Raw genomic sequence first — 72,089 nt, forward strand, 5'->3', positions numbered from 1 at the left:
CTCACCATCTTCCAAAGCTCTATGCCATATATGTCAAACTCAAGGCCCGCGGGCCAAATCCGGCCCGCGGTGGAATTATCTTTGGCCCGCGAGATAATATCTAATTACTATTAAAGCTGGCCCCAGTAATCGAAGTGCCTATGGCATATAATATGGCTAATGCTGAGTTTATTCAGGTACCAGGTTTTCAGGGTTTTTAGTGTTTATTCGGCAGTCTTCTTCATAAGAAACGGAATTTGTAAAGTGAAACACTTTGTAGTTATAGCAGAGACTGAGACACATGAGAGCAGGCTGAAAAAACGGAGGCAACGAAAGCTGCGTTCGCACACGTCCGACTGATCCGGCCCGCATGAAGCTGCATTTTGCTCAATCCTGCCCATGACCTAAAATGAGTTTGACACCCCTGCTCTATGCAGATCTACTGAACATATCTCTTATTTTTCTAGACTCATGCATATTCATTATTTCCACTGCCCTATCTTTCTCACTCTTACCCTTAGTGCTACAATATAACCTCTACACTCAGTGCCCACTTCATTAAATACCTCCTGCACCCAATAAAGCAGCCACTCGGTGTATATTCATGGTCTTCTGCTGCTGTAGCCCATCCACTTCAAGGCTGGATGAGTTGTGTACTTCGAGATGCTTTTCTGCTCACCGTGTTGTAACATGTGTTATTTGTGTTACTGTCGCCTTCCTGTCACCTTGAACTAGTCTGGCCACTCACCTCTAACCTCTCTTATTAACAAGGCGTTTTCACCCTCAAAATTGTCACTCACTGGAATTTTTTTTTTGTTTTTTTGCACCATTCTCTGTAAACTCGAGGGACTGTTGTGCATAAAAATCCCAGGAGATGAGCAATTTCTGAGATAGTCAAACCGCTTCATCATTTTACAATTAAATTCACTTGGATCACATATCTTCCCCATTTTGTCATTTGGTCTGACTCACAACTGAGTTGCCGCCACATGATTGACTGATTATTTGAATTAGAGTATTAATATATTAGCGGTATCTAATAAAGTGGCCACTAAGTGCATAATTACCTCCCTTTCCTTATCTGCTTGGCTCAGTCTCTGCTGCTTTCAGAAGTTAGTTAGAAGTTACAGTTTTCACCAAGGTTTTTGTGTCAAATTTATTGTCATTTGTACAAGGATAGTGAGGTGCAGGTACAATTGAAAGTTTTCTTGCAGCAGCATCATAGACGCATAGATTCAGACAACAACCTGCAGACAACAAGACTGGCATATATTACATATGACAACAAAAGCAGAGAGAGGAAAAAAGCAACACAAGGGATTGGCTTTTGTTATTTGTTCTGAAATGTGGTCTGGTTCAAAAGTTTTGTTTTTTAACACTCTTATGAGGATCCTTGCAAAGTGTTGCCTCACTAGAGGTGTAAGACACCTCCTCCATTACGACCGCCCAGTCCTTCCAGGTGAGGCGGTCCTTCATATGTGAATCTATTTATTGTATTCTGCTCATGATGTAGCCTCCTCTGTATCAGTGAGACCAGCTGTACATTGGGAATCCACCTTGTCAAGCACCTCCATTCCACTGTATCAGTCAGGGTCTTCCGGTAGCCAGCCATTTCAATTCCACTTCCCATTCCCACACTGTCGTTTCTGCCCAAAAACTCCTCCACTGTCAGGCCACAGTCAAATGAAAGCAATATTCTCCCTGGACAGACACCAACCCCGTGGCATGAGCGTTGAATTCTCAAACTTCTAATAAGATATTAATGGGAATCTGTGGTGGATCTTCTTCACTCAGAGAGTGCTGTGAATATGGAATGAGCTGCTTGCAGAAGTCGTAGACTCAGGTTCAATTGTAATGCTTGAGAGCAGTTTAGATCAGTATGTGGATGAGAGAGGTGTGAGTGGCCATGATCAGGATGGAGCTAGATGAGACTCAGCAGAACAGGCTGGTGTGGACTAGGTGGGCTGTAGGGCCTATTCCTTTGCTGTAGTGTCCTGTGACTCTATGACTTTATGCTTCCCCTCTGCTGCTTTTTCTTATTTTTTCTTTCTTCTTTCTCCTCCTGATTCAATTGGTCCCCATCTTTCTCCTCACCCACCCTCTCCCTATTCCCCTTCATCTGCCTGCAAATCACATGACCCTGCCACCAATTACCCACCACAACCTCCCTTTATTCCTAGCTCGACTGTCCATCTACAGCCCTTAGTTGTTTCCACCTGTCACCTCCCAGCTTCTGAAATCAGTCCAACCCTCATTTGCCTGTTATTCTCCTCACCTCATCCACTTTCATCTGCTCTACCCTTTTTATACCGGCTATCTCCCGCTGTTTTCCAATCCTGCTGAAGGTTCTTGACACCAAATGCCATTTTCCATCTATAGATGCTGTTCAAGGTCCTCCAACACCTTGTGTGCTGTTGCAAACTGCAAATTATTGCATTGTACCTCTGTAAGAAACACTTTCCCTTTCACCAACATTTTTGTATACAAAGTTATGAGGAGTATAGATAGGGCAAAAGCAAGCAAGCCATTTCCACTGAGGCTAGAATTTGGGCTATGGGTTAAAGGTGATGCTTAAGGAGAACACGAGGGGGAACTTTTTCATTGAGAGGTGGTGAGAGTGTGAACAAGCAGCCAGCAGAAGTGATGGATGCATGTTTAACTTCAACATTTTAAAAAGAAATTTGGATAGATACATGGATGGGAAGGGTATGGAGGGCTATGGAGCAGGTTGACGGCACTAGGTAGATTATTATTTTGCCATGGTCGAGATGGACTGAAAGGCCTGTCCCTGTGTTGTGGTGTTCTTTGACTGTAATAACAGTCTGCAATCTATGAAAGTTCCAGTAGATGGCAGTGTCAGTCAAGGATTGCAGCAAATTCTGCGCAATTACTCAGAATTGCAGATTTTCACTAAATGCAGAATGGTCATAGCAATCGAAATCCATCCTGACTCTCTGTAACGGCTATACAGCTCATTCCAGTATCCTGCTCTCTCTCCTTAACCCTGAAAATTCAATCCTTTCAAAGATGGTAATTATTTAAGTGGATCTGAAGTATAAAATACATCCATAGGAAGTAAATTGGTTTTATTATCACTGACATATGTCATGAATTTGTTGTTTCAACAGTTAGGCAGTAGATAATACACTCAGTGTCACCTACCTTTCTATTTCAGTCACAATCTTTTGCATGGCTTTTTTAGGTATCTGCCAATTTTAATAGGATTTGCCTTGTATCATTCCTAAAACAAGGATTTATGTTAGCTATTCACATAGTCTTAAAGAAAAGGAGCACTTTACCAACAAGGAAAGCTCTTGAAACTTCCTAGTGCTGTGCTTTCCTTTGGACCTGTAAACAAACAATGTTTTTAATGTGATATATTCATATTAACTGAAAATTGAACAAATTTCATAGCACAACACACTGTGAAGAACCATGAGCTTTCAAATGAACACTTTGGAAAGATTTGTGAACTGGAGGAACTAAACTGCCTGCTTTCTTCTCTTAACCATTGTGTTCTGGGTCTCCACAAGAATTTCAAATCGACAGGGCAACTGTGATTCCAACCAATTTCAAATGCTCAAAGTGTTTGGACACCTTAATGTTCAGATCATTGCTGAAGATTATTTTCAGAGATAGGCCCGTCCAGCCCTACAAGACCCTGCTTTGAATTGCACCCATGTGACCAATTAACCTATTAACTTACAGATCTTTGGAATGTGGGGACACACAGAGAAAGCCCACATAGTCACGTGGAGCACGTACATACTCCTTACAGACATCAGCGGAATTGAACCTGGGTTGTTGACACTGTTTTGGCGTTATGGGAACCGCTATACTACCGTGCCGCACCTAAGGTTAAATCTAGTCATCAGGTTTCTTTTCAAAATAGTGACCACCACAGAAATTTCATTTAAAAAAATATTTTATTGAGAATACTTTATGTTGAGCCAAGCTACCCAGCAATCCTCCAATGTAATCTGACAATTTACAATGACCAGTTAAACTTCCAACCGCTATGTCTTTGGACTGAGAGAGGAAACCGGAGCACCTGGAGGAAACCCACACAGTCACAGGGAGAACCATCCCATAAAGAAAACCATAGGTTAATTTACTAACATGAGAGAGAGTGAAAACAATTTTGCAAATTTATGGCATGAGGTGAAGATTAAAATAAAGATGCTGTAATAAAGGGTGAAGATTTCTGTCATTCAAATTGCATTATATGATAAGAATCCTGAGTTCAGGGAAACCTTTGGCAAGTTTCAAGATTGATCCCCTGTACACATGGGAAAGGGGTCCTCTGACTGATGATTGGAATAAATTATGTTTGAAATAGTCTGGAGATAAAGAAGATTATATATTAAAGTAATATATAAAAGAAAGATCAGCATGCATGAGAACTGCACACAGGTTGGTCTCTTCTACTGATGATCTACTTTGATTAATTACTGGAATGAGCTATGTTCAGATTCAGAGTCACAGAGGAGCTGAGGTTACAGTTATATGTTAACAAAAGTATACAGAGATCATGTAATTGTGTGCTATTTTGTAATAATGCATAATCATATAATCTTCAGTAATTGTATCTAATCTTTGTACTATTTGCTTTTCTTAAGCCCATCTCTCCTGCTGGTGCATAAGCTTCTGACTGCAGCTTACCAGAGTCCTCTGTCCTGGGCAAGTTGTTCAAGTTGTCCCCAAGTGTAGCTCAGCTTTGAAAATCCTTCCTCTCCTAGGGATGAGAGCTTTGGAGGTTCTGTTGGTGTTTCTGTAGCTCTGGGCTTTTACAGGATAAGATTACTAGCCCTATGTCAAACACTCCTACTTTCACAACTGTGCTTGGGACTGTCCATGGTGGAATTTATACTATTTGTGGCTTTCATTTAATTTTATTTCTACGTAACATTCACTCAGATTGGAAGAGCACTGGGCTGTGCTGTTCAACTTCTTAACCTAAGTTGGGTTAAGATTGAAGTCACAGACTAGGTGTAGGAGATATACAAACGTTTGAACATGCCCCACTGAATCTGCACCATAGTAGTTTCTAAAGATCATGGATCAGGACAACACATATCATCAATGGAGTGGGTAACTTATGAATTGTCTTCATTGAGTTTCCAAAACATTGCCAGCAGCAGCCTATACTTCACTGGTCAGCAATGCAGTCAGCAAGACTCGAAGTGAATCATTCTTGTCCGCTACCAATGCATTCATGCATTCCTTATTTCTCCTGCCAAACTTTCCAGCAAATTTAGTACGGACATCTATACTTCAATGTACAGGTGTGTAACACTTTCATAGCAAAATATATTAAAAATAATGTCTAAACTATCTGGATAGATCAGTGGCTTGTGAAGTTTTTTGACACAAGGAAATACAGAAACATGCTTCAATGAAAAGGAGGAAAGGAGGTAGAGTTATATATATATATAGAAAGAGAGAGAGAGAGAGAGGAAGAGAGAGAGGCTTAGCAAAGAAAAGAGTAAGGCTAGTAGAGCATTGGTTGTAAATGAATCAGTCCTTCATTTAATTTCAGGCAATAATGAATGATTGCTCCATTAAATGACTCCAATATTCAAGTAACTACATAGATTAGCTCAAGAGTTAAATTTCTTTCAATAGATCCCAAACCTGAAGTCTGAATATCCCAAGCGAACTGTGTGAAGTTTTGTTTTTACGGCATCTTGTTCCACTTACTCCACCATCAGGATCAGTGGTGGCCCGTGGGATGGATTCACCATCTGGAAAGGTTTTTGGCCAATTTTGTGTTCTATGTCCAGTACACTCCAGGAACTTGTCAGTAGCTGTCCAAGCCTCATTTTGCCTTGTAACCAGAAAAAAAATAGTTTTTCTCCTTGTCAGTATTGGATTTGTTTCAAATCCCAATCCCAGAATTGAAAAGGCAACCTTCCCTCCGAATGGTATTACCAGTCATCTCTGGAGCAAAAAGCTAATTAAAAATATATGTGTAACTTGATTACCAAGGGCTTGTAATTGGAACTGTTGGTAATGGAAAATATAAGGATTAAGCAGCACTTTTATAAATGGAATGGCAAATGCAATAGTAGTACTTGGTACCAAATGCACATCTATGGAGAATATGGCTTCAATGGATGTTTTGTTGGCTAGGGTGCATTCAGTAAAAAGTAATAATTTAGTCTATTTACAATGGTTTTAAAGATAATTTGAAAAAAGAAACTGTCAGAAGGATAATCAGGTTTATTATCACTGATGAATATTGTGAAATTAGCTGTTTTGTGGCAGAGGTGCTGTACAATACCTAAAAAATTACTAAGTTGCAGAATAAATGAATAGTACAAAAGAGGAATAGCGGGCTTGTGTTTGTGCACACATGAACTGCTCAGAAATCTGATGGTGGAGCAAAGAAGTAATTCCTAAAACATGGCGTGGGAGTCTAAGACTAGAGGACACAGCATCAGAATAGGAGCACTTCTATTTAGAATGGAGATAAGGAGGAGTTTCTTTAGCTAGAGAGAGGTAGATCTGTGGAATTTATTGCCACAGGTGGCTGTGAAGGCTAAGTCATTGGATATTTTCAAGGCGAGGGTTGATAGATTCTTGATTAGACAGCGCAAGAAGGGATATGGGAAGAAAGCAGGAGATTGAGGTTGAGGCGGAAATGGATCAGTCATGATGAAATAGCAAAGCAAACTCAATGGGCCAAATGGCCCAATTCTGCTCCTATATCTTATGGTCTTATAGTCTTACCTTGGTTCAAAATAACTTCAATAACCCTACATTCTCATTTTTCTTAATCGTCAATGTAGGAAGCCATGCGGTTTGTCAGTTTATGCCGACTCTGAAGCACACCCTGAGGCTCATTCATTTACTTAACTCACTGCAAGTTGTTCTCTCTCAGATGGCCATCAACCGTCCAGCTGTGGCTTGTTTCAAAGGTGGTACGTTCATGACAGTTTCCGCTTTCCAAACAGTTGATGCAAGGGAGACTGCAGGTGTGGGATGTCTTGAGAAACGCACACATATTGCTGGAGGAACTTAGCAGGTCACACAGCATCCATGGAGGAAAATAAACATTTCAAGTTTCAAGCTGAGACCCTTTACTTCCTGTCATATTGATAGAGACTGAACAAGCATCTTGTGTGCAGCTTGAAAATAGTTGCAAGGTAATGAAAAAGAGAAAGCTCTTTTTTCCCCTTTGCTAAACTGAAGCTTGGGCTGAGAGTTGGAACCAAATTCTCTGAAGTGCTCTCATCTTCAAAGGCTTTTGGCTTTTCCAGATGTCTTTATGTAGAAATAAGGAAACTTATCAATGTTGCTACAAAGAAAGCACAACAGCGGCTACATTTCATCAGGAGTTTGAGGAGATCTGGTACGTCACCAAAGAAATTCGCAAATTTCGACAGATGTACCGTGGAGAGCATTCTATCTGGCTCTTTCGCCATCTGTTATCGGGTGGGGTGGGGGGAAGGTCATGGCTCACTGCACAGGATTGAAACAAGCTGCAGAGAGTGGTAAATTAGCTCCATCATGGGCACTAGCCGCCGTAGTATCGAGGACATCTTCAAGGAGCGATGCCTCTAAAAGATGACATTCATCATTAAGGACCCCAATCACCCAATTCATGCCTAGTTCTCATTGCTGCCATCAAGGACAAGGTACAGAGACCTTAAGGCCACACTCAATGATTCAGGAACAGCTTCCTACCCTCTTCCATCTGATTTCCAAGTGGCCATTGAACCCGTGGACAATACCTCACTACTTTTTCATTTCTATTCTTGTACGACTTGTTTAACTATTGTTATGTGTGCTGAACAAACCAGATGGAAATGGGGTGCAGCTACCCCCCCCCCCCCAGGAACTATGCTGCTAATGAGAGAGAGAGATGAAGAACAGAGGTAGAGGCATCTGCTACAGATAAGAGAGAGAGAGATGGGTAATTTCTGTATTATGGCTTCTTCACTGATGAAAAGGTAAACAATCTTTTGCTGCAAAGACACTTCTTTGCTCGTTCACATTCTTGCTGAGACAGCAGGGAGTGGCCTAGTTTGATGGACATGGACATGTTGAGTTGATGGATGGCTGATACCCCATCAAGGGGAGATAAAAGATGGGTCTGCAGAGACACAGACAGACACCCCAGTGGGCACTGAAAGAGTGTTGTGCACCCACAGGAAGGTGGGAGCCTGGAGGATCGGTTCAGGAGAATCGGTCTGGAGCACAGTGGTTGAAGGCAGACTGGTGGGGACTTGTGTGTGTGTCTGCCCTTGCCTGCGTGACGAGTCCATCACTGAAGAACGGTCTAGCCTGGAACGGAAGGGTCATAACTGATGACCCCAACGGTACAACGGAACAAGAAGACGACGGAAGTTTTGCCTGCTGCAGCTGCTCATCTCCTGCTCGCTCTCTCTCTCTCTCTCTCTCTCTCTCTCTCTCTCTCTCTCTCTCTCTCTCTCTCTCTCTCTCCAACATTGCAACACAACAATAACTACCTCAACACAAACTGAACTGAACTCTATATTCTCCTATGACAATTCATTTACCCCTAGACTTTGATAGAGCTTGGTTTTGATTCTTATTCCTACACTTCTGTTTTTATTATTGCTAACCTGATTTATATGTATATTGGCATTTTTGATACTGTATTGTTTAGTTTACTAATAAACACCTTTAGTTACAGTACCACCAGACTCCAATGTATCATTCCATTTCTGCTGGTCTGTTAACCCAGTTACGGGGTACGTAACACTATTTAATATATTTATATTTGCTGTAATTCACATTTTTTTCTATTATTATGTATTGTGTTGTACTGCTGTCTCAAAGACATCAAATTTCACGACACATGCTGGTGATATTAAACCTGATGCTGATTCTAATGAAGATGCTGTGTTCCATTCAAATTGTTTATCACCCTGACTCTACAGGTCTTCCACACAAAAATGGGGCAAGTTCTTATCAGCCAGGCCTATAGTGACAGAAGTATATATATTTTTATCTTAATTCCAACTCATCATATTTGTCACTGTCTAAAGTTTTATATTTACTGCCATTCAGTAGATTATTTGACTTATTTACTGTGAACTAGAAAATGTCATCATTAACAGCAGTAAAAGTCAAACTGTAAATTGAAATGCAAGAAATTCTGCAGAAGCTGGACAGCCTGAAAACCACAACGAAAATGCTGGAGTGACTCAGCAAGTCAGGCAGCATCTATGGAGATGTTTCTTGTTGGGACCATTCAATCCTAATGATAAGTAAGGGTGTTAAAGGTTAGAGGAAAAGGCAGGAGAGTGGTGTTGATGAATCAGCCACGATGGAATGACAGAGCAAACTCAATGGGCCAAATGGCATAAATCTGTTCCTCTGTCTTATGGTCTTATGATTATTAATGCTCATATTCTTCTAATTTTCAAACAGGAAAAGAACACAAAAACAATAATCCTTCTGGCAAAAGTTACCACCTACAGTCTGGATTACAATATATCCAGAGTGCTTTAGAGGCACAGAAGTATATTTAAAGAGTACACATGACTGCAGTGTAGTCAATTTACACCACACATAATTCCACTGTGTCATAATGTTGATAGTTAAGTGATAATTATTAGCATGGGCACCAGGGAGCATTCTCCTGCTTCACTGTGGAGCCACAATAGTTTTTACATTTATCTAATAGAAAGGCATAGCTTGTAGTTTAATCCTTCAGCTGAAAATGTACTAAAGCATTGCATTGTGAGGTTAAGTCTCTGGTAGGGGACCTGAACACCCCACCCAAATGACCCCTATACTTTCACTCAAAGCTACTAGTTTGGATTCAAGTGTGAAGCCAAGTTGCTCAATATCTTTCACTTTGATTATATGAAAGAGTTTTGTGACTATTATTCTGCAAGCATCCGACTGCCATTTGGGACATGATAAATTTACAATTGAGAGCCCTTTTACTTAGAAGACCAATGTGTATTAAAATGCTGACCACGGTTACATAACTGAAAAATACAATTTCATGCATCAACAAATCTCAGTCCTTGTCTCTGGACTTTGAATATGCCATATAATTTTAGCAATGTGCTGTTGACTCACTGAAATTGAACCTTCATTGTGATAATGAAATGTTTACTGAAAACATTTGAAAAGAATGAAAATGTACTCACTGAAAAGAGAATTTTTGATTGAAATATTGATTGGGGAAACGATGGAGGGAGGTACTTTTACACCATTTAAAATGCATTTGGACAAGTACATGGATAGCACTTTAGAGAGAGAGAGTCACAGAATCTTACAGTATGCCTACAGGCCCTTCAGCTGAATTCCATGCCAATTGTGCTGCCCAGCGAGCTAGTGCTCTGTTCATAGCCCTCAAAAGCACTCCTATCCATGTTCTATCTAAACAGGAAATGGATCAAATGCAGGCAAAAGCAACCAGCTCACTAAGGCACCTTTGCTGGCATGGATGAGTTGGGCTGAATGGTCTGCTTCCATGCTGTATGATAGCACTTTTCAGCCTGTACTCAATGGAGGTTAGAAGAATGAGGGAGGATCACGGTGAAACCTATTGAATATGGAAAGGCCCAGATAGAGTCGATATGGCGTGAATGTTTCTTACAGTGGAGAGTCTAGGACCAGAGAGCAGAGCTTCAGAATAGAGGGACGTTCCATTAGAACGGAGACTAAGAGGAATTTCTTTAGCCAGAGGGTGATGAATCTGTGAAATTCATTGCCTCGGATAGCTGTGGAGTCCAAGTCATTGGGTATATTTAAAGTGGAGATTGATAGGTTCATGGGCAGCAAAGGTTACGGGGTGAAGGTATGAGAATCGGTTTGAGAGTGATAATACATCAGCCATGATGGAATAGCAGAGAAGACTCACTGTGCTGAATGGCCTAATTCTGTTCCTATGTCTTATGGTCTTACAATTCTATGACTTCATGACTCTAAATGTTTGGACAGTCCTACTAGACTGAGAACTGTGACTTTTTTACTTAATCTTGGCTATATCAGTTTTCATTGGCTCTTGAAAACCTAGTGGAAAAACACAATATTAGAGTCTCGCCAACATTTATTATCAGAGTTGACGCAGGGTTTCAATCCAGAACGTCAACATTTCCTTTCCTCCTACAGATGCTGCCCAACCTGCTGAGTTCCTCCAGCAGTTGATTTGTTGGCCCAGATTCTAGCACCGGCAGTTTCTTAGATAAAGATAAAAGATCAAGATTAGCTTTATTTGTCGTATGTCAGGTTAGGTCTTCTTTATAGCCTTTCGTATATTGCCCAGAACTGAGGAGATGCTTAACACCGAACCATATTGGTGGGCCTGAATTAGTCTACTGGCCAAATTGGGTAAGGCTTCCCCAAATTTGGGAAGATGTTAATTGCTCAAACCAGCAAAAGCCAAATTTTGGATTCAAAATGTATTAAGTTAACTGAGATTTAATTCCCCTGCTCCCATCATGGATTCAAACTTACAGAGACTTAGAGAAATACAGAATGGAAGCAGGTTCTTTGTTCTTCCCTTCATTTAGCCCACCTCTTCACCTAGATACACTTATCATTTGGCAGTTCTTGCCTCATCTCACCCCTTCACCTCTCCATACTTGCTATCTCCCCTCTACTCTTTCAGTCTGGATGATGGGTCTCAATCTGAAACGTTGACTGTCTATTTCCCTCTTGTTGATAAAGTGATCACAGTTTTGCCCACATAACAAGTAAGAGAACACTTGGACAGTGATTTCATGGTTATTTAAAAATACCGAGCGTGTAAGAAGCATTTCATCAATACACTTTCTTTCCTCGATAATAATGTGGTCTGTCATGGGTAAGGTAACCTAGTCTCACCTGAGTCAAGTCTTCAGCGATCCGGAGCAGATTCAGAACCCGGATTCTAAGTTTAAATCTTCACTGTGAATTCTTTTCTGCCTTTATCTGCTGCTACATTTTCTCTTCACCTGTGACCCTCACATCCAAATCTCACCATGATTTTATACCTCACTGCAGCCCATACTTACAAGCTCTCAACTTGGGGGTGTTGTGGATAGCGTGGAGGGCTGTCAGAGGTTACAGCAGGACATCGATAGGATGCAAAACTGGGCTGAGAAGTGGCAGATGGAGTTCAACCCAGATAAGTGTGAGGTGGTTCTTTTTAGTAGGTCAAATATGATGGCACAATATAGCATTAATGGTAAGACTCTTGGCAGTGTGGAGGATCAGAGGGATCTTGGGGTCCAAGTCCATAGGACGCTCAAAGCTGATGAGCAGGTTGACTGTGTGGTTAAGAAGGCATATGGTGCATTGGCCTTCATCAACTGTGGGATTGAGTTCAAGAGCCAAGAGGAAATGTTACAGGTGTGTAGAACCCTGGTCAGACCCCACTTTGAGTACTGTACTCAGTTCTGGTCACCTCACTACAGGTGGGATGTGGAAACAATAGAAAGGGTTCAGAGGATATTTATTAGGATGTTGCCTGGATTGGGGAGCATACCTTAATGAGAAAAGGTTGTGTGAACTTGGCCTTTTGTCCTTGGAGTGACGCAGGATGAGAGGTAACCTGACAGAGGTGTATAAGATGATGAGATGCATTGATCACGTGGATAATCAGAGATTTTTTTCCCAGGGCTGAAATGGCTAACACGAGATGACACAGTTTTAAGGTGTTTGCAAGTAAGTACAGAGGGGACGTCAGGGGTAAGTTTTTTATGCAGAGTGTGGGGAATGCATGGAATGGGCTGCCGGAGATGGTGGTGGAGGCAGATACGATAGGGTCTTTTTAGACGCTCCTGGATAGGCATATGGAGCTTAGAAAAATAGAGGGCTATGGGTAACCCGAGGTAATTTCTAAAGTAAGTACATGTTCGGCACAGCATTGTGGGCCAAAGAGCCTGTATTGTGCTGTAGGTTTTCAATGTTTCACCACCTTCTTTTCTCCTTAAATTTCCTTACTGATCACAATTCATTGCCTTACTCTACAGCCCGGTGTCAAATATTTCTTGAAAGTGATGTTCACCTTAATGCTGAACTGAGTCCGCTGCCCATAGACTCACTTCCAAGGACTCTACAACTCAGTATTATTTATTTACTTTTCAAGAATTATTTGTACAATTTGTCTTCTTTCACACATTGGTTGTTTGTCATTCTTTGTTATTTACAGTTTTTTTAATAAATTCTAGTATATTTCTTTATGTTTTTGTTATTGCACTTCGCTCCTTGTGGTGCATCAGATGTCAGCCTTGATATTCCTTTAGCAATCTGTCTGTTTTTATGAGATTGAATTGCTAGCTTGATGCTCAATCCAGAACGGATGGAAAGTGTGCAAGGAACCAGTCGGATTCGAACCTGAGAGTACTCGCCTCGAAGTCCGGTGCTGATGCCACTACACCACTGGCCAACTATGGTATTTCTTTATTTGCCTATAAATGCCGGCAAGAAAATGAATCTCTGCTGACATATACAACCATTGATAATAAATTTACTTTGAACTTTGAACTATAGAGTTGTATTGGGTGTTTTTCCACAATAAATATCAATATTAATACACTGCTGTGACTCATTGGCCCCTCTGTTGGTTGTGGTCAATCATGGACGTCGGGTCCTAGCTATCAAAGTTGATACACAAGCTAGGGCAGTACAATATGGAGAACAAGGTGGTGCTCTGCCTCTCCTCATTGCTGATGAATCCACAGGGGGCAGTGTTCAATACAAATTTGGCACCAGGGGTGTTGCAGGAGTTGCCAGTAGGCATTGAACTGCCTTAGGATCAGTTGATATAAGACATGACTCTGCTCCATCAACGTACAGACAACCATGAAGGGACAGTAATGCCACTCCATCCCATTGCAAATACACAATGTGTCATCTAAGCCTGTCTTCATCCTCACCACCATTTCAGATGAATTCAGTTATTTTATCACAGACACCAGCTCTGGATACTTAACTGGTCTTCAGCTACAGATGTAGATACAGCTATCAATAGAAATGCAGGTCAGTAGGTTGCTTCCTGAGAGTTTTAAGTAAGAAATCGCAGCACTGATACCAGAAGAATCAATAAGAGTACTGCTTAACAGTTTGCATTATGCATGAGTAAACTGGAGCAATTTAAGACCCATGGAATAAAGAATATTCAGTGCTTACAAGTTATAAAACAAATGTGGCCTATTCTTTACTTGCTTACTTCAATCAATTTTCAGTTTTAATTATTGAAGATCTTCAATCATTACTGCAATTGGTGTACCTAATAAAGTGGTCACTGAATTGGTTAGTTAGTTATGAAGGTTCAATCGTTAGGTATTAATATTGAAGTAGTAAAATGGATTCAACAGTGGCTGGAAGGGAGATGCCAGAGAGTAGTGGTGGATAACTGTTTGTCAGGTTGGAGGCTGGTGACTAGTAGTGTGCCTCAGGGATCTGTACTGGGTCCAATGTTGTTTGTTATATACATTAATGATCTGGATGATGGGTTGGTAAATTGCATTAGTAAGTATGCAGATGAAACTAAGGTAGGTGGTGTTGTGGATAATGAAGTAGGTTTTCAAAGCTTGTAGAGAGATTTAGGCCTGTTAGAAGAATGGGCTGAAAGATGGCAGATGGAGTTTAATGCTGATAAGTGTGAGGTGCTACATTTTGGTAGGAATAATCCAAATAGGACATACATGGTAAATGGTAGGGCATTGAAGAATGCAGTAGAACAGAGTGATCTAGGAATAATCGTGCATAGTTCCCTGAAGGTGGAATCTCATATGGATAGGGTGGTGAAGAAAGCTTTTGGTATGTTGGCCTTTATAAATCAGAGCATTGAGTATAGGAGTTGGGATGTAATGTTAAAATTGTACAAGGCATTGGTAAGGCCGAATTTGGAGTATTGTGTACAGTTCTGGTCATCGAATTATAGGAAAGATGTCAACAAAATAGAGAGAGTACAGAGAAGATTTACTAGAATGTTACCTGGGTTTCAGCACCTAAGTTACAGGGAAAGATTGAACAAGTTAGGTCTTTATTCTTTGGAGTGTAGAAGGTTGAGGGGGGACTTGATAAAGGTATTTAAAATTATGAGGGGGATAGATAGAGTTGATGTGAATAGGCTTTTTCCATTGAGAGTAGGAGAGATTCAAACAAGAGGACATGAGTTGAGAGTTAGATAGATAGATAGATAGATAGATAGATAGATACTTTATTCATCCCCATGGGGAAATTCAACTTTTTTCCAATGTCCCATACACTTGTTGTATCAAAACTAATTACATACAATACTTAACTCAGTAAAAAATATGATATGCATCTAAATCACTATCTCAAAAAGCATTAATAATAGCTTTTAAAAGTTCTTAAGTCCTGGCGGTTGAATTGTAAAGCCTAATGGCATTGGGGAGTATTGACCTCTTCATCCTGTCTGAGGAGCATTGCATCGATAGTAACCTATCGCTGAAACTGCTTCTCTGTCTCTGGATGGTGCTATGTAGAGGATGTTCAGAGTTTTCCATAATTGACCGTAGCCTACTCAGCGCCCTTCGCTCAGCTACCGATGTTAAACTCTCCAGTACTTTGCCCACGACAGAGCCCGCCTTCCTTACCAGCTTATTAAGATGTGAGGCGTCCCTCTTCTTAATGCTTCCTCCCCAACACGCCACCACAAAGAAGAGGGCGCTCTCCACAACTGACCTATAGAACATCTTCAGCATCTCACTACAGACATTGAATGACGCCAACCTTCTAAGGAAGTACAGTCGACTCTGTGCCTTCCTGCACAAGGCATCTGTGTTGGCAATCCAGTCTAGCTTCTCGTCTAACTGTACTCCCAGATACTTGTAGGTCTTAACCTGCTCCACACATTCTCCATTAATGATCACTGGCTCCATATGAGGCCTAGATCTCCTAAAGTAAAGGGGGCAAAAGTTTAAGGGTAACATGAGGGGGAATTTCTTTACTCAGAGAGTAGTAGCTGTATGGAATGAGTCAGTAGAAGTGGTAGAGGCAGGTTCGGTACTGTCATTTAAAGCAAAATTGGATAGGTATATGGACAGGAAGGAATGGAGGGTTATGGGCTGAGTGCGGGTCAGTGGGACTAGGTGAGAGTAAGCGTTCAGCACGGACTAGAAGGGCCGAGATGGCCTGTTTCCATGCTGTAATTGTTATATGGTTATATGATTATATGAATGCATTTCCAAGTTAGAACATTGTACAACTTGGAAGGGGAATTGCTTGAGGGTTGTGTTCATGTTCATTGCAGTGATTATAGATTTGGGAGATACTGTCAGAGTAGCCATAACACATGCAATAGATGGCTTCAACGTCAGCCGGTGTATGCCAGTGGTGGAGAGCGTGAACTTTAAGGGTGATGGTTAGGAAACCAATCTGGCCGTGCTTTGTCCTAGATGCTGTCAAGCCTCTTGAGAGTTCCTGCAGCTCCGTAGAGTATTCCTCACCGTCTGATCGATGCCCTGTAGACTGTATAAAATCTTCCATGCTTCCAAACATAAATCATGTAATGCAGTATACCTAACCCCTGACCTGCTCTTGTAGCCAGAGAATTCAGTGTCTGGTCAATGATGTCTCTCTTGGGATATTAAAGGTGAGGGGTGGGGTGGGTGTGACGGTAATGGCCAATAAAATGCCAGTGTCAATAATGGCGACCATAAAATGTCAAGACTGTCATGAAAACTCAGCACGATCAATAACAGTTGAAAGAAGTTTACTGAGGCAATCTGCTGCTTTAACCTGGTTTGGCCTGTATGTGGCAGCAGATCTATAGAGATGTGTTGCACATTATAATACCAGCTGAAACTCAAGTCTGGTTGGGCAGCCAGACTTGAATTCCAAATCCTATGGACAAATTTTTAAAAAGCACATGAAATTTCTTGGTTTTGGAGGCAGATCACATTGGATCCTCAATTCTGCTCCTTGTTCCTCAACGTTACCTGTTTATAGAACCATAGAACACTGCAGCACAGTACAGGCCCTTCAGCCCTCCGTGTTGTGCTGACCCATATAATCCTTAAAAAAAAGTACTAAACCCACACCACCTCATAACCCTCCATTTTTCTTTCATCCATGTGCCTGTCCAAGAGGCTCTTAAATACCCCTAATATTTTAGCCTCCACCACCATCCCTGGCAAGTCATTCCAGGGCAATCACAACCCTCTGTGTAAAAAAATTACCCCTGATGTCTCCCCTAAACTTCCCTCCCTTAATTTTGTACCTATGCCCTCTGGTGTTTGCTATTGGTGCCCTGGGAACCAGGTACTGACTATCCACCCTATCTATGCCTCTCATAATCTTGTAGACCTCTATCAAGTCCCCTCTCATTCTTCTACGCTCCAAAAAGAAAAGTCCCAGCTCTGCTAACCTTGCTTCATATGACTTGTTCTCCCATCCAGGCAACAGCCTGGTAAATCTCCTTTGCACCCTCTCCATAGCTTCCACATCCTTCCTATAATGAGTTGACCAGAATTGAACACAATACTCTAGGGGCGGTCTCACCAGAGATTTGTAGAGTTGCAACATGACCTCTCTACTCTTGAACTCAATCCCCCTGTTAACAAAGCCTAGCAACCCATAGGCCTTCTTAACTACCCTATCAACCTGTGCAGCGACCTTGAGGGACATATGGATTTGAAACTCAATGTCCCTTTGTTCATCCACACTCTTAAGTAACTGACCATTAATCCTGTACTCAGTCTTCTGGTTTGTCCTTCCAAAATGCATCACCTCACACTTGTCCGGATTGAACTCCATCTGCCATTTTTCTGCCCAACGCTGCAGCCTGTCTATATCCTCTTGTAACCTTCGACCACCTACAGCTCCATCCAAGGGTGCTCTTCTTCATAAGTGGAAGCCACTATACCCATTGAGTGTAAATGAACAAGAACCAGATTCTGCTCCAAATCAGACACATCTCTAGCTGTCATTTCCAATGAGGACTGCTGAGCACATCCCCAAGAACTGTGTTTCACTTATAGACCAGCACAGGGATATCTGGGCTTCAGATATTCTGCTTGACAATTGGACTCATCACTAAATTGAATGACAGAGCTGAGAATCCTGCTGCATTTCATTTCTAGCTCTTATTTTCAATTGTATGATCCCAGTGATCTGAATGGTGATGTCAACCTGAATTAATATTGGAGGAGCAGTTAAGTAGATTTAAAATCAAAACTGATAGATGCTGGAAATGGGAAATTAAAAAAAAAGCAGCAAATGCTGAAAATCCTCGGCAGATCAGGTAATATCTGTGGGGTTAAGATTTCACATCAAAGCCCCATCATCAGAGAGAAAGCTGGTTAGTTTTCAGATTCAGGAAAGACTGGGAAATGACAGAAAGGACAAAGGGAATCTTTGGTACAAGTGAGACCAGGATTGGCAGGGGGATAAGATGTGGAGGATAAATGGTCAATAGCATAATGGGGGAAGATGGAGAGAGAAAAAATGGAGCAATGACTTGGAGAGGAGGACTGATGGAGAGAGTGTAAAGGAGAAACAGAACCATGACAAGGAGTTACATAGAACATAACCTTTGCCTCAAAATGTTGTGCCAGTTTTTTAATATTAGTGATTAAACATCTAACTAAACTAATTCCTTTTGCCTACTCAAATGTATACCTCAGTGTTAGTGCTGTGCCATGGGATTTGCTCAGAGCAAAGCTGAGCTAATATCACAGAAGGAAGACCTACAGCAGAAGTAGCTAGTTCTGTACAGACGGAGAAAGTGAATTACCTGAGGTTGAAGATAAGCATTTCAGAATAAAGTCAGTCATAGAGTAACACAGCAATGAAACAAGCTCTTCAGCCTGATTTGTCCATGCTAACCATGTTGGCTACTTGAGCTAGTTCCATTTTCCTGTTTGGCCAAATCCTTCTGAACATTTCCTGTCCATGTACCAGTCATAAATGATTTTAAACATTACTAGTATACCCACTTCCACAATTTCCTTTGACAGCTCGCTACATATATCTCAAATCTGCTGTGTGAAGAACTTGCCCCTCATTTCCCTCTTGATTTTTTCCCTTCTGACCTCAAAACTGTGCCCTCTGCCTAGACTGTGCTACTCTGAAGAGATGACAGTTCCATTTTCACCTTACACTTAGTGGCCGCTTTATTAGATACACCTGTACATCGGCTTGTTACTGCAAATATCTTATCAGCTAGTCATGTGGCAGCAACTCAATGCATAAAAGCATGTAGACATGGTCAAGAGGTTTAGTCGTTGTTCAGACCAAACATCAGAATGGGGAAGAATGTGGCTTAAGTGACTTTGAGTTTGGAGCAATTGTTGGTGCCAGATGGGTTGGTTTGAGAATCGCAGAAGCTGCTGATATCCTGGCATCTTCTCTCTCTTTCAATCTTTTTATTAGTATTAAAAATATTATGAACAAAATACAATTAAAATATTAATAAGGGATTACAAACATACAAACTCCCATTACACATGAAGGAATACATAAGCAATGAATACAGTATAAATAAGTTTTCCCAAAACATAAACCATATAGTATATATATGAACAAGGTAAATCTAGATATTTCATAATATATAATATAAAAAAGAGAAAAAAAAATCTATATATGAAAAGTTAACTAATCTACTAATCTAATATCTAAAGAAAAAAAGCAAAGAAAAACAAACTAAAAAAAGAACTAAAAAAAAGAGAAAAAAAGGCTGTTTATAGTATCTCACAAGCATACATAAACATCAATGTCGTCAACTCCGATCCTCTCAACATACATACGATTAAAGCTGAAAAAACCAATAAGCCTGGCATTTTCATGCATAATGGTCTCTAGAGTTTACAAAGAATAGTGTGAGAAGCAAAAAGCACCCAGTGGGCGGCAGTTATGTGGGAAAGAACACATTGTTGATGAGACAGGTCAGAGGATAATAGTCAGACTGGTTCAGGCTGACAGGAAAGTGACAGTAACTCAAATAACCATGTGTTGCAACAGTAGTGTGCAGAAGTGCATCTCTGAATGCACACACTTTGAACCACGTAGTGGATAGGCTACAACAGTAGAAAGCCGTGGATATACAGAAATATGCTCAGTTATCACTTTATTATGGAAAACACTGAGCAAATGCGAAGAAATCTGCTGATGCTGGAAATTCAAACAACACACACACACAAAATGCTGGTGGAACACAGCAGGCCAGGCAGCACCTATAAGGAGAAGCACTGTCGACGTTTCGGGCCGAGACCCTTCATCAGGACTTATCTAACTTCCGTTAATGCCCCTCCTCCCCTTCTTACTCCATCCCTGACATATTTAGTTGTTTTCTTCTATCTCTCTGCCCATCGCTCTGCCTGTTCTTCATCTCCCTCTGGTGCTCCCCCCACCTCCCTTTCTTTCTCCCGAGGCCTCCCGTCCCATGATCCTTTCCCTTCTCCAGCTCTGTATCACTTTCGCCAATCACCTTTCCAGCTCTTAGCTTCATCCCACCCCCTCTGGTCTTCTCGTATCATTTCGCATTTCCCCCTCTCCCCACTACTTTCAAATCTCTTAGTATCTTTCAGTTAGTCCTGATGAAGCGTCTCGGCCCGAAACGTCGACAGTGCTTCTCCTTATAGATGCTGCCTGGCCTGCTGCATTCCAACAGCATTTTGTGTGTGTTATCCGAAAATATTGAGTTCATTTCTTCAGGCACCTGTACATAATCTCTGATGGTAGTAATAAGGAAAGAGCATATCCTGAGTGGTGGGGGCGCTAATTCATGGATGTTGTCTTTTTAATGCTTCAGCTATTGAAGATGTCTTCAATGATCAGTGCCCCTGACAGAGCTGGCTGAGTTTGCAACCCTCTGCAGCTTCTTCCACACCTGTGCAATGGCCCCTGCATACCAGGTGTGATACAACCTGTTAGAATGTTCTCTGTGATACATCTGCAGAAATAAAAAAACAATCTTTGAATTCCTGTAACAACCAAAAATGACTCACAGGAGGTGGAGTCTCAGTATCTACCTCCTATGGTCCAAATGCTAAGCCTGGTCCATCCTCTTCGTGGGATCACCATGGAAACCAGGCTCAACAGTTGATTCCTAAATGGACTTTGAACCCACAAACACTACCTCACATTTTTTATATTATTTCTGTTTTTACACTATTTTTTTATTTACTTAATATGCATACATATTCTTACTGTAATAGATTTACTTTTCTATTTTTTTCTATATTATCATATATTGCATTGTGCTGCTGCGGCTGAGTTAACAAATTTCACCACATATGCCAGTGATATTAAACCTGATTCTGATTCTGATTGTCACCATGGAAGCAGCAACACACTAAGTCAAACTATGGGCAAAGTGCTGGGAAGGAGTGGTTTGGCAGGTGGGCAGGCCAAATTGAGCACAAGCTAAACTGTTGTCTCAGCCATTCGAATTATGGACAAAAGTAATACAGAACATAGCAACATCATCATTCTGCACCCAGTTAATTACTTAGCAGAGCGAATAATTTAATGTTTAAGTGCCCATTAGGCTTCCTGCATTATTTGCTTAGTGTAAATTACAAATTTAGAAAAAAAATTAAATGAAATTTTGATAATCCTTTTACAATATTAAGGCCAGGAGGAAACATCATTTCCCCATTAAACAAATTATTGCAGACAATCTGCAAGAAATTACCATCCTTAATTAATCCTGTCTCTTTTCTGTTGAATTTTCTTTAGTGAGTCAGGCTTATCCTATGCAGTAAATATTTAACTTCCCTTTTAAATTATTATTTACTGATGGATAGATATAATTAAAATTCGTTTGGTCATGCATAATACCTTGAGGTTTTGTGGCCCTGACTTCTGATGTTTTTTATTTATTTAAAGATGCAGTGCTGAGCTAGCCCTTTTGGGCCTTTGATCCGTGTTAGCAACCTACCTATTTAACACTAGCCTTATCACTGGGAAATTAACAATGACCAATTAACCTAGTCACCTGTACATCTTTGAACTGTTGGAGGAAAGTCACATGTACACAGGAAGGAGTGCACAAATTTGCTTAAGGATGCCAGAATTGAACTCTGAAATCTGACCCCCGAGCTGCAATAGGTCTTGTGTCATACACTGTTCTCTTGATTTTTCTGTCTCTTTTCAATGCTGTTTGTTCTTTTTCTGTTGACATGAATGAGCCAGTCTAGACTGAATTTGAATTTGATTTGAATTTGAATTTCCAATTGTCCTTTCATTGCTTTAAGCTTTATTCATGTTTTTGCAGTGGTATCTCTTTGGTCCATTCTAAGTGTGGTCCCCATCCTAAATGACAGAGATGTATCTTCATCACAGGCTCAAAGGATGTACACCTTATGCTAAAGCAAACCCGACTCGATCTGTATTTGGGGAAAACAATTGACAACACTCATCTTTTTTACACAGCTAGTGAACTGGAGGCTGTAAATGGCTTTGTAATTTGTAATCCAGTCCTAGTCAGTTCTGAACATGGATTAGTATGTACTGATTTATAAGATGCAGATATCCATGTATCAGAGATTATGTGCAGAAAAATAGGGTGGGTTCTGTCAGTTCCAGTTATTAATGGTGTATCAGCACTTTTGTCAGGGTTGAACAAGTAGTGTTCATGCTTTTGGTATCTCTGAAGAGAGAGATTAAAGAAAGATTAGCTTTATTTGCCACAAGGACATCAGAACATACAGTGAAATGCGTCATTTTGCATCAAATTAAATCAGCAAGTATTGTGCTGGGCAGCCTGTAAGTGGCGCTATGTGATAGGTGCCCACAATTCACTAACTCTAACTGTAATTCTTTGGCAGGAAACCCACACGATCACAGGGAGAACATACAATCTCCTTACAGACAGCGGCCAGAATCGAACCCCGTCTTTCCAGTTGGTAGCTGTAACATGTTGGATTACATTACACTACTGTGTTGCTCCAACAAATTCTTGGCCAGCTTCGGTATCCTTGCTGTATGTGTCCAATTCACGTCGGATTCCATTCACATTCAAAGTTCAAAGTACATATATATCACCATATACAACTCTGAGATTCATTTTCTTGTGAGCATACTCAAAAATCCATAATAGAATAATAACCACAACGGAATCAATGAAAGATCGTTTCAACTTGGGTGTTCAACCAGTGTGCAAGAGACAACAAACGGTGCAAATACAAAAAGAAAGAAGCAATAATAATAATAAATAAATAAATAAGCAATAAATATTGAGAGCATGAGATGAAGAGTTCTTGAAAGTGAGTTTATGGGTTATGGGAACAGTTCAAACACAGGGCAAGTTGAATGAAGTTATGCCCTTTGTTTCAAGAGCCTGATGGCTGAGGGGAAATAACTGTTCATGAGCCTGTTGGTGTGAGTCCTGAGGCTCCAGTACTTTCTTCCTGATGGTAGCAGTGGAAAGGGAGCACGTCCTGGGTGGTGGGGGCTGCTTTCCTACAAAAACGATTTATGCAGACTTTCCTCAATGGTGGGGAGGGCATACCTGTGATAGACTGAGCCATATCCATTACTTTTTGTAGAGTTTTCCACTCAAAAGCATTGGTGTTTCCATACCAGGCTCTGATGCAGTCAGTCAATATATTCTCCACTATACATCTATAGAAGTTTGTCTAAAGTATTAGACGTTATGCAGAATCTTCACAAACTCCTAAAGAAGCACAGGCACTGCCATGCTTTCTTCATAATTGCACTTATGTGCTGGGTCCAGGACAGTTCCCCCAAAGTAATAACATTGAGGAATTTAAAGTTGCTGAACCTCTCCAGCTCTGATCCCCCGATGTGGACTGGCTTGTGGACCTCTGGTTTCTTCCTGCTGAAGTCAATAATCAGCTCCTTTGTCTTGCTGACATTGAGTAAGAAGTTGTCGTCATGGCACCACTCAGCCAGATTTTACACCATACCTGATAATTTTATTGTTCCTCAAGTAGAGCATTGATTTTAAAATCCTCTCCCTTCATTTCAGATCCCTCTGTGCCCTCTGCCTTTGTTATCTGTAAAACCTTCTCCAGATCTGGAGGATTCCAAGATTATTTTTATTTACAGTGACAGGCCCTTCTGGCTCATGTTCCCACTCTGCTCAATTGCACTAACTCATATGACTTAGGAATGTGGGAGGAAACTGGAGCACCAAGAGGAAACCCATAAGGTGTTAGGGTAGAACATACAAACTCCATACAGACAGTGGTGGGATTGAACCGAGGCCACCGGTGCTGTAATATGCTGCGGCGCATTATGCTAACTGGTATACTGTCATGGCGTCCTAGATATCGGCACGCTTCCTTACTTATGTACTGCTCATTATGCTACTGGAATTTAGGGCAGCAGTGAAGGCCCTCTACCTCTGTCTGTATCAAAGAATTCTTCATTACTGTTTCCATAACAATTATTTTTTTTAGACAAGTCAGGGTTGTTAGCACTGAGCTGAACCCTCAAACCTGGAGGATCGGTGCACCACTTTCAGTCTGAGCTCTACCCTTTGACCTTTTTGGTATGGGTGACCCTACCAGGAGCCAAAGCACAAGGCCCTGACTCGAGTCATCATAGCTCTCCAGATCATTGGGGCACGCAAGCCTCCAAACCTTAGGATAATGTTGTGATCCTTTTGGAAGATGCTTTCTGATCAAACTGAATTTTATTCCTTCATCTCCAGGAGTCATGCTCTCATCTATCAAGTCCTTAGAATTCCATCATTGACCTCTTTGCTTTGCCATCTTTAAGAGCAACCTCCCTGCCCAAGTGCCTCATTTGGCAAAGGTCTTTGGAATATCTTTGGCATGATCTGTTACAATGGCCATCAAAGTTAAACACAAGATGTTGTTTGTAACGTTGTTAAACTCAACGTCATTCATTTGAGAGCTTGATGTAATTGTTATAAAGAAACATTTTCTCTTTTCTATACAAATATACAACAAATCAGAACTGGACTTGTTAAAAATGGTTTGAAAAACTCTTTGCTTCGTGGCAGTGTAATAAATTAGGAAGCAGGGGATTGCTGGGAAAACATTGTATTGATAAGTTAAAATAGATGATGGTTATAGATTATACAGCAGTATCTGAATTTGGGTGAGAGTTTCAACCCCTGAAGCCAACAGACATAATTCATTTTATTAATTGATTGCAGAACTAATGCTTGTGGGAAACAAGCTGTGTGATGAGGTAAAGGAAGCTTGCAGTTTATGCTTTTAACTCAGTTCTGTCAATGGTAAATGAAACTAATTGACAATGTTCACTCTTTTTTGCAAGCAATGAATTTCAGTCTGTAAATGGAGATTTATGTGAAATGGTTAATCAGAACAACCCAGAAGAATATCTCAGCTGGAAACATGCTGATTCATCAGGTGCAGGAAGTTCACATGTTGGCACAGAGGGCAAGTAGAAAGGCTGGCAATTTGATATTCTCTACTATAAAAGGACAGTGGTGCAAAAATAAGTAATTATAGTTGATATTCAAAGGTTCATTTAAAATCAGAGAAAGTATACAGAATACAACAGGAAAATCCACAAAACAGGAAACACCATCAGATGAATGATAGAAACATCGAAATCCCAAAGCCCCTCCCCCATCCCTTATACAAACAGCAGCAAAAGCATCAAGCACACCTCCCCCCCCCATCTCTTTACTTGCACCAGCAGAAGCATCAACAACCCCTCCCCATCCTCCACCATGCAAGCAACAGCAAAAGCTCCCTAAAGAGACCTTGATCCAGGGTTTATCAAAACTACAGATTCTACAAGGGATTGGTGAATTCGTGTATACCTTCAAATCCTGACCACCATAGGGTCTTGGTGCATCGTAGTCAGTAATGATTTACCGGATGGATTTTTGGGATGTATGGAAAATCTTATGAGGAGAACAACATTCAAATGGTTTGTAAAGAAAGATGGTCTCATTAAAGCACATGAGACTCAAGCTAGATTGACAAAGATAGACTTACTTTTTATCTGATTAAGGAGTCTAGAATTGGCCATCACAGTTTCAGGACATAGTTCTGTCTTTATTGAACTGAAGAAAACAGAGGGCAATGAATATTTTATCCAAAATGCCTGTTGGCTTTCAGTGATTGAGCATATGAAAGACTGAGATAATTAGGTTATTGGACACAAAGTGAATTAGAGGACACAAGAATTAGCTGGGAATATGGATACATGAGGTATAGGAACAGACTTGAGGGGCCAAATGGCTTATGTTTATGCTTCTCTTTTAACTTTGCATCATTTGCTTACTTATCATGGCACAGAAAGAAACTGTAAGGCCCAATGAATTCATATCTACCTCAGTTCACCGCTCCTTATTCCCCTGCAGCCTTGTATTTTATTCTCTCCACATGCTCCTTAACTACTTCTGATTATTTCTGTCACTTACCTAAACGAAGGAATCATTCTCAGGAGCTACTTGACCTATGAGAACATCTTATAACAGGGAATCCCAACCTCTTCATACCATGGACAAATATCATTAAGCTAGAGGTCCATGGACTCCCTTTCTTATAAGGAAGTATGTTTTGGCATTGGAGAGGATCCGGAGGAGGGTTCGAGAATGATTCTGGGAATGAAAGGGTTAATGTATTGGAGCATTTGATAGCCTTGAGCTTGTACTCATCGTAGTTTGGAAGAATGAGAGAGGAACTCATTGAAAGCTATCGGATATTGAAAGGCCTAGATAGAGTAGGCTATGGAGGGATGTTTATAGAAGTTATGGAGGAGAATCTCAGTCCAGAGGGCACAACCTTAGAATAGAAGGGCATCCCTTTAGCATGAATATAAGAAGGAATCTCTTTCGTCAGATGGTGATGAATCTGTGGAATTCATTGCCACTGATGGGTATATCTAAAGCTGAGGTTGATAGGTTTTTATTAGTAAGGGTATCAAAAGTTATGTGGAAAAGGCAGGAGAATGGGGTTGAGAGGGATAATAAATCAGCCATGATGGAATAGCAGAACAGACTCAATGCGGCAAATGGCCTAAGTCTGCCCCTATGTCCTTTGGTCTTATGGTCTTATTAAGGCTAAGGGAAATCTATATAATCACAGAGAGAAGGTGAAAATTCACAGAGATAGTGCCCAATGAGAAGACTGAATTCAAATTCCTCATCAGGTGAGACAATAGTACTAACCCTGCACTACCGTTGTGAAGGAGGCTGATTAAACCGGATACCTTTACATACTTATCCCAATCCCTGAGATCATGGGGCTTTACAGATATTTTCCAGTAGTCTTCTCCTTAACAGCAACTAAGAACTAATCTCTTCTCTTAATCATTTTTGACTTTAATAGTTCATTTATTAACTATATTTTCACACCATAAAACCATAAAATCACATTGGTTAGGCAGAGGTCAATCAGGTTAATGGATTCTGCAGACAGACTTTGAATATCTAATCCAATTAGTCCTTGCGCTTTGACCATAATCATCCCTCATTTTCCACCTTGTTTGTATCCTCCCAGTGTGCACATCCACTTCAGTCTTTACCCCTCTCTCCTTTAAGCACTGTCTTCTAGTATTTGTCATTTCTATGCTGAGTAAAAAAAATCTGGCCATCTACCCTGTCTATGCAGTTCCTAATCATTTTAGGCTGTCCCTCAAGCCTCCGATGTTCCAGAAAAAAACAATTTAAGTTCATCCAACATCTCTAATGCCCTTTAGTCCAAGCAACATCTCGTTAAACTCTTCTGAACCCTCTCAAAAACCTTCACATCTTTCCTGTAACATAAGAGGTTCTGCAGATCCTGTAAATCCAGAGTAACACATCTACGGGACATCATGGTCATGTAGCGGTTAACAAGACGCTATTACAGCTTGGGTGCCCAGAGTTCAGAGTTCAACTCCAGTGCCATCTGTCAGGAGTTTGTATTCCTCCTGGTGACTGCATGCATTTCTGCTGGGTGCTCTGGTTTCCTCCCACAAGCCAAACATCTTTTGGTTAGTAGGTGAGTTGGTTATTTGAAATTGTCATGTCATTAACTTAATGTTAATTAGGTGGTTGCTAGGCAGCACTGTTCATTGGGTTGGAAGAACTCAGAAGTCGGGCAGCATCTATGGAGAGGAATAGAAAACTAATTTTTCTTGCTAAGACCCTTCCTCAAATCCTGATGAAGGTTTTATGCCTGAAGCTTCAACTGTTTATTCCTCTCCATAGATACTTTTTGACCTGCTGAGTTCTTCCAGCATTTTTTGTGTGGTAGCTCCTTCTTGTAACGGGCCAAGCAACATTTCTCTATGGAAATGAGTATTTATTGTATCTATCATGAAACGTCAGAAGTAGCAACAGAAGAAGATCACTTGACCCTTGAGATCATGTCTGACTTTCTACTTTCACTTTTCATTCCCATTTTTCCTTCAGACTTATGCCGTCCAATATTATGGAATTCCATTCCATTGTCAGAAATTTAAGGGGATGACTCATCCCATTATTTTTTCAAAGGAAGTGAATAAACAGTTGACATTTCAGGCTGAGACCCTTCTTCAGGATTGGAAAGGAAGGGGGGGAAATGCCAGAATAAAGGGATGAGGGGAGGTGAAGGAGGATAGCTAGAAGGTGATAAGTGAAGTCAGGTGGGTAGGAAAGGTGAAGGGCTAGAGAGGAAGGAAGGTGATAGGAGAGTAGACCATAGGAGAAAGTGAAGGAGGAGTGGACACAGGGAAGGCAATAGGCAGGTAAGAAGAAGTAAAAGGCCAGTGTGGGGATCAGAAGAAGAAGGGAGGAGGAAGGAAAAAAATTAACTGAAGGAGAAATCGATACTCGTGCTGTCAGCTTGGAGGCTACCCAAATGGAATATAAGGTGTTGCTTTTCCATCCTGTTGGTTGCCTCATCTTGTCACAAGAGGCCATGGACCAACATATTAGAACAAGAATGAAGGAACAACACCTTATATTTCGACTGGGTAGCCTTGAACTTGATAGCATGAACATTGATCTCTCTTTGCAGTAAAAAAACTTCCCTCCCCCTCCCCTCTTCTTCTATTCCCTACTCTGGCCTCTTTTTCTTACCTGCCTATCACCTACCCCTGGGTTCTCTCTGCCTTCCCTTTCTCCTATGGCCCACTCTCCTATCCAATTTCTTCCTCTCCAGCCCTTTATCTTTTCCTCCAACCTGAATTCACTTATCAGTTTCTATCTATCCACTTTCCTCTACCCCACCTTTTTATTCTTACATTTTCCCCCTTCGTTTCCAGTCTTGAAGAAAGTTCTCAGCCTGAAACTTTGACTGTTTACTCTTTTCCATAAATGCTGCCTGACCTGCTGACTTCCTCCAGCATGTTGAGTGTGTTGCTCTGGATCTCCGGCATCTGCAGAAGTTCGCGTGCTTGTTATTTTTTTTCTAACCTGTGATACTAGCAGACCATTTTGATTGGAAAGGAAGCAATTGCCTGAGTAACTCCTAACAGGATAAAACAGAAAAACATTCTGATCTTCAATTGTTTAACACATTGTCTTTGTAACGAAATTCATTAAGCCTACAGTCAGGTAGTTTAATCAGCAGGGCAACTCGGGCCGCGGCCAATCCTGGATATTCCTGTCTTCTGTCCATCCATGCCCCACCTTGTGTGCAAATTAAAATTCTCTTCTTTTCTCCTTTTTCTGAGTTCTGTTAGGCAGTCTTTGACTAAAGTGTTATCGCTGTTTCTCTTCGTGACCTGCTGAGCATCCTTTTTATTTTTTTCTGTTTCTAGCGGTTTCTAGCAGTTTTTTGAGAATTTCTTAGATCTGTTCCCTTCAGTTGTCTCACTCTGTGCCCATTCCAAACACCTTTTTCAGTGTCAGGTAATATACTGGCAAAGTGGAAAAAAGTTGGGGGTAGTATCATTGAAATATAGTTCCAGCAGAGACTTGATTCTCTCAGTGCTGGCAGTCTCATTGCTGGCATCACACACAGGCCAGCATTTTCACACACACATAAGTTTTTATCCTGGATTTCCAACCACTCTGCCCCCCCCCCCCCCCCAATATGAATGAGTGGGAGAAACAGATCTTTGTTCTTTTCTAACATTTTGATAATTTTCCAGTATTTGTTCTGTCTGAAGTGTGAGGATTTTGTCTAAGTTTGAGAATTCCCACTAGGTGTGAATCAACGGCTCAGAGTTAAGACTCAGTAAAAAAAAATCACAAGAAGGGTTGCGATTTATTGGGCATTTTTATCAGAGTAACCTCCAAAAGGATCACAGCCTTGTCATGGTTTGGAGGCTTGCATGCCTCAATAATCTGGAGAGCTGTGCTGGCTGGAATCAGAGGCTTATGCTTGGCTCTTGGAGCCACCCATTTCGGACAGTTCGAAGGGTAAGGCTGACTAAGAGTGACCCACCGGCCTTCCAGATTCGGGGTTCAGCTTAGGGCTATCATCCCTGACCAGAAAAACAAAACTGCTACCGAAATAGCAACAAAGAATCCTTCTACATCTGTGTGCGACGGTATTCCTGAGTCTCCGCCCGGGACTTGCATGATGACTGTGGTGAAAACCAAGAGGAAAGTACTAGCATGATGAAGGAAACTGAACACCACCAAGATCAGGACAAAGGCTGGATTCGACCAAGGACAGGCAGAGATGCTGCCCTAAACGCCAGCAGTGTGATAGGCAGTAAGTAAATGCGTTTACCAGAGTACCGTATTGTGGCACTCTGGGGCATAGTTGACAGCTTGCCACAACGTGCCTAGTGGCCAGTCTTACTTATTGTTCTTGTTTCAAAATGCATTCAGGCAATTACGGTGAGATATTCAAGATTATTTATTGTTACATTTTAGCCTGGGTTATACAGTTGTTCGCTTGTGTGTTTGTGGGTCACCCTGACTGTAACCGGGGTGTGGAATAATCCCCTCCTCCATCTGTGTGTGACTGAGTTGGTTCCCGTTTGTGTGTGACTGAGTTGGTTCTCACTGAGAGAGGGCATTCTGTCTGTTATTGTGCTTGTCGCAATAAAACCAGCAGCTAAGATATATGAGCTATTCTTGTCTGTCACCATGGACTGAATGCTCAGCACATTGGTGTCAGGAGTGGGATTAGAAATTGGCAGTGAAATTGAAGAACTACAACATGGTATCAAGCACCTTAAAGCCCGGGCAATAAATTGGGGGGCCGAGTGGTATGCCTTCCCTGCACCCCCGGCCTGGGTTCCCGAAGACAAGATACTGATCCAGAGGGAGAACCTGGGATCTGAGTATCATGTCTTCCCAGGGAACCCGGATGAGGTCAGTGTACCCAGGGTATGCTGCAGAGCGCCTTACCCTCCTCACACACAGCCCGCGCTGGGGAGCCCAAGCCGCAGCCATGGGAGGACAGGCAACACAGCAGGCATCACTGATGCCACCCGAAAAAGAGGTGGACCAACAGGCCCCAGCAATTAACACCATAAGGTCCACCCTGAAGCTCCCCAAATAAAATGGTACCGGCCGCCTGCAGCCTCATCTGCCACAAGTCAAACTTGCTGCTTGGCACAACAGGTGGAGCCCCACCGAGACAGCAGAGAACCTTTGTGCTGGAGGGGGATACCCTGGCCTAACACCGGCAGAACAGCCTACCACAGGGCCCTTGTAGTGGTGTAGGAGCAGTGTTTCGGGCTGAAGCCTTTGGAGGAAGCAGTGAAGGAAGAACTGGGCAGCAAGTGGGTGAATGCCTGGGAGTGTTTGCAGTTTAGGAGGAGACCATGGCTTCCAATGACGACTCCTTTGCTTGCATCTTCACAAACAGCTCTATTTCCATCTTTAATATCTCTAGTTTTCCCTTTTAGGGTTCTTTTGAAGACCCTGACCTGGAGTTACATGCTGACTTTAGTTCTTTGCGGAAATGGGACCCGTTGTTAGGGTTTCATGATTGGCCGTTATTCGATATGCCAAGGCTGTGGCCTAAGAGATTAGTTCGCCTTCGGAGTTCTGGAATCTCGCGACTCTGAAGATGGACGGATCAAAGGTCGGTGTCTCTGTTGGAATCCGGTGTGTCATAGGAGTACAGGGAAGCGCGAAAACAAGCGAGCTGCCTGCTGGCTGTGAGCCCAGAAACCCAAGTTCTTTGGGCGCAGAGCTTAGAAAAAGTGATGCAACGGACTTTTAACATCATAAGTCAGCGAGTTGTTTGTTATATCTCCCCTCTTGCAGTGAAATGGAGACACCCCTTTCTCCCTTACTAGGGAGAAAGAGAGCCTGTGGTATGTCAAATACTGGGTGAACGAGTAGTCTTTGGGGTGCTACAAGTCTGTGTCTTTGCTGCATGCTTGAGTGCTCGGTGGGGGGGTGCCGATGCTTTTTTTTTGCTGGTGGGGGAGGGGGGGTCGTTGCTTTGCTGTTGCTTATGCATGGGAGGGGGGCTGGGGGGGCTTTGGGGTTCTAACATTTAACTGTCATTCATTCTTTGGGGCATTCCTCTGATTTTGTGAATGGTTGCAAAGAAAAAGTATTTCGGGATGTATATTGTATACATTTCTCTGACATTAAATGTACGTTTGAAACCTTTGAAATCTTCTCCACTGTGCTTGGCCTGGCTACCTACCCCTGTTCCTTCCTGCAGCCCAGGAACAGCTTGCCCTCCACACCTTTGGAACGACACTGATGTGGGAGTGCCTTCGGCAGCACGTTCCCCTGACATCAGCGTCATCGCTGGCCAAGGTGATGGTAGAGACAGAGAGGGCAGAGGCAGTTTTAGCCCCCAAGGTGTTCCAGCATCACCCTGCATAACGCGAGACTGGACTTGTGTCACAGGCGCAGAGGAGGAGCCCATGAGACAGGTTCGACCAGCAGCACACTGACCCCGCCGTGGTCCACAAGATTATCTCCGCTACCGGTGTGGTGAGGCAGGGCACTTCGGTCGGAATTGTCCGGCACCAGCCCCATGCCACAGCCCAGCGCAGCCATCAAGAAATGCTGAGCTTAGGCCTCCAGCAGAATCCCTCCTTTGTCACCTCTCTGGGTGGGCCATTTGGGTGAAGAGAAAGGCTTATACGTGAACTGTGTGGCGGAGGGCACCTGATGCCCTGCGTTGGTGGACATGGGTAAACCATCACCATCATCCGACTGAGTTTCCTCCCCAACACGTACCAGTCACCCCCACTTGGGTGGACAATGACGGCGGTTCCGCTGGCCTCGCTCACTGGTGACTGTGTGGCGGTGAGAGGGAAGAGGTGGCTGCACTTCGCACTGGGGAAAAACACAGTGGAGCATGAGGTGTGACTCGCTGACATCTGGGAGCTCTGCACCGTTGGGCTGGAACTGCTGTCCCACTCGGGGGGCCTGTGTGGTTGCTGGGGGCAACACTTTGCCTCGGTGTTGAAGGCATCACTCTCTGGCAGGGCAGCTCCTGAAAGCAGACCCGGTGTGCAATACAGTGGAACCAGGGGTAGAAATCTCTGCTTTGGATTCGGAGACCGAAGCCCTGTACACTCACTGCGTGACGGGTGCTGTTCCGGTGGTGGCAGTTTTCCAACAGAGACAGAATCTCCTGCAGCTGGTGGTCCCCTGGGGCTCCTTACCATGGTGCTGTAGTCGGTGCACGGGCTGGCTGGTGGGGGTCAGCCATTTCAGGGTCGCAAAGACATTGGCCAAGCTGCACGAACACTCCCATTGGCCTGGGCGCAGGCAGGACGTGAAGCTGTTTGTGCTCTGCTGCAATGCCTGCATGACCCAGACGGTGCTGGGCCACCAGTCCAGGGCGACAATGCTACACGGTAGGGGCCCCTGTATGGGTCTACTGCCTGCAAAAAGACACTATCCCCCAAGCTAGCAAGCCACTGGAAGCAGCCAGGAGAGGTGCTCGACTGCTTCTCCTATGTGGTTTATTGGGTGCAGTTGTCTGAGTGGCAGAAGGTAGTCGTGCTGCACTGGGACTGGCTGGCACCATATTGGCCCTTGGCCACCACCAATCCAATAACATGACTTAAAGCATGATTATCGAGATAGCTTATAAGCACAAGGCAGGTTGAACACCAACAAGTTAAAAGTGAAGGCTTTTGAACCACAGTTGGGCAACTTGAAAAGAACTTAACTCTGCAAGACATTGATGATTCCTAGATGATTCAGGAATTTTCAAAACTGTTACTCCTAAAAGCTTAACAAAATGATACCAACTTTGCAGAACAGAAATATTATCTTCAGATATCTAGCATTGTCTAAGCCCCTCACTTTTTAGAGTCTTTTTTTAAGATGTATTTCTGTATAATAAATTAATTGCATTTACAAACATAAAACAAGTGAAAAATTGGAGAAAGGTATTAATGTTTTTATGTGGAAAAAAATTGGAAAGGGTAGCCAGAAAACCAATTACAGCCTGATGACAGGGAACCTGGCAGTGTGCCATCAGCCAGGCGGTAGGGGATCCTAAATAAAACATTATAAGGAAAACAGATTTTAATTATTTATTGCAAGTAGACCGCAATATTCGCTCAACTTTAATGTGGCTTATTTTGATGCAGGTGTACCAGAGATGAGAAAAATGCTAATGAAGATAAATTGATTGGAGTCAAACAAATAAAGAATATTTCCACAGTGCAGTAGGAAGAGGGAAGAAAACTTTACAGAGAGAAGAGAGACAGTAGATAGACTGGAATTAACTTCCCAAACTCTGCAGGGAAACAGGTTGTCCGAATGCTGATATCTGCTAGCTGGTACCTCTTGGCTCCCTAACCAAGAGACCTCCACGCCAAGGAGCGTGTTAAGACCATAATACCATAACATGGAGCAGAATTAAGCCATCTGGCCCATTGAGCCTGCTCCACCCTTCCATCATGGCTGATTTATTATCTCTCTCAAATCCATTCTCCTGCTTTCTCCCTGTAACCTTTGACACCCTGACTAATCAAGAATCTATCAACCTCTGCTTTAAATATATCCAATGACTTGGCCTCCACAGCTGTCTGTGGCAGTGAATTCCACTAACTCACCTTTCTCTGGCTAAATAAATTTCTCCTCATCTCTGTTCTAAAGGGATGCCCCTTTATTCTGAGGCTGTAACCTCTGGTCCTAGACTCCCCTACTAATGAAATCATCCTCTCAATATCCAGTCTATGAAAGCCATTCAATATTCAATAAGTTTCAATGAGATCTCCCATTACTTTTCTAAATTCCAATTAGCACAGACCCAGAACAATCAAAGACTCCTCATATGTTAACTCTTTCATTCCTGGAATCATTGTTGTGTTCTGCATGTGCTGACAAAAATATTTTTCATGACTATTTTCTGTGGTTAGACAACTAATGGAGGCCAGCAACGGAGCTGTGGCCATTCCTGAGCACCTATGGTAAAGAAACTGAACAAACAACACCAGGCTGGAGTCAACATGGGAACTATTGCCAAGAGATTCAAAGTTCAAAGTAAATTTATTATCAAAGTCCATACAGTACTGTGCAAAAGTCTTAGGCACATACAGTATATATAGCTAGGGCTCCTAAGACTTTTGCACAGTGCCACATATTATGTCTGTCCAGTTACCAAATACACTTAATACTATTAAACTAATACAAAGCTATGTGCTCATATTTCTATTTCTCAACCGCTTTCCTATTTAACCAATATACAACACTGTGCAAAAGTCCTGGGAATTCTTGCTGTAAATATAGTCTGAAGACTTTTCAATGATACAGTATATGTCACCATACACAACCCTGAGATTTATTTCCTTGAGGGTATACTCAGTAAATCTAAGGAAGATAATTGAAACAGCAAAAGACCTATTTCCAGATATCTTCTTTATGCATATATAGGCATAAAAGACATTTTGTGGATGTTAGCTTGGGGAATTGACCTATTTCTCTGTAGTGTGGCCGTTATTTTCATAGGACCAAGCAACTAATGAGGCATGTGATGTGCTTTGAGAGGACTAATGAATGGTAAGGCCAGTGAAAATATTGAGAAGCAGAGGAACGTTGTTTTACAATGTAGTGCTGGATGTAGGAGCCATGTGTCTATTTATTGTCGGTCTGCATTGTATTGGTGTGGAGCATCCTCACTCTTGGTTAACATAATTTATCACATGGCTTTGGGCGGTGGTTATATGGCAGTTAAAGTAAATGAATATAGTCACCTGTTTGTCTATTCAGCAGCATAGAGGGTGAGCATAGACAGCACATATTCTTCGTTGACCGCTCGTCATTGTTTGAATTTGATCCAATTACTTTTAGATAAATTATGGAAGAGTGGAATGGTTTTATTGTTGGTTTGTAATAAAGGATTAGAATGTACATTTTTGACTTGGAATTCAACTAGTTGGAAGCACATCATTCAGTGCTATTCTCCCTTGCTAAGCTTCTCAGTGACTTTTGGTTTGTTTTCAAGTAGTCACTACACAGGACATATACAATAAATGGCAAGATCCTAGGAAGTGTTATAGAACAGAAAGGCCAGGGGTACAAGTTTGCAGCTTTCTGAAAGTGGAGATACCAGAAGACAGGGTATTGAAGAAAGTGTAGATTTTCACAAATAAAACGACGGAGACGTTTCATGCTTCAGAAAAGCCTTAGCAACTCATTTTTTGAATACCAAAAACTGATCATAATAGTGTGCTAAAAATAGTTATGTAACAATGTTATCTTGTTAGCCCAGCTTCTTAAAGTAAAATCCCAACTCAATGTCGGTGGTTGTGAATTATGTACATTTCTCCCAACTCCCTTCCTTCTCCTACAAAGGCATTTAGCTTGCTTGCCTTAACTGAGCAGGACAATGAGTTCAAGAAATGGGATGCCATGAATCGTACAACTGTACAGGATTCTGTTGGGATGAATGTTTTGAATGCAGTTCTGCTTCCCTCATAATAGGAAGAATGCCATTCTGCTTTGAAGGGTGTAGAAAGAATTCAGGAGGAGATTAGCAGCTCTGGAGGGCTTGAGTCACAGAAAGAAACCAAATAAGCTGGGACTTTGAAGGCTTACGGTTGGCCTTATAGAGATATATAAAACCAATAGGAGCATAGATAAAGTAAATGAGCAGTTTTTTCCCCAGTCTAGGAAAGTCTGTAACTAGAGGGAATGGATTTTCAGTAACTGTGAAGATTTATAGTTCTCCTGAGGGACAGGCTTCTCACAGAGTTAATGGCGGATATATGAAACGCATTGCCAGTGGAAGTGATAGAGGTTGGGTATAATTACAACATTTAAAAGACATTTTGGATTGGTACACTGGATAAGAAAGTTTTTGGGGCATATTGTCCAAATGCAAATAGATGAGTAGATGTGAAGAGGGTGTTTCCTATGGTCAGAGAGTCAAAGACCGGAAGTCACAGAATAGAGGAGCGTCCTTTTTGAATGGAAATGAGGAGGAATTCCTTTAGCCAGAGAGTAATGCATCTGTGGAATTCTTTGCCCCAGCCAGCTGTAGAGGCCAAGTCATTGGGTATATTTAAGGTAATGGTTGATAGATTCTTGGCTGGTCAGTGCATGAAAGGATACGGGGAGGAGCCAGGAGATTGTGGCTGAGAGGAAAGACGGATTGCCATGATGAAATGGCATAGCAGACTTGATGGGCCAAATGGCCAAAGTCTGCTCCTATATCTTATGGTTTTATGGTCTTTAGATCACTAAAGATGCCAACAGAGGATCCAATCCTTTAAATACAAAGTAATTCAACAAACTCCTATGTTAGTTTTCACAGCTATTTTGCACCATTAGATGGAGATGCTACATGGAAGTTGGAGTTTGCTCTCTTTTAGTGCATTAATCAGAATCAGAATCAGGTTTATTATCACCACCATGTGTCGTGAAATTTGTTAACTTGGCAGCAGCAGTTCAATGCAATGCATAATATAGAAGAAGAAAAAAATAATAAATAAGTAAATCAATTACAGTATACATATAATGAATAGATTAAAAATTGTGCAAAACGGAAATAGTACATGTTCAAAAAGAGAGGTAGTGTTCACGGGTTCAATGCCCACTTAGGAATTGGATAGCAGAGGGGAAGAAGCTGTCCCTGAATTGCTGAGCGTGTGCCTTCAGGCTTCTGTACCTCCTGCCTGATGGTCATGTGAGAAAAGTGCATGTGCTGGGTGCTGGGAGTCCTCAATAGTGGTCTTTCTGCGACACCGCCCCTTGATTTGTCCTGGATACTTTGTAGGCTAGCACCCAAGATGGAGGCGACTAAACTTACAACCCTCTGTAGCTTCTTTCGGTCCTGTGCAGTAGCTCCTCCATACCAGACAGTGATGCAGCCTGTCAGAATGCTCTCCACGGTACATCTATAGAAGTTTTTGAGTGATTTTGTTGACATACCAAATCTCTTCAATCTCCTAATGAAGTAGAGATGCTGTATTGCCTTCTTTATAGCCGCACTCCACTAGTTGGCATATTTTGCTCCTGTACGCCCGCTCGTCTCCATCTGAGATTCTACCAACAATGGTTGTATCATCAGCAAATTTATAGATGGTGTCCTAGCCACACAGTCATGGGTATAGAGAGAGTAGAGCAGTGAGCTAAGCACACACTCCTGAGGTGCACCAGAGTTGATCGTTAGCGAGGAGGAGATATTATCAACAATCCGCACAGATTGTGGTCTTCCGGTTAGGAAGTCGAGGATCCAATTGCAGAGGGAGGTACAGAGGCCCAGATTCCGTAACTTCTTGATCAGGATTGTGTGAATGATGGTGTTACTGGTGAGCTATAGTTGAGGAACAGCATTCTGATGTCGGTGTTTGTATTGCCAGCTGATCTAAGGCTGTGCAAAGAGCCATTGAGATTGTGTCTGTTGTTGACCTATTGTGGTGATAGGAAAATAGAAATGGGTCCAGTTCCTTGTTGAAGCAAGAGTTCAGTCTAGTCATGACCAACCTCTCAAAGTATTTCATCACTGTCGATGTGAGTGCTACCAGGCAATAGTCATTAAGGTAGCTCACATTATTCTTCTTAGGTACTGGTATAATTGTTGCTTTTTGAAGTAAATGAAACTTCTGCCTGTAACAGTGAGAGGTTGAAAATGTCCTTGAATACTCTGGCCAGTTGGTTGGCACAAATTTTCAGAGCCTTATCAGGTTCTCTGTCAGGGCCTTCTGGCTTGTGAGAGTTCACCCTCTTTAAAGACAGCCTAATATCAGCCTCCGAGGCAGAGATCACAGGGTCGCCAGGTGCAGCAGGGATCTTCACAGCTGTAGTTATATTCTCCCTTTTAAAGTTGACATAGAATCTGTTGAGCTCATCTGGTAGTGAAGCATTGCTGCCATTCATGCTATTGGGTTTCGCTTTGTAGGAAGTAATGCTATATATGTGCTACTGTATATATGGAACAAGTGCCTGTTCTGTTTACCCAGAACATCTCTATTCTTATATTGTATGCCCAAATTAATGAAGATAACCTAACACCCTTAAGCTATCCTCTAGCTATTCTGGCCTGTTCCCTCTTCTTTTCCAATCCTGAAGAAGGGTCTCAGCCCAAATCGGCGACTGTTTATTCATTTCCATGGATGCTGTCTGACCCGCTGAGTTCCTCCAGCATTTTGCGTGTGCTGCTTAAGATTCAGATATGCCTCCTTAATCACTATGAGTGTGCCTACTGTACATGCCACCATATACAGATTCATTTTCCTGCAGGCATTCACAGTAGGACAATAAATTCAATGAAAATCTACACACAACGACTGACAATAAACAACTAAAACAACAAGAAATTGGTGGCCTGATGCGTGGAAATGAGATATTGACATTATTTTTCTTAGATCACGAGCTACTATAATTGGTTTTAACAGGGAAAAGCAAAGAGTACAGATTTAAGTTGATTAACAAATAAACAAGATGAGAGGAATTATCTTTAGGTTAATTGTTTTGATCAGTAATCAGTCTGAACACAAAGTTGATGCGGATTTACTTGCAACTTTCAATTTAGAAATGAAAACAGAATTAGGGAAAAAAAAGACTGCAACGCAATAGGGAACCGGAGAACTTGCTAGTCAGTTTGGATTCCCAGCAGAGATATGGAGGAATGATTGCGCTCAATCTGTAGTATATGATCTTGTAATGCTAACCAACCATTTCAAAAGTCATGAGGGACAAAATATTTTCAATATAAATATTACTTGCTATTTGCTCGTTGTCATAGAATCTGTACAAATCTCAGAAAATGCTGGAAATATTATTCAGTTCAGGGTGCGTCTCTGGGAAGAGAAAGAGAATCAGAATCAGGTTTATTATCAATGACATATGTTGTGAAATTCTTTTTTCTGCGGCAGCAGTGCGGTGCAATACATAAATTATACTTTAATATTAATTATAATGAGAAATATCTAAAAATATAAGTAAGACCATATAAATATAAATAAGTTCATTGTCCATTCAGAAATCTGATGGTGGAGTGAAGAAGCTGTTCCTAAAATGTTGAGTGTGTGTCTTCAGGCTCCTGCACCTTCTCCCTAATGGAACGAGAAGAGGAAATGGCCTGGATGATGGGAGACCTTACTGATGGATGCCATCTTTTTGATGCATTGCCTTTTGAAGAGCCCTCGATGGAAAGTTAATGTTTCGTTCCATCCATCTCCTTTGCAGCTTCTTTGCTCTTCTCCTCATTTCTGACAAAGTGTCTTTGAGCTTACATTTTAACTCTGCTCCCTTTCCCACAGAAGTGCCCTGGCCTGCTGAGAATTTCCATTGTTTTCTGTTTTATTTTAGATTTCCAGCATCTGCAGTTATTTTTTTTTCGATTTCCATTATAAATCTCCCCTTAATCTTCTCTGCAAGTTTGGCTTCATTCACTTTGCAATGAGATAAATGCCAGCGCTTCTGATGATGGAGTTTACCAGCATGCATTTCCCTTAGATTGGCAATGGGTAGTCAGAAATCCAGCCAGGAGGCAGTAAACTGTGACCATTTGTTATGAATAATTTAGCAAATTGAGCTCCATGTGAGTTCTAATATATTGTGGCGACTGTGCATGCCGCATATTGGCACGGAGACTACATGCAAGTTAGTCAGAGCCTTTAAGCCATACAGGAAGAGTGCAGGACAAGAATGATGTTTACCTGGATATATCTGCTCTGAAATGAGGGACCTCCGCAACAGTGTGCTCGTTTCTTCACACGAGCCAACCCTGTAACCGGAAGAAAGCCACCTAAATATATGTACCCCCCCTGAAATTTAGCGGACAAATTAGTCACGAGAAGAAAAGTGCCTTCGAGCAAAAAATATGCCACACATCAGATCCTGGCACACAGAGCAAAACATATGAGCAAACTTTCAACTTTGAATTCAACACATGCAGCATTAAAGTAACTTCTAGCTCAGCTCAATCGAATGATGCTTCATAAATACTAGCTGTTGAGTCTGTGCTCAACTACATGTATATTAAACAAAAGCACAGATGTGGGACATGCTTTAACTAGTGTATTCACGTTGCAGTAAGAGTGAGAGAAAATAATGCACATGCATAGAATACATAGTGCTAAGGGGAGGGAGTGTCATTGCTCTAAAATAAATAGATCCATACATTACACTTCCTCCCCCTTTAGATTAATGCAACATAAAACTGTATATGCACAAAACATTCAATTTCCCTTTCATAAACCCATATTCCAAATAAACATGCTTTCACAATAACAGCCCGTAACTAAGTTCACCATTCTAAAGGTGCATTCTTTTGGGTGGCTCTCTATTTTTTTTCATGTTAGCCCCTCTGGACCTGTGGAGTGGCAGCAGGTTTTGTGGGTGTCTTGTCTAAGAAAATATTCTCCGTTTCCGGTGTCACGTTGTTGTCAGTGACGACATCATCACTGAGAGGTAAGTCCAATGACTGTAAAAGTCTGTCTTGTCGGATGCATTTGACTCAGGCGTGTTCTTCAGTTGAACATCCAGTATCTAGTCCACATGATGTCTCCATGTCTGATCTCCAACATACACTGTGTACATCAGTTTTCCATTTCCTGTAGCTATCCTACCAGGTGTCCACTTGTTTTCTCAATAATCATGCGTTAGTAGTTCCTGTCCAATCTCGATGCTCCTTGCTGCTTTACTTGGCAATGGGCTGAACTATTTATTCTGCACTTCCTTCCATAGATCTGGTTTCAGGAGGTTTATGCAAGATCTCAGATTACTATTCATGAACAGCATTGCTGGTGTAATGGTGCCTGTGTGGGGGTACATTTTGAACTTTTTGGCATCCTGACCAGCTTTTGGCCAAGTCTTCAATCTGTTTATCTATCCCCAGCTACCACAAGAAACTCTAGGTGCGGCTCTTCATCTTGACTGTATCCAGGTGTCCTTCATGCTGATTCTCCAACACTCTGGTGCACAGTTTAGAGGGAACCACAGCACAAGATCCATCATCAGAGTTTTTTGGACATGCCCACAGTTGGTCTCATCTCACTGAGAACTCTGGAAACTGAGCTGGCCATCCTTACATGGTAATTTCATAGACTTTTGACACTGTATCCAGCTCCATTTTCAGCTTGACACCAGACACATCTGTCATGATCCATATTAAATTGTTATCTCCTTCAGTAATACTGTACAACCAGTTCTAGGCATGACCATTTAGCTTTGGCAGATGCTATGTTGTCTGATTCTGTTTAACATTTGATAACTTTATACATTTCTCAGTTTTACATTTGAAACTTTTCATTCAGCTGTGCTTTTCGTCTGCCTTGCAATCTCTCTGTAAGTGACTTTGTCTGTGTCCCTTTCTGCACACTTTTTCATTGAACCAAGTCACTTGCATCAAGGAAGGATTTGCCACATCAATAACATTTTTGTCTTTTTGCACCATTGAGGGGAATTTTGTGCATTTCACATTCTACCCTCCTTTTCTGTAGTTCTGCTGCATCCTTCACTGCAGTGTCTAATGATATTGCAATGGTCAATGCCTATTCTAATTTCAGTTCTCTTTCTGCCAGTAGCTTTGCTTGAGTGTTTCGAATATGCTTGCCACATACAAGCCTGTCCCTTAATGCATTATAAATTCCATCTCTCAAGTCACAGCACTGGAAAAGTTTGTACAGTTCTGCAAGGTATTCTGAAAGGCTTTCATCTTTTGACTGGTTCTTTTTGTATAATCTAATTCTCTCAGCTATTACCAGTGGTTTAGAGCTCAAGTGATTTTGTAAAGTTGTAACAATTTCTTCAAACGTCTACCTTACTAGGGTGCATAAGACACTGTGCAGTCTTGGGCCCACTGAGCTGAGAAATGTTAGGAGCATTCCTTTGCTCCTCCACTTTGTTCATGTTACAATACAATTCAACCCTCTTGAAATACAAATCCCTGTCTTCATTAATGGTATCAACTTCATCAACTTTCCTGAATGAAGCCATCGTCAAATTCTTTTCACTTTAAATTCAGTGCTTCTTTCACTGTTACTCACTTTGTTAGTATCAATGATGGCTTTCTCATGCTGTTTAAGTCTTGCTGTTTCATCCAAATAACTGCTGGTGCAGCTTGTGATATTTTCTGACATTCAGGTTCATTCTCATCGCCAATTTGTTGTGTCTGTGCACAACTACATGGATATTAAATAAAAGCACGCACACGCAAGGTGGCTTAAACTGGTGTATTCACATTGCAGTGAGAGCGAGAGAGTGAGAACAATGCACATGTGCACACAACAGATCAATATGAGATGCTAAAGGGGAGGGTCATTGCTCTAAAAGAAATAGATCCTTACATGACACAAACTGCCATTTATTTTTAAGGTCTTATATGCAGCAAGTGCTTCAGGAGTTTATAAATGGCCTGAATATTTATCCCTACCATTGCTTTCCATAAAGCAAGTCATCATGCTTTATTCCACGAAGTGGAACAAGAATGAAGATGGAAATGAAGCCAATCCTGGCTCACTTCTGAACTATTCATCGGTTTTGCCTTTTATTTGCCATATTTGTGTTCCCTAGTTGTTCTTTGCAAAGTTTTCTAGGAGTCTATGGGTGGGAATTGGAGAAATTTTATTCCCGTTTTTGTTGCACAGAGCGAAGAGAAGATTGTCATGTTTTAGCCCTTGCGACACAGCATTATGCATATGACCAGTTGCTAACTGAGAGGGGCATACTTTTGGGGCCATGCATCAATCAGCCAATGATTACCTCAAAAAGTTTAATGAGGGAATCAGAATCAGGTTTATGATCACTGACTTACAGTACTGTGCAAAAGTCTTAGGCACATATATATATATACATATATATAATGAGGATGCCTCATTACAAAGTCTATATAGTAATCTTTTGCACAGCACAGTGTTTGTCAATGTGGAGTGGACAGTGGTGGCAGCAAAAGATGTTGGGAAAGATGAGAGTGGAGCATCAAAGGAAGTTTGTGGGACAAGTTGCAGATAAGATGCGCGGGTAGCGTCAGTGCAGGCACAGCTGGCCCTGAGACACCAGGCAAGGTCATTTGATTCCAAACAACTGGTTTATTGATCATTACAGAAAGTCTCTCTGGTGCTTCCTGTTCCATCCCCTCTCCCTTCCTCTTTTCCCAGCCACGATTCCCCTCTCCCTGCTCCCATCCCACTCTCAGTCCACAATAGAGACCCATATCAGAATCAGGTTTATCATCAGTCACATATGTCATGAAATTTGTTGCTTTATGTGGCAGCAGTACAGCACAATAGATAGAATTACTACAGTACTGTGCAAAAGTCTTAGATGCCCTAGCCATATATGTGCCTAAGACTTTTGCACAGTACTGTATTTCATGAGATTTTGTTGTTTTATGGAAGCAGTGCAGTGCAAGGCATAAAAAAATTACAATAAGTTAACAAAAAATTAAATGAATAGTATAAAAGAGGGATAGCAAGGTAATGTTCATGGGTTCATGGATCATTCAAAACTCGGATGGCAGAGCAGCAGAAGCCACTCCTAAAACATCGAGTGTGGGTCTTCAGGCTCCTGTACTCCCTCCCCGAGGGTATTAATGTGAAAAGGGCATGTCCTGGGCGGACAGGGTCCTTATGATGGACACTGCCTTCTTGAGGCACTACATTTTGAAGATGTCATCGATGGTAGGGAGATTTGTGCCTGTCATGGAGCTGGCTGAATTCACGATCTTCTGGAGCATCTTTTGATCCTGTGCATTAGAGCTTCCTTACCAGGCACTGAAGCAACCAGTCAGAATGCGTTCCACAGTACCTCTGCAGAAATGTGCTAGAGCCATTGGTAATGTACAGAATTTCCACATACTTTGAATGAACTGTAGCCTCTGGTGTGCCTTCTTCATGATTCATCAATATCTTGGGCCCAGGAGAGATGCTCAGAGATGCTGATGGGCAAAAACTTAAAGCTGCTCATCCTTTCCTCTGCTGACCTCACAATGAAGATGGTGGATATTCTCCCAACTTCCCCTTCCTGAAATCCACAGTCAGTTCCTTGGTCTTGCTATTGCCTAGAGAAGAACCCCTTTCTGAAATTAGCCCACCACTATCAGACCTATGAATTCTGGTTGAGTTGTCCTAAATCCAGGCTAGCAAGTGGCCCCTATCAGGACTGTTATGTATTTCCCCTAAAGGGGATCAGTTAGCTTACCATTGAATAGTAAACTGAAGCACTGGTAAAGATGAATCTAGTATTGATAAACAGGAGAACGCCTACAGATGCTGGAAATTCAAAGCAACACATTCAAAATGCTGGAGAAAACCAGCGGTTCAGGCAGAATCTATGGAAAAGAGGAGTAAACAGTCGATGTTTCTGGCCGGATCAGTCCAGAAGAAGGGCTCGGCCTGAAACATCGACTGCTTACTCATTTCCATAGCTGCTGCCTGACCTGCTGATTTCCTCCAGCATTTTGTGTGTATGTCTCTAGTATTGGCAGCTCTCTGAGTCATTAAAGATTTCTATGGTTCAAGTGCTTCTTGGATACCAGTACTAATTAAGAGCTGCCATCTCATTGGTCCTAACTAATTTATCATGATTGCAAAGTTGACAGGAATTTGGAACAGTAACATTATGTCTTGTTCATTGCTCTCACAGAATGATGAAGCATAAATAAGTAATTATACTCTGTAGTTAGCTACCCTATTGTTATAGGTATTAAAAACCTAAAATTAAGATCTGATCTAATCTCATTTGATTAAGATTTTCTTTATTTCTCTTTGAGTATACTTTTTCTTGCAGACTTTTAACTGAAGCAAGAAACAAGTTACTGACTCATTTGCTTCATCTCAGAACTGTGCAGGAAAAGCATAGACTTGAGGAAGAAAAGGCATTGTCAGTGAGGAACTCTGAAAATCGTGTCAGAAGACAAGAATACAGGAGGAGCACAAGTATTCCACTTGGTCCCTCAAGTCTGCCTGCAATTCAGTTGGAACGTTTTTATTCAACCAAAAATCACTGAGAATTGGGTTATTTTCCAGTGTTCTGCTATAATTAACCCAAAGGTTCTATAGTAAGAAATATACTCAAAACGGTGGAGGAACTCAGCAAGTCAGACAGCAACAATGCAGGGGAAGAAACAGTTGGTGTAACCGTTTTGGAACACAATATAGAAACATTCAGTTGCCACATTATTGGGTACCTCCAGCACCTAATAAAGAGGCCATCGAGTGTATGTTAGTGGTTTTCTTCTGCTGTAGCCCATCCACTTCAAGGTTTGATGTGTTCTGCATTCCCAGATACTCTTTTGCACATCACTGCTGTAAAACGTGACTAATTTGTCGCATTCCTGTCAGTTTGAACCAGTCTGGTCATTTTCCACTGACCTCTCTGATAAACAAGGTGGTTTCACCCACAGAATTACTGCTCATGGATTTTTTTTTTGTTTGTTTTTCTACCATTCTTTGTAAACTCTAGAGACTATTGTGTCTGAAAATACCAGGAGATCAGCAGTTTCTGAGATACTCAAACCACCCTGTTTGGAACCAGCAATCATTCCACAATCAAAGTCACTAAGATCACATTTCTTCCTCATTCAGAATACACATACACTATATATATATTCCTTTCACTCGGAATAACAATTCTGGAGTAGAAGAAGGCTGAGATATAAGTATCATTCACTCAAGTTCCATGAAATCTGAAAATGAAAGAGAAGGCAGCTCATTAAGAATGGATATGTTGGGTAAATAATGGAACAAATTTGAATAGAGGACCATTAGAAGGGAGAGATCATCTGACAAAACCAATAGGGTATATCCAGTCACCATTTCCATTGGCAGCTTGTTCCATGCTCTCACCACCCTCCGAATGAAGAAGTTCTTTCTCATGTTCCCTTTAAACATTTTGCCTTTAACTCATGACTCTAGTTCTAGTCTCACCGAACTTCAGTGGGAAATATAGCCTCCTTACATTTACCCTATGTATACCCCTTATAAATTTGTATACATATCACTGATAATTTTCTGTATTATAATGTTATATCTTAGAATTTTGTATAGCCCCTATCTCTTTCTCCTGAAAGGAAAAGTCTCCTAAAATATATCCAAGAGAGTAGAATGGCTGGAGGGCAATGTTTTCTACATAAGACTTTTAATGAAAACATCATCAGCTCTCAGAAAGGACGAAAAGATCATGTGGCATCTTTTCAATGAAGAGCAGGGGAGTTATCCCCAGGATCCTAAACAATATTTATGCCTCAGTCAACATTCCAGTCTGTGGGAGTTAGCTGTCCAAAAATCAAAGTCATCTTCCCAATGTAGCAACTGCATTTACATTTCTTAAAGAAAAGTCTTTTTACCTGCAAGCTACTTGAGTATCTTTGATGTTGCTCTTTTGTACCCTCTTGACCTTATTGTTGTCTTTTCCTACATTATCCTGAGCAAAATTGATGTTGTGGGAGTAAGCAGAAAGGCCACGAGGAGTTGGTGTTCAAAGAAACAGGCAATTTATTAAAACTGGTTCGCACCAGGAGACCATCAAAGCTTATCTACCTGAGCGCAAATGTGGTACTGATTTTATATGCACAGTTGACAAAATTACACAGAAACTTGATTGACAGGAAGGCTAGACTTTGATAACAGAATGGTGATTTTAGGTTTCTCAATAGTTATCCTTAAGGTATTGATAGTGGGGAATCAATATTGGCCATGCCTTTGAATATAAAGGATACCTGCTTTGATTCTCTCTTGCTACGAATACTCTTTGCCGGCCACTGAGGTGGTATGAATATACTTACCACCTTTTGATGTCTTTCTGTCCGCAGGCATATGTTGCTTCAGTCAATGTCAAGTTTATTGAAATACGCACAAGCCCATCCTTCCTCTCAGTCCCCAATCTCCTGCCTCACCCCCCCACCCCGTATACCTTCATGCCCTAACCAATCACAAACCTATCAACCTCTGCCTTAAATATACATAAAAACTTGGCCTCCACAGCTGCCTGTGGCAAAGAATTCCACAGATTCACCACTCTCTAGCTAAAAAAATTCCTCCTTTTTTTCCATTCTAAAAGGATGCTCCTCTATTCTGAGACTTTGTCCTCTGGTCTTAGACTCTCTCCCCATAAGAAACATCCTCTCCACATCCACTCTTTCAAGGCATTTCACAATTTGATAGATTTCAACAATAATGTAATAGTAGAGGTAGATTTAGCTACAGTCTTCAAAGCAGAACTGGATAAGCATCCAAAAGAAAGAAAATGCATAGCTAAGGAAACAGGCAATGCTTTATAAGGCATTGTTTAGACAATGAAACATTGTGAGCAGTTTGGGCCCCTAATCTAAGAAAGAATATGCTGGCATTGGAAAAAATAATTCTGGGAATGAAAGGAATGTGGAGAGTTTGGTGGCTCTGGAGGGGTAGGGCTGATGGATCTCATTGAAACCTGTCGAATATTGAAAGGCTGAGATAGAGTGGACATGGAGAGGATGTTTCCTACAGTAGGTGCATCTAGGAGCAGAGGTTGATAGGTTCTTGATTAGTAAAGGAATCAAAGGTTACAAAGGGATAATAGATCTGCCATGATGGAATGACCGATCAGATTAGATGGGCTGTGTGGCCTAATTCTGCTGCTATGTTTTATAGTCTTCTGGTTAGTTGGTTACAATGTAGATTAGCAAACTCTGTGTAGCAAGCTGTCACAAACCACTGTCATGTGTGATAACAACCAGTTATAAAACAATAAAATCAAAATTGGAAGATACATTTTTCCAACCCTTTCTTTAAAATAGTTCTAATAGATTTACACATTCATTGGAGATAGTAGACAGAGCCATAGTTTAAAGTAATATCCAAAAGGAAACATTGCTGACTGCATGGCTATCCTTCATTACTGGAGAGGAATGTCCACCTAGAATTTTGATAGCAGGTCTCTGGAGCAGGAACATATTGAAAAATAGAAACCAGAGGGCTCTTAAATGAGCCATTGTTGAAAGTCCCTGAAAAGTATGGTTGTGAAGCTGGACAAAAAGGGAACAGGTCTCATTCCTCAATTACCATTGCTATAATTCCACCTGTTGGAGGCCAGTCAGTTCAAGTTTTGCTTAGTGGCACTGCTAATGTACTCAAATCGTCCATCTTTCATCTGGAGGAATCCCAGCTTTTATGCGGTCACATACAGGAACAGAAAATGTTTAGAAGCATGTTCCTACTACAAGGGAAACAGGAGGCTGTGTGGGATTCCTTCAAAGAAACAGATGCTTTGTCAAAAATGATCCTGACTCAAAGTTTATAGCTGTTGTCAACAGCTGGTGCTCTGATCAGTTCACCAACTGCTGCTGGGATGTCCCAGAAGATGAGAAACCAAGTTGGGGAAATGCTCACATTTGAATGTTGGGATTTCTCAATGAGCTTCACTCATTCAAATCTCATTGAGCCATCTGGTGAGAACAAAAAACTCCTGCTCTAGTTGTTTCCATTTTCCTGAATTATTATTATATAAACCAATCAGGTGCTGCATATACCTCAGCAGTAACAGCCGTCTTAAATAAAGGCAATGAGATAATTACAGGAACGCTGTAATTATCTTATTGCCTTGTCCGAATGGGAATGTGAATCTCCCGGTTGCCACCTGCTTCAACTCTGCTTCACATTCCCATTTGTATACATCCATACGTGGCCTCCTCTACTGCCATGATGGGGCCAAACTCAGGTTGGAGGAGCAACACCTCATATACCATTTGGCCAGCCCCTTGGCATGAACATTGAATTCTCCATCTTCCAGTAATTCCCTCTCCCTCCCTTTCCCATCTCAGTTTCACTCTGCCTCCTCCTCCAGCTGCCTATCACTTCTCTCATGGTTCCACTCCCTTCTACCACCTATAGTGCTTTTCCCTTACACTCCTTCTTCACCTTTCCTGCCTATCCCCTCCCTGCTTCCCCTCCCCCGCCCCTTGATCTTTCCCCTTACTGGTTTTTCACCTGGAACCTACCAGCCATCTCCTTCCCATCCTCCCCCACCTTCTTTATAGGGTCCCTGCCCCCTCCCTCTTCAATCCTGGCAGAGGGTCTCAGCCTGAAATGTTGACTGTTCATTTCCATGGATGCTGCCTGACCTGCTGAGTTCCTCCAGCGTGTTGTGCGTGTTGCTTTGACCCCAGCATCTGCAGAGTATTTTGTGTTTAAGATAATTACAGGAATATTTTTGTTGACATAATAAAACAAATGACAGGATCCAAAACACACACACACACACACACACACACACACACACACACACACACACACACACACACACACACACACACACACACACACACACACACACACACACACACACACACACACACACACACACACGAATCAAACATATTTTATTTGTGCACAAGGAAAACACCGTGGCCCCTGTCACCATGTTGTTCTGAGTTCTGAATACAGAAATGTTATCTTTATACAGAATTGGGTAGCACTCCAGGATTTTGACCACTTGGTAAACTATGTATGTTTTGAATTCCTCACTTGCAAGTGCAATCACCATCTAGCTGTTCAAAGTCAATAGAAACTACAAGCTAACACCAAAGACACTTTGTAGTTAGTGTATTCTTTAGATTGCTTATCTTGTCTCCAGATCCCTACTGTGCAAACTGAAGTTATGCTCTTCAAAGTCCTTTCTTGCTTGGGCTGTCTGCACTCTACTCTTGCCTGGATATTACTCTCATCTGATTTCCACCATTTAGTTCCTTTTTATATTTAGCTGATTTTTATTTATTGAGAAACTGAATTCAACAATAACGTTTGATCATGAGAATGTCTCCCATACAACCCTGATCCATTGCAATTTGCCTACCTTTGAAATAGGTCTATGATAGATGCCATCTCCCTGTCCCTACTCACATCTGAGGAGCATCTGGTTTGAAAAGACTCCTATGTTAGACTATGTTTATTGACTACAACTCTGCCTTTAATACTCTAATTCCAAGAAACTCATGACTGAACTCCAAGGTTGCATAGGGCCAGGGAAATTGAATCCATTGTACACCTATTGGCAGTCAACGCCTCTCATGCTGTAACTGGACCTTTGACTTCCTGACAACAGTCTGAATAGGGCTGCACCGGTCCAATCACGTAGCCTTTACACCTAGCCCTGAGTCGAGAATTCCTAAGATTTGCCACCCCCTGGGTAAAAAGTTTCTTCCTATGTCTGAAGTAAATGGCAAACTGTTTATTTTGGGATTGAGACCCTTGATTCCCACCCCTCCCCAACCAGGAACTCTGCATCTCCACATCCAATCTGGATAAGAGTTTTATTATCGTCCAATGATCTTAACACACATTCTGAAGAAATAATTGTCCAAGCCTACACAATGCATGCTATGTTGACACCAGAATGTGTGGTAAACCTTGTGGAATGCCCCTAGCATATTCTTTGGTGTGTTGGTTATTATCCCAAATGAATATGGAGAGCATGTTTCCTATGGCAGGAAAGTCTAAGACCAGAGGACAAAGCCTCGGAATAGACAGGTGCCATTTTAGAATGGAGATGATGAGGAATTACTTTAGCCAGAGAGTGGTGAATCTATGGAATTCATTGCCACAGACAGCTGTGAAGGCCAAGCCTTCATGTATATTTAAGGCTGAAAGATTCTTGATTGGTCAGGATATGAAGGGATATGGGAGGAAGGCAGGAGACCGGGCTGAGAGGAAAATGGATCAGCCATGATGAAATGGCAGAGCAGACTCGATGGGCCAAATGGCCTAATTCTGCCCTGATATCTTATGGTCTTACGGACGTATTTCACTGTATGTTTTTGATATACATCTGATAAATAAATCTGAATTCTAAGGCCAATTCACATAACAATCTGACCATTCCAGGAAACAATCTGGTGAATCTATGACACTTAGTGGTCTATGATTCCAGTGTAGAGAAATTGAATTCAAAGAATTCAAAGAATGAAAAGAAAGATTAGCTTTATTTGCCACATGTACATTGAAACATATTGTTACGGTACCGACTCAACTGTGCCAACCTCTGGGGTTTATCTGCTGCACAAGGCTGTATGGATAGCTGGTGCAGTCCCTTTAAAGATTCTGACCCACTCTGCTAATTGATGGCCATGTTTTGGATATTAAAGAGCACTTGAGCTCAGGTTCTGTGCTTAATCATCAGCTGAACTTTGGTTTGGTCTGTACTTGCGTTATGCATTTCTGTCTCATTTGAATTCTTGTCTAGTTTTGTTAGGTTCTCATCTGGCATCTAGTCAAGAACCCTGTTCTCATCTCAGTCTCTAACTGTACAGCTTTGGACCATTGGAGGAAACTGAAGCACCAGGAGGGGAACCCATACAGTCACGGGGTGAATATACAAACTTCTTAGACACAGCTAATCAAAACCCCAGTCTTACAGCCGGCCCTGTAAAGTGTTTTACTAACTGCAGCCTCTTCAGGTAGGGAGTCAGACATGACCACAACATTCTACACATGGTCTCACCAGGGCCCTATATAATTGGAACAAGATATCACTATTCTTGTACTCTGTCAGCAGTGAAGGCCAACTTACTATTTGCTTTCCTAATTGCTGATAAGACACTAAATCAAAGCCTTGTCTGCTTTCTCAGTTGGTTATATAGTAAAACCCATGACACTATTTTACAAAGAAAAGAAGATCTTTCACATTTCCTGGTCTATTCCTCAATCATTAAAGCAGAAATCTAGTCATTATCACACTGCTATTTTGGAACTGTGCTGTGTGCAAAGTGACTGCTATGTTTCCCCATAGTAACTGCTCTTTGAAAACAAATAAATGGTTGTAAGTGAGTGAGGATGATACCATGTGTTCATCATGAAAGAAACCATAGAAATGATAGTATATTTTCCTTTATCATTTACAGATAGAATCACACTGAGTTGACTTTCTCCCACACTTCTGCTGTTTTCCTGGTGCTTTCTTTTAATCTGCTCTTGAAGTTTCAGGAGAGTTCTTTTGAAACTTTACCAGACTGCCAGTTCTTGAATGCAGAATTCTAGGCTAGCACCAAGGGTGCATTACTGAGGGAATCTTTCTTTGCAAGAGGTGCTGTACTTTGAATGTTAAGTTAAGACCCTGTGTGCACATGAGGAATCCTGTGGTACCTCTTAACCAAAAAAACTTCTCTTTTTGATAGACTTGTGATCCTTTCCTATGTCAGAACACAGCATTGGTTTCTGGAGTCTTGTGCCAATATGCAGATGATGCTGTTTGCCCAAGATGGCTAACTGAGCCCAACCATGATCTTACTCTTGGGGATGATCATAACACCATAAGATATGGTCTTAAGATATAAGAGCAGAAATAGTCCACCAAGGCCACACCACCATTCAATCATGGCTTAATTTTTAAAAATCCCGTTCTCCCGGCTTTTCCCTCCAACCATTATCCCTTCTTACCAAGCAAAAACTTATTACTCTCTGCCTTAAATTCACCCAATGACTTGGCCTGCATTGGCCACTATGACAATGAATTCCACCGATACACCACCTTCTATTTGAAGTAATTCTTTCTCACCTCAGATTTAAAGATACATTACTCTGAGGCCATATCTTTGGTCCCGGGACTCTTCTGTTAAATATTCTCTCGCTTCTCCATTCTATGCAGACCTTTCGGTCTCCAGCAAGTTTCAATAACATTACCTTTCTTCCTTCTGAACTCCAATGAATATAGGCTCCAAACCATCTAAAGCTGCTCATATGTTAAGCCTTTTATTCTTGAGATCAAACATTGCACATCTTCAAAAACACACCATCCCTACCGTGAAGCATGGTGGTGGCTGCATCATGCTCTGAGGATGCTTCAATGCAACAAGCCCTGGAAGGTTTGTGAAGGTGTTTCCATCCACAGAGCTGTCACAGAGCTTCAAAGGCTTGTGAATGCATTCATTGCAAAATGAATGCAGCACATTACAGGGACATTGTGGAGGAAAACCTGATGTAGTCTGCAGGAGAACTGCGACCTGAGAAAACAAATTGTTTTCCAGCAAGACAATGACCCAAGCATAAAGCCAAAGCTACATCAGAATGGCTTAAAACAACAAAGTTAAGATCCTGGAGTGGTCAAGTCAGAGTCCAGATCTCAATTCAATTGAGAATTTGTGGGTAGACTTGAAAAGGGCTGTTCACTCACCATAAAAAAGAATGGGGGAAAATTGTAGTGTCCAGATGTGCGAAGCTGATAGAACCCTATCCATAGAGATTCAAGGCTGTAATTGCTGCCTAAGGTGCATCTACTAAATACTGATTTGAAGGGGGTGAATTCCTATGCAATGAATTATTTTGCGTTTTATATTTGTAATTATTTTAGATCACTTTGTAGAGATTTGTTTTCACTTTGACACGAAAGAGTCTTTTTCTGTTGATCAGTGTCAAAAAAGCCAAATTAAATCCACTGCGATTCAATATTGTAAAACAATAAAACATGAAAACTTCCAAGGGGTATGAATACTTATTATAGGCACTGTAGATGGACATAACACTATCTCCTGAGACTTGGTGTGGGACATTATTCCTTGTATTCTCATCAATCTGTGTCACAACATTATCGTTGTTTGTGGAAACTTTTTCTGTACATAGTGGCTGCACATTGGAATTCTACATCCTGTTATGTTGCTGGTGTTTAGGGCAGCAATGAAGGTCCTCCATCTCTGCTGGTGTTGGAGCTTCCTTCACTGTGCCAGTAGCTCGGTTTTCACTACTGTCAGTCATGTAGGTCCCAATGGAGACTCAGGAATACTGTTGCACTCAGATGTAGAAGGGTTCTTCATTGCTGTTTCTGTAACTGTTTTATTTTACCAGTCAGGGTTGTTAGCCCTGAGCTGAACCCTTAAACCTGGAGGATTGGTGAACCACTCTTTGTCTGGCCTCTACCCTTTGACCTGTTTGGCATGGGTGATCCTAGCAAGTGTCAAAGTATAAAGCTCTGTCTCCATCCAACATAGGTCTCTGAATCACTGAGGAATGCAAGCCTCCAAACCCTATGACAAGCTTGTAGTCCTCTTAGGGGCACGCATTGGAATAACAACCACACTTTTATAACATATCAGTGACCCGGAAGAACTTTGGGAGGCTGTGAAAGAGATGTGAACAACATGAGTCACAGAATGCACAGAAACAGACCATTCAGCCCATCCATTCTATGTTCTGCCTAGTCCCATGTACAGTACCTGCACAAAAACGATATCCCTCCAAATCCCTCCTATCCTCGTACTTAACTAAACATCACAAATTGTTTTACATTATTTATTTATTCATGTACAAGGTGAAATATTCCGATCAAGATGAGACCAGCATACAATGTTCCCTCAGTCGACATCTTCCAGATAGCCCACATAAATGTCTACTTTACATCTTTTACATCTGTTTTTCATCTTAAATGTGTTTCTGGGACTGTTAGAGCCTGTGATTTACAGCCTGAAGATCGATTGGGTAATCCTGCACTTTTCTGTCTCCAAGCAGATTCCGGGAAGCAAGTGCATACTTGGATGGCGTCGGTGTGAAGAAACCTTGAGACAGGTTGCGAGCCAATGTTCAACTCCATTTCACTGATTAAAGCACACATCAATTACTGATTAAAGCGTCGGGGAAGATTGAGACATCAAAGAGAATGCGGAAGGTGAGAGTTCATCGCTGACTGCCTGCCTTGTCTGTAAATGGCCTATTGTTATGTGGCTCACTGTGGCAGGCAGGTAGACCTCTGCCTTGTATAGTGTTCCTCACTTTTGATGAATGTAGGTGATGTTGGAGGATGGTATCATGGTTTTGCGTTTATGGATTGGACTATTGGTTTATGACAGTGGACATGTTCAGACTTTTGGTTTCTATATTCTGTGTTCTTTCACCCATTCCTTTTCCATTTGGGAGGGGTTTAAGGGTTGGTGTTCTTATTATGTTCCGTTAGCTTTTTTTGTTCGGGAAAGTGGGGGGGGGGTTGAGGTCAATGTTCTTCTTTCATCTTGTGTAGGGGGAGGGAGGTTTGGGGCTTGATGATTGGGGTGTTGTTTTTTATTGTGCGGGGGTAGGTTTGATGTTTCTTTCTGAACAACTATCATGTTCTTTCTTTGTTTAACGGCTATGTGCAGAAGATGAATCTCAGAGAAGTATATGGATACATACTATGATAATAAGTAAACCTTCCGGCCCTTCGAGCCACACTGCCCAGCAATCCCCCAATTTAATCCTAGCTTAATCACAAGGCAATTTACAATGAGCAATTACCCTACCAACTGGCATGCCTTTGGACAGTGGGGGGAAACAGGAGCACCCGGAGAGAACCCACACGGTCTTGTGAAGAATGGACAAACTACTTACATATAGTGGCGGAATTGAAAAGCCACTGTTAACTCCCCATGTTGAGTATAAAAGTGGAGATTTTTATAAAGAAACAGACAGAAATTCAGGACCATTCAGGACCAAATTTAGCACCATTTTGTATATATGTCACTGAAAGTAAATCTTATTCCAAGAGCATGAAGCAATCGCTTTGCAACTGATGAATAATAGAATCTGTTGTGAATATTCTTCAGTGAAACTTTCACTTGCTGTTTTGTGCTAATGTGACTATAAATGCTAAGAAGGGCTGAATGGCGATGATTTACATTTACACAATATTCACATTAAGTCGTCAGAATCAATTGTTTTAATAGGATGGGCTCCAACCCTCCCGACATAGGAATATTTTAGTTTGCGTTTGTAAAATTAAAAGCTAATTACACAATTCTTTAGTCCACCTGAACAGAAAGTAAGATGAAGCTAAAAGTAAATCACAGGTATTTGATTAACTCTCTTTCCAGAAAAACAGTCTTGTTTGTATTTATAGTGAACTTTGTCACTTCCCTCTAAATTATCCCAGTCCACTTCACATAGCATGAATCAGTTTGCAAAGCTCAGTCACTAATATTGCATGGAAGCTGTCACAAAATAAACTGACTGACCTGCATTCCACTACACTGCTCTATTCTTGTTTAATATATTCTTTCTAACCTCACATTTTGATTAAGTAATTGGTCAGTTGTCTTCATAGTTTGAAGTCAGTTGTGGAGGCACGGTTCAAAATTGATCCTTTCCCTACTTCCTAATTAGAGACAGGGGGATATTACACTAAGCTAGGAGATTTGGAGTCAAGAACCAAGTCCTTAAATGGCAAACACGAGGAAATCTGCAGATGCTGGAAATTCAAACAACACACACAAAATGCTGGTGGAACACAACAGGCCAGGCGGCATCCATAGGGAGAAGCGCTGTCGATGTTTCGGGCTGAGACCCTTCGTCAGGACTAACTGAAATAAAAGATACTAAGAGATTTGAAAATAGGAAGGGGAGGGAGAAATGCGAAATGATAGGAGAAGACCAGAGGGGGTGGGGTGAAGCTAAGAGCTGGAAAGGTGATTGGCAAAAGTGATACAGAGCTGGAGAAGGGAAAGGATCATGGGACAGGAGGCCTAGGGAGAAGGAAAGGGGGAGGGGAGCACCAGAGGGAGATGGAGAACAGGTAGAGTGATGGGCAGAGAGAGAGAGAGAAAAAACAACTAAATATGTCAGGTATGGAGTAAGAACGGGAGGAGGGGCATTAACGGAAGTTAGAGAAGTCAATGTTCATGCCATCAGGTTGAAGGCTACCCAGCCAGTATATAAGGTGTTGTTTCTCCAACCTGAATGTGGCTTCATCTTGACAGTAGAGGAGGCCATGGAGCCTACAAATGTAGGTCCTTTACAGTCAGAAACAGGTGAATTGATCATAGGGAACAAGGACATGGCAGACCAATTGAGTAACTACTTTGGTTCTGTCGTCACTAAGGAGGACATAAATAATCTTCCGGAAATAGTAAGGGACCAAGGGTCTAGTGAAATGAAAGAACTGAGGGAAATACATGTTAGTAGGGAAGTGGTGTTAGGTAAATTGAAGGGATTAAAGGCAGATAAATCCCCAGGGCCAGATGGTCTGCATCCCAGAGTGCTTAAGGAAGTAGCCCAAGAAATAGTGGATGCATTAGTGATAATTTTTCAAAACTCTTTAGATTCTGGGTTAGTTCCTGAGGATTGGAGGGTGGCTAATGTAGCCCCACTTTTTAAAAAAGGAGGGAGAGTGAAACCGGGGAATTATAGGCCGGTTAGTCTGACATCGGTGGTGGGGAAAATGCTAGAGTTGGTTATCAAAGATGTGATAACAGCACATTTGGAAAGAGGTGAAATCATCCGACAAAGTCAGCATGGATTTGTGAAAGGAAAATCATGTCTGACGAATCTTATAGAATTTTTTGAAGATGTAACTAGTAGAGTGGATAGGGGACAGCCAGTGGATGTGGTATATTTAGATTTTCAAAAGGCTTTTGACAAGGTCCCACACAGGAGATTAGTGTGCAAACTTAAAGCACATGGTATTGGGGGTATGGTATTGATGTGGATAGAGAATTGGTTGGCAGACAGGAAGCAAAGAGTGGGAGTAAATGGGACCTTTTCAGAATGGCAGGCAGTGACTAGTGGGGTACTGCAAGGCTCAGTGCTGGGACCCCAGTTGTTTACAATATGTATTAATGATTTAGACGAGGGAATTAAATGCAGCATCTCCAAGTTTGTGGATGACACGAAGCTGGGCGGCGGTGTTAGCTGTGAGGAAGATGCTAAGAGGATGCAGGGTGACTTGGATAGGTTAAGTGAATGGGCAAATTCATGGCAGTTGCAATTTAATGTGGATAAATGTGAGGTTATCCACTTTGGTTGCAAGAACAGGAAAACAGATTATTATCTGAACGGTGGCCGATTAGGAAAAGGGGAGATGCAACGAGACCTGGGTGTCATTGTACACCAGTCATTGAAGGTGGGCATGCAGGTACAGCAGGCGGTGAAAAAGGCAAATGGTATGTTGGCATTTATAGCAAAAGGATTTGAGTACAGGAGCAGGGAGGTTCTACTGCAGTTGTACAAGGCCTTGGTGAGACAGCACCTAGAATATTGTGTACAATTTTGTTCCCCTAATCTGAGGAAAGACATTCTTGCCATAGAGGGAGTACAGAGAAGGTTCACCAGATTGATTCCTGGGATGGCAGGACTTTCATATGAAGAAAGACTGGATCGACTAGGCTTCTACTCACTGGAATTTAGAAGATTGAGGGGGGATCTTACTGAAACGTATAAAATTCTAAAGGGATTGGACAGGATAGATGCAGGAAGATTGTTTCCGATGTTGGGGAAGTCCAGAACGAGGGATCACAGTTTAAGGATAAAGGGGAAGCTTTTTAGGACTGAGATGAGGAAAAACTTCTTCACACAGAGAGTGGTGAATCTGTGGAATTCTCTGCCACAGGAAACAGTTGAGGCCGGTTCATTGGCTATATTTAAGAGAAAGTTAGATATGGCCCTTGTTGCTAAAGGGATCAGGGGGTATGGAGAGAAAGCAGGTACTGGGTTCTGAGTTGGATGATCAGCCATGATCATATTGAATGGCAGTGCAGGCTCGAAGGGCTGAATGGCCTACTCCTGCACCTATTTTCTATGTTTCTAGACATATCAGAATGGGAATGGGACATGGAATTGAAATGTGTGGCCACTGGGAGATCCTGCTTTCTCTGACGGACAGAGCGTAGGTGTTCAGCGAAACGGTCTCCCAGTCTGCAGTGGGTCTCACCAATATATAAAAGTCCACTCTGGGAGCACCGGATGCAGTATACCACACCAGCCGACTCACAGGTGAAGTGTCGCCTCACCTGGAAGGACTGTCTGGGGCCCTGAATGATGGTGAGGGAGGAAGTGTAAGGGCAGGTGTAGCACTTGTTCCGCTTACAAGGATAAGTGACGGGGGGAGATTGGGTATGCCTGCCTTATGCGTCCCTCCCATCCCTTCCCACCCCTCCGGTCTTCTCCTATCATTTCACATTTTCCCCTCCCCCCACTACTTTCAAATCTCTTAGTATCTTTCTCTTCAGTTAGTCCTGATGAAGGGTCTCGGCCCGAAACGTCAACAGTGCTTCTCCTTATAGATGCTGCCTGGCCTGCTGTGTTCCACCAGCATTTTGTGTGTGTTCCTTAAATGGCAACAGGGCTTTGGGAAGCATATTGATGTACATTAAGCAAGCCAAAACAAGTTGAACTCATGAAACCCTTAATATTTTTCTGTGTTCAGTCTAAGACTTATCCACCTGTGTTATCAACAATTACGGTATCTGCTTCCTGTTTAAATTGATTCAGTTAAAATGAATCAGAATCAGATCAGGCTTGTTATCATTGACATAGAATTTTGTCAGTGAAATTTGTTGTTTTGCGGCAGTGCAATACATCCAAAAACCATGATAAGTTACAATAAGAAATATGAAAACAATAAGTAGTTCAAAAGAAGAGCAAAATAGATGGACCATTCAGAAATCTAATGGTAGATGAGAAGCTATTCTTAAAACATTGAGTGTGTGTCTTCAGGCTCCTGTATCTACACTCTGATGGTAGTAATGAGAAGAGGGCATGCCCTTGGTGTTGGGAGACTTTAATGACGGGTTGCCTCTCCTTAAGTCATCCCACTTTGAGGATGTCCTTGATTTTGGAGAGGCTAGTGCCCATGATGGAGCTGGCTAACTTTGCAAATCTGTGCAGTTCTTCCTGATTCTGCGCAGTGGCCCCTCCATTCCAGATTGTGATGCAACCAAATCTAAATGTTTTCCATGGTGCATCAGTAGAAATTTGCTCAAGTCTCTAGTGACAAACCAAATCTCCTCAAAACTCCTAATGAAATACATACTCTGTGTGTTTTTTTTGTAATTGCATTGAGCCCAGCATAGATCTTCATTGATGTTGACACCCAGGAACTTGAAGTTGCTCACCCTTTCCACTGTTGATCTCACAATGAAGAATGGTGCATTTTCTCCCAACTTTCCCTTCCTAAAGCCCACAATCAATTCCTTGATCTTATTGATGTTGAGTGCAAGGTTGTTATGACACCACTCAACCAATCAATTTATCTTACTTCTATAGCCTTCTCGTAAACATTTGATACACTTCCAGCAATTGAGTTGTCAGTGAATTTATATCTGACAATATACCTGTATCTCAGTAAAACAACCAGCACAATCAAAGTCTTCACCCACCCAGGAATGCTCTTCTCCCTGTCCCACCAGAAACAAGATACAAAATCTTCAAAGCATCTGGCTCATGGACAACTTCTGTCCCACTGTTTTCAGACTCTTGAATGGACTTCTTGTATGATTAGATGGACTTTTGCCCTCACATTCTACCCTACTGTGATCAGTAGTGCTCTTTCTTGGTTGTTTTTACTCTTTATTCTGCATTGTTTTGGTTTTACCTTAGTTTGTTAAGCTTGTTATAGCTGAGGTTGGTAATGGTAACAAGCTCCCACTACTCACAATGCTCCAAATGGTGTTCACCTCAAATAGCCTTGGACAACCAAGTCCAGGTCCTAGTCTCAATGTGTGGTTTAGCTACTAAGCCCAACACAACCACTTCTCCTGACAGGGCAAGGGGCAAAGGCCGATTATTGGTGTCTTAAAACCAGTTTCTTCAGGTAGATGGGACTTGTCAGCTGTGATTGGCAGCTCATCTATGAGAAGGAAAACTCTGATCTCAAATCTTCTCTGCCTTGAAGCTATACCTACTCATGAGGAGGCTGTGGTAGTAAGCCCCAAGGGAAAAAATACCCACAGCAGAGATCCCTAAGGCAGTCTGACATCGAGTTAATATTGAATGGCAACTCCTGTGACACCGTTAATGCCAAAGTGAATAAGTCTCTGCCATTCCTTTCTGTTCATCAGATGCATGGCAAGGGGGAGCTTGCTACATGGGCGGCAGCTTGCTTTCCATATTGTACTGTCCTGGCCTATACACAGCTAGGACACAACATACATGATTGACTCTGACTGACGGAGGCCTCACTATTGTTTTACCTTATTCAAGTTCAATGCACCCTGGAATGAATTGATCTGTATAAGCATTATGCAAGAGGATTCTAGACTGCAGTGTGAAACAACAGAAATAGTAATAAGTACATTTTCCCTGCAACTTCACACAGCTTTGCTAGTCGCCAAAGTTGTCAATGTTTTATACATAATTAAGCTCTGAATGTCCCTGATATTCAGTAATATTTAAAAACTGTTGGAAATGAAATAAGTAATTAAAAATTAAAAAGATCTAAAATTCTTTTTCAATAATTAAGAAGATATTAAACAGACCAGAATATATCTATAAAAATATGACTTTTTTATATGTTTTCTCCAACACTGACACAGTGTCACCGCAAAAATGCATGCTTAGCCCACTGCTCTACTCTTTACACTCATGACTGTGTGTTAGGCACAGAGAAAATGCCATCTATAAATTAGCCAAACACACATCTATCTTTGATAGAATCTTAGATGGAAACAAGGAGATATACAGGAGTGAGAAAGACCGACTGCATCACTGAACATCATTAAAACCAGGTAACTGATTGTAGACTTCAGGAAGGGGAAGTTGGGAGTATGTAACCTCATTGGGGGTACAATCTGATGCGGATTGTTGATAATATCTCCTCCTCATTGATGATCAACTCAAGAGCGTGTGCTAAGCCCATTGCTCTACTCTCTCTATACCCGTGACTGTGTGACTAGGTATAGCTCAAACATAGCTCAACCACATTGTTGGTAGAATCTCAGATGGAGATAAGAGGGCGTACAGGAGCGAGATATACCAGCTAGTTGAGTGGTGTTACTGCAGCAACCTTGCACTCAATGTCAGTAAGACAAAAGAGTTAATTGTGGAGTTTAGGAAGGATAAGACGAGGGAACTCGAACCAATCCTCAGAGGGGGATCAGAAGTGGTGAAGGTGAGCCATTTCAAGCTCCTGGTGTCAAGGTCTTTGAGGATCTAACTTGAACCCAATACATCGATGCAGCTATAAAGAACGCAAGGCAGTGGCTATATTTCGACTAAAACACTCGAAAACTTTTATAGATGTACCAAGGAGAGCATTCTGACAGGCTGCATCACTGTCTGGTATTGGGGTGGGGTGGGGCTTCTCACTGCACAGCACCCGAAAGAAGCTGCAGAAAGTTGTAAAATTTGTCTGCTCCATCTTGGGTACAAGCCTCCGTAGCACCCAAGATATTTTCAAGGAGTGGTGCCTCAAAAAGGCAACGTCCATTATTATGGATCCCCATCGCCCAGGGCATGCCCTGTTAATGCTGTTACTGTCAGGAAGGAGGTACAGAAGCCTGAAGGCACACACTCAGCGATTCAGGAACAGCTTCTTCCCCTTTGTTACATGATTCTTAAATTGACATTGAACCCATGAACACTACCTCATTTAAAAAAATATATTATTTCTGTTTTTGGATTATTTTTAATCTATTCTATATATATATATATACTTACTGTAGTTTATTTACTTATTTTTTTCTCTCTCTGCTAGATTATGTATTGCATTGAACTGCTGCTGCTAAGATAAAAAATTTCACGACACATGTCGATGATAATAAACCCGATACTAATTCTGATTCTGAGCGATTTGACCCCCTCCATCAGATTTTTTCAGAGAGCATTCTAAGTGGATGCATCACTGCCAGGTATGGAGGCTCCAGTGCCTCAGAATTAAAGAAATCTGCAGGGGATTGTAGACTCAGCCAGCTCCATCATGGATATTATTCACCCCACCCTATAGTATATCTTTGAAAGGCAGTGCCTCAGGAAGGTGGAATCCATCACTGCCTGGGACATGCCTTCTTCTCATTGCAACCATCAGTGAGGAGGTTCAGGAATCTGAAGACATACAATCAAACATAAAATCAACAATTTAAGAGCAGCTTCTTTCTGTCCACCATCAGATTTATGAATAGTCTATGAACCCAATAATGCTACTTCATGAATTTGTTCTTTTTTTGCGCTATTTATTTATTTATTATATATTTCTGATTGTAATGTACAGTAATTTTTTTAAGTACAGCACTGTGCTGTTGCTGCAAAGCAACAAATTTCAGGTCTCATGTCCGTGATAATAAACTTGATTCTGATTCTGATGCACCACTTAACTCTCAATGAAATCAGTGTGGTTGTGGCTCACTTACCATGATCAGAGGGAGTGACTTTGAGAGCTGGTTCGCTTTTACACGCGCTGGGAAATCTCAGCAAGATCCAGTGTTGTTCTTCGATGCCATGGTGTGTCCTGGGGCAGAGCACATTGGTAGAACAGTCATCAGTAGTAAGAGACGATGCTTTGAAAACTGCACTGAATTGCATGAACATTTCAGGCTAACTAACATCTACCTGCAAAGCTTGTTTATCTCCTTGGTGTCATGATCTAATTCCCAATGGCCCTGGAATGTGACAAGCTCTTTAACTATAAGTCTTTGGTGTTTTTGGACAGATTCAGCTTGTACAACAGCATCTTAGATTGAAAGGCCCTAGAAATGGAAGAATTGATGTCCATGGCTTTGCAATAAAAAAACAGTAAGTGCCACTGGGACAAAGGTTGGGCATCAGCACAGTAGACAATATTTGATTCGTTAGCAACCCAAGTTAGGTACAGTCTAATGGGAGGTACTTCCACTACAGGCTTCCTTGGGAAAGCAAGCCTTACTGAGTAAAGTGCTCTTATATTATAAATAGAGACTATGACATTAGGTCACTTCTACTGAAATAGTTTCACAGAGGAAACAAATAACATTAATTGAAATATCTTTTGGTAGGACATGAATGGTTTCTCTTGATTTGTACACTCAAGCCCTTAAGCCTTTTATTGACGATTTAGCCACTGGAAGGCATATGAAAGATACAATTAATATTCTCAATGCAGCCTACCAATTTATTCATTGTGGAACTTAGGTTTCAAGTTTTCTTGGAAACTAAACACAAGTAGGAGCAAAGATGATTGATAGTAGGTTTTAAATAAAGCAAGTTAGTCTCTTGGCTTCTTAACACGAGTCAATACTCCCAAAGGCAACTCCAATTATCTGGTAGACTCTTCAATCTCTTTATAACTGTCTTTAACTAACTCCTTACAGAGATCCATCACCTGTGCACGCATAAGGTTAACAGATTTAACAGGTTTAGAATTTGGACATTGCAAAAGACAAATTAATTGGGAAATGCTAAATTTAATCTCATTTCACTCCAGGATAATACATGGAGGCTGTGACCTATCAAATTTACAGTGGAAATTTTATGGACGATATCTAATCCCAAATCCCTCACATGCCTAGGAATATAGTTCAATTACCTGCAAAACAAAGAAAATAAAATGGATTTATCCCAAATCAACCAACCACAATTATTTGGGAGTACCTTGATTTAACTGAAGTAAAACATGCCAAATTAAACATATTAGATCTTATTATAATGGGGAGCCATTAATTATTTATTGTTGTTATATTCATGCTATTATATATGTCCTGACATGGTAACATTGAATATGAAAGACGAACAAGGATGGATTGACTAATGTACGCTCTGAACTCATCTTCCCACAGCTTCTCATAAAAGCTATTATATGAAATTTAAATTAGACTAACGTTTCAGGCAAATTGAACCAAGTACTGAACCTAATAAGCACATATATAGGAGCCAAGAGAAATTATGTTTTATTACAGTAATATTTATTGTAGTTCTTGGCCCACACCTACACTTAACATTACATTTGGAAGTTGTACAATCACCAATAATATGAAGATATTATGCATCTCTATATATTTCTAATAGAGATTTTAGGTACTGGTTCATTGGAGCTTAATTACTTTGTGCACTGCTTTCATTAGGCAATCAGAATAAGATCTGTCATGCACTCAGTGGCCATTTTATTAGCTACAGGAGGTACCTAATAAAATTGACACTGAGTGCATGTTCTGGTCTTCTGCTGGCTTTGCTCCATTTCAAGGTTTCACATGTGTGTTCGGAGATGCTCTTTGCACACCGTTGTTATAGCAAATAATTATTTGAATTACTGCTACCTTCTTGTCAGCTTGAACAAGTCCGAGCATTCTCCTGTGACCTCTCTCATTAAGAAGGCATTTTCATCCACCAAACTGCCATTCACTGGTGTTTTTTTTAAGTTGTATTTTTCTCACCTTTCTCTGTAAACTCTGAAGTCTATTATGCGTGAAAATCCCAGGAGATCAACAGTTTCTGAGATACTCAAACCACTCCATGTGGCACTAACAATCACTTGGTCAAAATCACTTTGATTACATTTCTCCTCCATTCTGATGCTTGGTTTGAACACCAACTGAACCTCTTGACCATGTCTGCATGCTTTTATGCATTGAGATGCCGCCACATGATTGGCTGATAAGATACTTGCATTAACATGGAAGTACACCGGTGTATAAAGATAATAAAAATGCCACAAGTTAAAATATTATTGGGTTTTGTTGGTGAACAATGACAGCCCATTAGCCTTTGTCTGTGATAATGTTAACATGTTTCACCTCAGATGTTTGAAGAAGTTCGGCATGAGTCCCCAAATCCTAAAGACAAGCTATATTGACTGTTCTGTTGCACATCTTACCATACATGCTATTTATTAGAAATTACAATAATTTGCACATTGCACATTTAGACGGAGATGTAACGTAAAGATTTTTACTGCTCATGTATGTGAAGGATGTAAGAAATAAAAGTCAATTCAATTCAAGATCAAGACTTTAGCTTGCCTGCATTCAAATGCAAGGGAACGTGAATGTTCCACTGCATTCCTGAAAATCTATCATTACTACACCCACTATGGAGTTGAGTGACAGGGTATGAATGAACTGATCATCTTTGGCCCAGGTGCTGGGGAATCTATGCACTAGTTATACGTTTATGGATTTGTGAGCCCATTCATCTGAATGGAGAATTTACAGGTATAAGGCAAGTTACATACTTCTATAAATTATGTGTTTACAGCTATAGTTTCAATGATTTAAAACAATAATTTTATTTGTTCTTATCTTTATGAATATTCAATAGTTTTTCTCAAAGTAATTTGTCATGGAGTTTGATTGTGTCTGAGGGATATTCTAAAGCATTAATAAAATTTAGATACAAGTGACTGTAGATTTTGAAACCTGGAGGAACAAAACAATCTGATGGAGGAGAAAATCATAAACCTGTAAGATTCTGGAGGTCGTGAGCAACACACACAAAATGCTGGAGGAACTCAGCAAGTCAGACAACATCTTTGTGGGGGGAGGAATAAACAGTCGCCGTTTCGGGCTAAGACCATTCATCAGGATTGAAGAAGGATCCTGATGAGGGGTCTTGATATGAAACATTGACTGTACATTACTCCCCCCCCCCCCCACCACTTAGATGCTGCCTAACTTGGTAAGTTCCTCCAGCATTTTATGTGTGTTTCTCAAACTGAAGAGGTTGAATAGAAACAGCTGGGGGCAGGGAACTGTGAATATTTTGCGCTGAGAGACTGCATCAGGTTGGTAAAACTGTCAGCTTTGGTGAATAAAAAGATTGGAGGAAAGGCCTTGTCATGGTTAAGTTTTTCTTTTCGAAGTTCAGAAGGCGTCCCTCAGCAAATTGAAACATGATGTGTAGGACCATGGGGGCTTTGTCATTGGGGTGCAGGAGGCTTTCACCCCGGAGTTCCTCGTTGCTGGAATACTTCAGTGTGGCGCAGTATATCTCAGTATCTCAGCAGTGAGTATGGAAATTCACATGTGGTGCAAATTGAGCGACGATTTTAGATTTTACTAATGCTCGGATCTTCTAGATTATGAAAGGAGAACTGCTAAACAGCAGCATTTTCTTGCATTTGTATTGTATTTTTAAATAACAAAGTCTCCCACTCAGTGGCTCAGCATTATTCTCAAACAATATTACACACTAAGGTACATAAAGAGACACGAGGGAAGGTGATCACAGAAGTAGGTGTCAATCTCTAAAATGATGAATGAAGTCAAGAGGGAGGAGATTTACTGAGAGCACTATGGAGTTTTGTGTTTGTCATCTGTTAGAATGGCTACCAAGAACATATGGGTTTACATTTAGTCTGTAATTTCTTCTGATGTTGGTGCTGTTTTGAATCAGGATCAGAATCAAAATCAGATTTATTATCACTAACTTAATGTAGGTGTCATGAAATTTATGAATCCATGACAGCAGTTCAGAGCAAAGATATAAAATTAATATAAATGACAAAAATGACCCTTCAGCCATCAGGCTCCTGATGGACATCTTCACTCAACACAACACAGAACTGACCATTAAACACAACCAATGAACTCTCTTTCAATGACTCTACAACACATGTTCTCAGTATTTTTTATTTATCTATTTATCCATTTATCTATCTATCTATTTATCTATTATTTATTTATTACTTGATTCTTTTTGTACTTCCACAGCTTGTCAGTCTTTGTGTGTAGTTTTTCATTGATTCTATTGTATTTTTTTGTTTTGCGTAAAAGCCTGCAAGAAAATAAATCTCAAGCTGTATTTAGTGATAATACATACTTTGACAATAAGTTTACATTAAACTTGGAGAACTAAATAAATTATGCAAAAATTGAATAATGAGGTATTGTTCAGGGGTTCATATATTTTTCAGAATTTTGACAGCAGAGGGGAAGAAGCTGTTCCTGAATCTTTAATCCTTTTTTTTGCTTTGAAGGATGGTGGGAAGCAGTATAAAATTCCTAGATTAACAGTCAGAAGAAAATAACAGCCTGACAGAGAGAAAAAAAATCAGTCAATACCCCTGACTGTGGGGTTTCAGAAACTGGTAACACTATTTCTCCAGCCTTGACTAAACTTTAGGTCCTTCTTGATTTCAGCTAGAATTAGGTTTAATTTGGCTCCAATGTTTATAAAGGGAGGTTGAAATTGAATAATTCCCAAAGATAACCAACTTGGTCTATTCTTTCTCTGAGTATTGATATCCTACACAAGTCAAGAACAATGGCTTATGACAACAGTGTATAGCAATATCTTGAAGTTAGTCTTAAGTGATTTCTCCTATCTCTGCTTATAACTCTAGATATAGAACAGATGGTTCACGGGGTTGTTTGACATTTAGTTTACTGAATGATTTTTGACATATGGAGTATTGAAAGAAAAATATCTGTGCTCAATACCAAGTTTTATGCCTCACCTTTGTGTTAGATGTCTGTTAAATGAAATATTTCAAAATCTGGAGATCAAAAATATAAACAGGAATAACGTGATGCATAAGAATTCCATAAGAACTTCTCTCATTCACATCCCAATACATTCTCTCCATTGATTCTGCTACACTTCCTGCTACTTTGGAAATGCAGCCAATATAATCAAGAGCCTCTCCTGCCCCACTTATTCTTGCTCCTCTTCCCTACCATCAGACAGAAGGTTGTTGGCCAGAAACAACTACAGTCCGCAAATCAGTGAATTTGAATGAATTAAGTTAGTGGAAGCAGACAGACCAATTGGGTTTGTGCTTGCCATGAGGTCAAAGGAATGGAGGCTGCCATTTTATGAAGTTGCTCTGAAGCCTCCATCTTGTGAACTGTTTGCGAACTGATTCTTTGGTCTGGGATAATCTAATTAGAGCAATTGAATGTGGACAGAAGACATTTCTGCAATTGATCTGCTAAACCCAAGATCATTATCAGTAAGTTGTGTATCATATACAATGGTAGGTTTGTAGAGGTTACCATTATCTTGGTCCAGTGTCTGTGTAATCTGGTTTGACTGGTCTGAACCAGTGTTGAAAAGAACAAAGGAAGTCACCTAAGGCATGAGGTTGTGTAGCCTTTGGACCAGAGCCAATAGGAAGTTGTGAGAGCTCAGAAAACGACCCATAACCAATTACACTAAAATACAACATTTGAACTGGTAAGGAATGGATATAAAAGCAGAGTATTGAATGCAAAGCAGCAACAACTCTGGAGATGAACCATCACAGATAGAAGTGTGAGCGACCCGATGTAGGACACATGGAACATGTGGAGAGTGGATCGGGACAACGAGGAACACCTGGCCAGTGTAGACCCTTTTGCTCAGTTGTTACCTTTTCTATTCTTTGATTATTGAGGAGAGTCATGGAAACGTAATGGGTGTGCACACAGCTGCTTAGTGTATGAATTCATGTGCTTGTGAACTTTGACAATAAAGGTACTTGCCGATAATCACACATTCTCTCTGTGCCCCTTTGATCATTATCAGCAAGCAGTAAGCCTTGTAACAAGATATACTTTAAAGCTTTGAAGGTGTGTGCCATCAGATTTAAGGATAGTTTCTGTTCTGTTGTTATCAGACATTTGAACTGATTGTTCGCATACTAAAGATAGAGCTCTTCATCTGCTAATCTACCTCCTTGCAGCCCTTGCACTCCATCTGTTTACCTGCACTCCACTTTCTCTGCAGTTCCAGCCCTTTATTCTGCACCATTTTACTTTGTTTTACTACCGTGATGTGCTCTTGTGTGACAAGATCCGTCTGGATGGCACGTAAGCAGAAGATTTTCAATGTATCTCAGTACATGTTTCAATAATAAACCAATACAATTACTTCAATGTAAACTCAAGGGATTCTACAGATGCTGGAAATATTCAGCAACATACCAAACTCAGCAATTCAGGCAGCGCCTATGGAGGGGAATAAACAGTCATCATTTCAGATCCGCACCCATCACCAGGACTGCAAAGGAAGAAGGAAAAAGGCAGAATAAGAAGATTGGTGGGGTGGGGGGGTAGGAAAAGAGTACGAGCTAGCAGATGATAGGTGTCACCACTAGTCAGAGCTTCAAACTGTCCATTTGGGTGAGGCAACACTTCACCTTTGAGTCTGTTGGGGTCATCTGTTGTAACTGGGGCTCCCAGTGCATCATTCTTTACATTGGGGCACATTCACTCTGTCCACCGCCAAAGACAGAATCTCTTGGTAGCTATCCATTTTAATTTGACAGGGAGTGACAGGGGAAACCAGATAAGGGAGAGTTGGGTGGGTGGGGGAGAGGGGAAGAACTAAGAAGATGGGAGGTCATGGGTGGAAGAGGTAATGGGCTGATAGGATTGGAGAATGAACCATGGGAAAAAACACTGTGTTACACTAGATTTAGAGCCTCTGCAGAATCTCTTTTTCTTATGATAAACAGAGGGAGTGGCTTGGTTGATGCTGAGAAGCCATTTCATTGGATGGAGGCTCCATTACATGCAGGTAGTAAAAGGGATAAAAATCAGCGATGGAGTAGTTTTTTGTCTGAGATCATTGAGAACCATTACAATCCTCCATGTCTGAGAGTTAGAATGATTGAGTTGCTGAAAGCTGGAATGAACAGATGGTTAGATCGTAAGTGAGGTAAATGTTATGGGAAGCAGGCAAGAAAGTGAAGTTGAAGCAAAGATCGATCAGCCATGAGGTTGTTGAACGGTGAAGCAGACACGTTGAGCTGTATGATCAATGGATGCTCACACCTCTTAGGTTCCTTTATAGGGACAGAGCAAAAATGTCAATGACTTCAGATTCCAGATTCAAGTTTATATTTCAGATAAAAACATACTGTGAAATGTGTCAGTTGTGTTAACAACCAGCACACCCAAGGATGAAGTAAAGGATTAGCCATAATCTTGTTGAATCTTGGAACAATTGAGGGATCAGGTAGCACACAATTGTCTTACTTGTATTTACAGTTATAAAACAATTTGTGTGGTTAATATTTTAACATCATTCATGCATAGTACATAAGTATCATGTTGTTAGTGGAGAATGAACATTCTTGTTTAAAGCTACTTTACCCTGTAAATAGCATGTAAACCAGATTTATTTATTCTTTTATTTAGACAAGCAGCATGGTTACAACCCCCCCCCCCCCACCCCCGGCCCTATCAGACTCAGTTACACCCATATGACCAACTAACCTTCTAACCTGTACATCTTTGGAATGTGGGAGGAAACCAGGGCACCCAGAGAAAACCCTTGCAGAGAGCAGTGGAATTGAACCTAGGTCACTGGTGGTGCAATAGACATTACAATGCCACATTAATTTACCCGTACATCAGTAATATACAAGGCTAAGCTTACAAGAGACAGCAGCAATACAATATACACTCAGT

The sequence above is a fragment of the Hemitrygon akajei genome, chromosome 15, assembly GCF_048418815.1.
Source record: "Hemitrygon akajei chromosome 15, sHemAka1.3, whole genome shotgun sequence".
Taxonomy (NCBI): Eukaryota; Metazoa; Chordata; class Chondrichthyes; order Myliobatiformes; family Dasyatidae; genus Hemitrygon; species Hemitrygon akajei.